The sequence below is a fragment of the Triticum urartu genome, chromosome 5, assembly GCF_003073215.2.
Source record: "Triticum urartu cultivar G1812 chromosome 5, Tu2.1, whole genome shotgun sequence".
NCBI lineage: Eukaryota > Viridiplantae > Streptophyta > Magnoliopsida > Poales > Poaceae > Triticum > Triticum urartu.
In genome coordinates, this window is record NC_053026.1 from 453,084,066 (window position 1) to 453,154,831 (window position 70,766).

The 70,766-nt window shown below is 47.3% G+C and overlaps 4 protein-coding genes and 2 pseudogenes across 24 annotated transcripts; 5 read left to right on the forward strand and 1 right to left on the reverse strand.

Moving 5' to 3' along the window:
* The first annotated feature begins 5,682 nt into the window (after positions 1-5,682).
* On the forward strand, positions 5,683-6,134 carry LOC125509733 (annotated as a pseudogene).
* Positions 6,135-7,130: 996 nt separating this feature from the next.
* Positions 7,131-7,596, forward strand: LOC125556239 (annotated as a pseudogene).
* Positions 7,597-11,964: 4,368 nt separating this feature from the next.
* LOC125509746 lies at positions 11,965-16,171 on the forward strand. Of its 21 annotated transcripts, none has more exons than XM_048674774.1 (12): positions 11,965-12,252; positions 12,471-12,593; positions 12,726-12,779; positions 12,883-13,077; positions 13,179-13,235; positions 13,315-13,410; positions 14,243-14,322; positions 14,469-14,534; positions 14,604-14,719; positions 14,851-14,995; positions 15,438-15,475; positions 15,847-16,171. In XM_048674774.1, exons 4-10 carry the CDS (start codon positions 12,897-12,899, stop codon positions 14,888-14,890), a joined length of 636 nt encoding a protein of 211 aa, XP_048530731.1. In that variant the 5' UTR covers positions 11,965-12,252; positions 12,471-12,593; positions 12,726-12,779; positions 12,883-12,896; the 3' UTR covers positions 14,891-14,995; positions 15,438-15,475; positions 15,847-16,171. The 21 variants fall into 21 exon arrangements, 10 of the variants coding, with proteins under 10 accessions (XP_048530731.1, XP_048530730.1, XP_048530732.1 ...); XM_048674773.1 differs by having other exon boundaries at positions 12,471-12,522; XM_048674775.1 differs by having other exon boundaries at positions 12,471-12,522; positions 12,886-13,077.
* Positions 16,172-16,432: 261 nt separating this feature from the next.
* On the reverse strand, positions 16,433-18,871 carry LOC125509745 (senescence/dehydration-associated protein At4g35985, chloroplastic-like). Its single transcript, XM_048674766.1, has 3 exons — positions 17,918-18,871; positions 16,996-17,162; positions 16,433-16,755 (listed from the first exon to the last, which is right to left on the reverse strand). Exons 1-3 carry the CDS (start codon positions 18,652-18,654, stop codon positions 16,694-16,696), a joined length of 966 nt encoding a protein of 321 aa, XP_048530723.1. The 5' UTR covers positions 18,655-18,871; the 3' UTR covers positions 16,433-16,693.
* A 3,191-nt stretch (positions 18,872-22,062) lies between these two features.
* Positions 22,063-25,136, forward strand: LOC125509744. The gene is made up of 4 exons (XM_048674765.1): positions 22,063-22,314; positions 22,402-22,773; positions 22,958-23,163; positions 24,412-25,136. Exons 1-4 carry the CDS (start codon positions 22,224-22,226, stop codon positions 25,063-25,065), a joined length of 1,323 nt encoding a protein of 440 aa, XP_048530722.1. The 5' UTR covers positions 22,063-22,223; the 3' UTR covers positions 25,066-25,136.
* A 2,968-nt stretch (positions 25,137-28,104) lies between these two features.
* LOC125507130 (probable L-type lectin-domain containing receptor kinase S.5) lies at positions 28,105-31,845 on the forward strand. Its single transcript, XM_048671814.1, has 2 exons — positions 28,105-28,342; positions 30,839-31,845. Exons 1-2 carry the CDS (start codon positions 28,105-28,107, stop codon positions 31,654-31,656), a joined length of 1,056 nt encoding a protein of 351 aa, XP_048527771.1. The 3' UTR covers positions 31,657-31,845.
* The last annotated feature ends 38,921 nt before the right edge of the window (positions 31,846-70,766 follow it).

Sequence of the window (70,766 nt, forward strand, 5' to 3'; positions counted from 1 at the left end):
TATCTATCAGATCTCACTCTCGTAAGTGGCCTTATAGGGATTGACAACCCCTATTTGCGTTGGTTGCGAGAATTTATTTGTTTTGTGCGGGTACGAGGGACTCGCGCGTAGCCTCCTACTGGATTGATACCTTGGTTCTCAAAAACTGAGGGAAATACTTACGCTACTTTGCTGCATCATCCCTTCCTCTTCGGGGAAAACCAACGCAGTGCTCAAGAGGTAGCAACTGACGATGCCGGAAGCACGGTCAGCCTTACCACGAAGGTCTATTCCTGCAAGCAATCGAAGAACGAGCGAGAATATGATAAAGCAATCTGAATATCGCGAATATATATGAAGTATTGATAAAGGTGGGGATCCGTAAGCGGTCTTGGTCTGGTCGTTGGACACAAACAAAGTACGCGAAGTTGCAATGGCTAACTTTTAACTAAACAAATCCCAAGCAAAAAAGATACTAGATGGATCTACTTATATTGGAGCAAGGGGTGGCGTCCAAGGAGGTGGGAGGAAGTCCCAAGGCAGTCTAAAACTAACCCTAGGTCGTACAAGGCTCATGGGCCCAAGTGGAGGTGGTGCAACACCTTTGGACTTGTTATTTGACTCGGATTCTGCTGCAGCGTCAGATTGTTTCGTCGATATCTCAAAACTACGAACGAATTTGAAGGTGATTCCAATTGGGTTGGAAAGAGCACGAAATCTACTTTCCAACAAAAAAAGAATCACCCAATTTGGAGTCCATATGAAAACGTTGTTGAAGTTTTTGAGTCAGGTATGTTTGTGCAGTCCGAATCTGAATCCAAAACGTGAGAGACTTGGACTCTATCTTCTCTTGGCCCAAAAGTGACGTGAGAGGACTTTCTGAATAGAACCTAAACTTCTCATTTTCCCTTATCTTCATATGTGGATTGTACAAATGTCTCATACACCTACAATTAGACAAAACACAAAAGTGTGTGAAGTATTTTTGTTCTGAATAACATAAATAGATCATTGAATAGTTTGCACTAGAAATCACCTGGCAAATATGCATGTATGCAATATTTTTGGTCGTATCCAAGGTAGTAATGTCCTCATCATCCTCCCCTTCTTGAAAACAAAGCCATCCTCGGCGTTGTTTAATCTGAAATGTGGCTAACAAAAGAGACAAGGTGTACATGTTGTGTATGTATATGTCATCCATTTTTACTTCCCTTGATTTTTGCACATATGACACATGTATACATGAGTAACTTTCATAGTTCATAAAATATATAGCCAAAAAATTATCACAAGAAGTAGAAGGCATGAAAATATTGCAACTCAGTTTGCACATATAAGTGAAGCTCTTATTCATTTCAAAAGATTGACAATGTTCATCATTAAACCATCCCAACATTGGTGAATAAACCTTACTTGCATCAAATTTACATGGTACAACATGCTTAAATAAGCAAACATGCAATAAGTCATTGGACATAGAATCATCACCAAGATTAGAGGTCATATCAAAATGATTAAACATTGCTTTTTTGTATCAACAGTTAATTCAATGGGTGCACTCAAAATTGTTGGTATTTCATTTATTTGATCACATGACTCATTCATGAGAGTAACAAGATTCTCTAAAATAGGTGGTGTGCTCAAATTAAAAGGTAACTCAACACATGATGCATTCAAATTAACTAGGCATGCATCATTCTCATGTGAAGTTATATCATCAATACCTTTATTGTTACCTTGTCGCAAAGACGTAGCTGATGTAGGTACGGACGTTGACAATGTACCATACTCTTGAGATGATGTCGCGCTCACAATCCGAGGTGAGGCTGCTCTAGTAGGTGTAAAGATGGAGGAACCAACCGGCGGTGGTGAGCATGAACTGGAATAGTAGTAGTTGTTGTCACCCAATGCATCCTTCTGTATCTGTCTCTCAAAGGTACAAGCACGAACATACATACCAGTAATACAACGAGGAATATACTGAAATCTTGCACGAATATCATGGTTCAAACCACCAAAAAATCTATTCATTGTATCATCCTCAGATTCTTCCATGTCACAATGATGCATATAAGATTTGAACTATTGGTAGTAAGCATGAATAGTGTTACTGCCTTGTTTTAATTGTTCCAATTTGCGAAGCAATTCACGACGATAGTAAGGAGGAAAAAACTGTTGCCTCATTACAGCTTTCAAAACTTTCCAAGTTGTGGGTTGGTTATTAATGTTTTTCTTACAATGTACACTCCACCAAACAGAAGCAAAACCAGTAAATGCTCTAGTGGTAGCTCGTACTCTCTCAAGTTCAGAAAAATAATGGTGAGTAAAAACTTGTTCTACTTCAAGCTCCCAAGCTAGATAAATAGCAGGATTAAATCTACCCTCAAATGACGGTAAAGAGATAACCTGACCATGTGCATGTGTGTGTTGTCCCTACTCTCATGATGGTGAAGATGTGTCCGTCGTCCAAGAACTTCTATCTCCGGAACCTGTCATGATTAGTAGAAACAATAAACAAAATTCGAGAATAGTGTTCCTATGAACTACTAGGATGTGGTTGTAAAGTGCTCACAGTAAATCAAATATCAATATCTTACAAGTTCTTACCATGCGGCAGGTGGTGACAGGCAACCACCGGTGTCAAATAACTCCGAAGATTGTGTAAAGCAATTGCCAGGGAAACATACGTATACACGGTGTAGAAATATGTGGAGCTGGATTGGCTATATTTGGTAGCAAAAGATTAGCAATAATCAATTCAGAGATACAATGTTGAATAAACGCTCAACGACGGTACTGTGCTGGTCCTAGGCTAGACTGAACTAGAGACGCGAGCCTAGAACAATAATGAGGTCACGCCATAGCACAACTAGCATCAATAAAGGATATGAAGTAGTTCTAGACAGCAAAATATAAGCGAAGATCACAATAGCCGTAAAGATAATGATGTGAAACAATAGCCAAGCAGGGTATATCAACAACTTTCTCTCCAACTTTCCTCTGGAAAAGTTTGTGCCAATTTTTTGATAATTTTTTTCAAGAATGGTATTGACTCAAGCTTTCAAACACAAAAAGAATTACTCAATTCAGAGTTGATATGAGGAGTCAAAAAATTCTAAAACTGGCCTGAAAAACTGGAATAAGTTGTGTTCGTGAATTTCGGAGGGCAAAAAGACCTATTTAGAAGCCGATTTTGAGGTGCCAAATATGGAATTAGCTTCTGCAACTATTTAGAAGCGGCTCGTCGCTAGCTTTTATTTGAGTACTCGCGGAGCCAAAACGGACTTTGTATGAGGAAGTTATGCCTGTTTTACTGAACAGTGCACAAAACAGATTCCAATCCGAATTCAACTACGAGATTGAGTCTAGATAGATCTGAATTTTGTTTTTTTTCTTCTCTCTTTTTTTCTCACACTTTTTTCTTTCTCTTTTTTTTCTCTGGCTTTTTTTTTACTTTTTCTCTCTCGTTTTTTCTATCTTTTTTTCTCTCTCTCCCTCTTTCCAAAACAAACTAGATAAGATGCAGATTGGATCAAGCGAAGATGTGAACGATCTCAACTATGATTATGACAATGAACGGTGGGTAGCACGTGGTGGAAATTGATGGATGGGTGGTGGACAGCGGAAGGAATAACGATGCAGCGGCGGCGTGAGTAATGTGAACAGAACTCAAAACTCTAAATGATCTAGACACTAAGACCAGCAACTCGACACGACGATGTAACCGATAATTCAACTATGCAAGCAATGAAAAGAAAATTGCAAAGACTCAGACTGGCTTGGACAAAGAATGAATAGATCTAACTTTTTTTGTGGCTTTTTTTGGACAATAGGTAAGAAAAAAAATCTAATCTACGGAAAACTGGAAATTCTCACCGAGCAACCTGAAAACTGATACCACTTGATAGAGGCGAGGGTCCCGATCTTTCGATGAGATGATAACTATCGATTTGGTGGAGACGACTTTGACGATCCGACTACAAACGTGCATGACGTCGCGCCTTAGCAATCGCTAAACCAATCTCCTGGGGTTACTGACGATGCCGGAAGCACGGTCAACCTGACCACGAAGGTCTATTCCTGCAAGTAATCGAAGAACAAGAAAGAATATGATAAAGCAATCTGAATATCGCGAATATATATGAAGTATTGATAAAGGTGGGGATCCGTAAGCGGTCTTGGTCTGGTCGTTGGACACAAACAAAGTACGCGAAGTTGCAATGGCTAACTTTTAACTAAACAAATCCCAAGCAAAAAAGCTACTAGATGGATCTACTTATATAGGAGCAAGGGGTGGCGTCCAATGAGGTGGGAGGACGTCCCAAGGCAGTCTAAAACTAACCCTAGGTCGTACAAGGCTCATGGGCCCAAGTGGAGGTGGTGCAACACCTTTGGACTTGTTGTTTGACTCGGATTTTGCTGCAGCGTCAGATTGTTTCGTCGATATCTCAAAGCTCCAAACGAATTTGAAGGTGATTCCAATTGGGTTGAAAAGAGCACGGAATCTACTTTCCAACAAAAAAATAATCACTCAATTTGAAGTCCGTATGAAAAAGTTGTTCACGTTTTGAGTCAGATATGTCTGTGCAGTCCGAATCTGAATCCAGAACATGAGAGACTTGGACTTTATCTTCTCTTGGCCCAAAAGTGACGTGAGAGGATTTTTTAAATAGAACCTAAACTTCTCATTTTCCTTTATCTTCATATGTGGATTGTACAAATGTCTCATACACCTACAATTAGACAAAACACAAAAGTGTGTGAATTTTGTTCTGAATAATATAAATAGATTATTGAATAGTTTGCACTAGAAAACACCTGACAAATATGCATGTATACAATATTTTTGGTCGTATCCAAACTTCCAAAATAGTCATGTCCTCATCAGGTACACCAGAGGGACCTCGAACCGTGCTCCGTCGGCAGCATACATCGCACAGTGGCCCTCATCGGCAACCACAGATGACGTTGTGCTGCAGGATTCATCGTCAGCCATGTCTGAGGCATGCTGGCGGCCGGCACCGGCTCCGGCCACAAGCATCCGCTGACACTTCTTGGCCAGCTGAGCAAGCTTCTTTGGATGGATGCACTTTGGCTCTAAAAGTCTGAAGGTGTGGTGTAGATTGTGATGTTGCTTGCAGATGACATGAAGAAATTTGTGTTGAGGAGGCCATGGATTTATAGTGAAAGGAAGAGAGGGCCTAGGGAAGTGCTTATGTGTGTGGGTTGTGTCTGTGTGTAACTATCAGCAAGATCGGTGGGAAGGAGACAAGGCCACGAGTGCTCTTAGTGTGGTGTCATTGCAGCTAGCTTCAGACAGCGTGATGAATGGTTTTGATGACACACCATTCATGTCCAAAATGTGGTCCTTGTGCCATTTCCCCAGCAAATCGATCACCACTGTTGTGCAGGCAAGATGTCCAGCCCAAGCTCCGGCAAGTGCCAAACACTTGGCCCCGGCAGAACCTGATACAGATCACATCATGGACCTCCAAAACCGTAGCACCACATGGACCCTGCACATGGCATTGTTTCCTGCCTAACCATTACACACTCCACCGTGTGGGCGCTCGCTTTACCCTTGAGCTATAAATCCATGGCTAAGTGCCCTGCAAACACCACCACTTCATCCACAGACAAAGGCATTCCAACTTCCAACTAACAGGAGAATTTCTCCCGTTTCAAGAAACACAAGAAGCCACCATGATAAGTGCCAAAATACTCGCTCGGCTGGCCAAGAAGTGGTAACGGCCCTTGGGAGGAAGAGGCTGACCTCATCGCCGTCGATGCTGGTCGGAGAAACTAGAGGGTCGTGCGGTACGTCGTGCTCATCGGTGGCCAGCAAGGGCCGCTTTGTCGTGTACATTGCTGACGGTGCGAGGTTCGAAGTGCCGCTTGGGTTCCTTGGCACGACGGTCTTCGGCGAGCTCTTGAGGATGTCCCAGGAGGAGTTTGGATTTGCAGGCGTTGACATTGGCAGAATCATGCTGCTGCCCTATGACGCACCGGTGATGGAGTACGCCATGTGCTTGCTCAGGAGAAGCACCTCCGCAGAGATGGAGGCCGCCTTCCTCCATTCAATGATGATGCCATGCCACTATCATGCGGCAGCAAATCTGGGAGTTAGGCAGTATTTTGGTGTCTGCACCTCCTGATTACCCTCTCCAGAGATATACTAGGAAACAGGCAAAGGGATAGACATCATCCTTTCAATGTTTCAATGTACTAGATGAATAAAGTCTCTGAGAGTAAGCTCAGTATGTGTTACAAACTTACAATACACACTTCTGTCTATAATTTTTTTACCGTGTCACTATTATGCTGATAGGTTGCTCCCTGCCTTTGAATGAATAGCGACGAAGCTTCAGCTGGGCAGCAAAGGTGTTTTCACAAGCCGTGCCCTATGTACAAATCTTTTCTACTATGGTGCATACCTTTCTGGCAGATTGCACCAGACCACTAGAGGTGTACGGTTACATCGCGGTCCAAGATGACAAGGAATATGGCCGCAATTATCTTTTCAACCGATCCCGAGCTATAAATTCAGTAATCGTGACATATTCAATATTAACTGTGTAGCTGTGTTCTAACTTCTAAATACAGTATATGTTGTCATGTGAGGTAAAAGCACACCAGATACCCTAACTTGTATGGAATGTGATGATTTAGTCCCAAACTTGCAAAATGCAACTTCACCATACTCCAACTTGCACCGAATGTGATGATTTGGTCCCCGGCCTATCACAGTGCGGCAAGTGGCAGCTAGTTGGCTGTGTCGGTCGTTGCCCGCACTTTTGCACAAAACACCCTACCGTTTTATCTAAATCAACCCGTAGTACATGGCACTTGAATTAATTCTGTCTCAACTCGCATCTCTGGTAACCGAAACCGGCAGCGAATCACCGGAGCTCAACTGAGATACCAAAGTCACTCCTCTCTGATTCCCAACTGCTCCACCTCGCCAATCTCTCATCGCCTAACACCCTACCGTTTTATCTAAATCAACCCGTAGTACATGGCACTTGAATTAATTCTGTCTCAACTCGCCATCTCTGGTAACCAAAACCGGCAGCGAATCACCGGAGCTCAACTGAGATAACAAAGTCACTCCTCTCTGATTCCCAACTGCTCCACCTCGCCAATCTCTCATCATGGCGACGGCGGCTGCATCCCGGCCCAGCGGCCCTGTCCTTTTGAGCCCCATTCCCAGCTACCACTCCGCCTCCCTCTCCCGCGTCAAGCTCTCCGCCGGCGGCTCACCGCTCAAGTCGGTCAGCGTCACGTCTCCCCCCTCCCCCCCCCCCAGGCGGTGCCGCCAAGATCCGCTGGTCCTTCATGTGCTCCCCGAGGAACCACCCGGGCTCGTTCCGTTGCAGCCAGCACAAGGAGCGGAGGCCCCGACCGGCAGCACCAAGCCCGCCTCCCAGCCGCCCGTCGGCAGCGGCTGCTCTAGGCGCATGCTAAACGTGCTAGCGCAGCGCATGGGGAGCGGACACTGGGCACGCAGGGCGCTGGCTCCGTACCCCTCGGTGCAGCAACCGCGCCGACGGGTTCCGCGCTGGGGCCAGCCTGCTCTCCGCCATGTCCACGTCCATGGCTGGCGGCCGCCTGCAGTGAAAAAACAACAGCGTCGACATGCCATAGCGAAGATACTACTAGTACATACCCCCTCCCGAACACGTGAAACCTCACTTTCCCATTACTATTCGGGCTCGTCTCTCTCGCTCGTGCACACTGGAGATGAAGGACGGGGTTTGAGGCAGCGGCGCGGTTGGATCTCGAGATGGCCGGCGGCTGGATCTCAAGGAGGCAGGCGGCGCGGCAGCTAGATCTCAAGGAGCCAGGCGGCTCGGGCTGAGGAGACGCGGCGCCGGTGATTGAGGGTGGGGCGGCGGCCACGTGCATGGGGCTGGTCCGCTGGTGGATGCGTGAGACAATGAATCAGTATTTCTCTCTTCAGTTTGCCATCGTGTGTTTTGCGCTTTGTGTAGTTTTCCTGCTATTGTACTTTCTGCTGATGTATGCACGGTTGTGGTGCCTGCTGTTGAGGCATGCTTGATGTGTGGTGCGCGTGCATTGATGCTCAATCAAAAAGATGATGATTCCGACGAACCAAACACATCCCAACTTGCAGGACGGGAGAAATCCCCGATTCCGACGAAGTTTCTGTAAAGTTTCATGGCGGAGCGGCTCACCCCCCCCCCCCCCCCCACCGCTCTTCAACTTGCGCAAGAAGATGATGGACAGCTGGATAGCTTCTTTGGTCGGTACTGTTTCTTCGCCAGAAAGCAGTCGCCGCGCGCTATGTCTGTCAGTTTGGCTCTTGTCCCCATTGTAGTATTGCGTGCAGTGTTCATTTTTTCTTGATGGACGAGAAACATCGGTGCACTTTTTCAGATGAGCGAATGGAGCGATGAACACACAATACATAATAAGGGCGCGGACAAAGGAAAACTCTGAAATAAATCAGTAGCAAGCTTCCGTTGGAACCCTGCCGTTCACATGATGCCATGTACTGCAGTGTAGTGTAAATAGTTAACTGAATTGGTGTAGTGCAAAGGGGGTTTTGAGACAGAATTAATTCAAGTGCCATGTACCGTGGGTTGATTAGATAAAACGGCAGAGTGTTTTCTGCAAAAGTGCAGGCGATGACCGTTCCAGCCACTTGGCTGCCATTTGTCACGCTGTGGTAGGCCGGGGATCAAATCGTCACATCCGGTGCAAGTTGGGGTATGGTGAAATTGCATTTTACAAGTTTGGGACTAAATCATCACATCTCATGCAAGTTAGGGTACCTGAGGTGCTTTTACCTCTTGTCATGTTGGTATGCTCACTCTGCTACTCAATTAAATTTGAGGTAATAGCACCTGAGGTACCCTAACTTACACAGAATGTGGCAATTTAGTCCCAAACTTGCAAAACTTGACTCCACCATACCCCAACTTGCACCTCATGTGATGATTTAGTCCCAGGCCAATCACAGCTCGACAATTGGCAGCCAGGTGGCTGGACCGGTCAGCGCACACACTTTTGCACAAAACCCCCTGCCGTTTCCTTTTATGGTTTTATCAACCCGCAGTATAGCACACCTGAATGAAATCTGTCATGGTTTGCCATCCAAAAATTAGGCAATGCAGGGGACAAATACCTGCAGCAGACGCCGTCCGTCCATCGCTCTCGCCTCTCCGAACCATGCGGACACCACGGTCAGCTGACTGACACAATCGTCGTCATCGTCTTCACTTGTCACATCAAATCACCGGCCAGATCAGTTGAGCAGAGCGGAGCAGAGCAGCCAGCCGAGCAAGAGCAGCCTTCTCCATCGTCCATCCATGGGCAAGAGATGGAATAGAAGAATAGAAGAACCTCCGCTGCCACTAATCCACCTCAAAACATGTTTTCTGGCTTATTCCATCGCTTGCTCATCAGCCAGCAGTAGGCTACCCCTCGGCTTGCTTTGCTGCTGCTGCAATGCTGGCCCTGGCACGACAACAGAGGACCACACATACCAGCAGGAATCCTGATGCTCCGTGATCAGCAACGGCGAGGCGTAGTAATATTCCAACATGCTCTGCATTGCTGGTGTGTCACGCACAACAGATCCTCATAGCCTCCCTTCCCTCCCTGCACTTGGACTCGTGGGGTTCAGTCGGCGGCTTCTTCATGTGCGCGCCCATCTCGCCCAGCATCGACATCACCACTGCGCCATCTTCAGTGCCAAGGCGGGTCTCTGGTTCACTTGATCCCCCTACAAGGCTCAGCCCCACGTCCTTCTCAACGCCGTTCTCCTTCATCGCCTCCCTCACTTTCTCCACGTCGTCCCACCTTCCTTCCGCCGCGTAGATGTTCGAGAGGAGCACGTACGGGCCGACCTCCGCCGGCTTCATCTCGATCAGCTTCTTCCCGACAAACTCCCCGAGCTTGGAGCCATTATGCATCTGAGAGGCCGAGACCATGGCACCCCACAATGCGGGGGACGCCTTGCCTTGTAAATTCTGGATGAGGTTCTCCGAGCCTGTGAGCAGCCCGACATGGTCGAGGAGGTCCATCATGCACCCGAAGTGCTCGGCCTTGGGCTCGATGCCGTAGAGCCTGACCATCCTGTCGAAGCACCACCAGCCCTCGAGCACCAGGCCGCCATAGGCGCAGGAACTCAGGACGCAGACAAAGGTCATCTCGTTCGGCCTAGGCCCGCTCCTCTCCATCTCCAGGAACAGCTCGAGCGCCTTCTCGCTCTGCTTGTGCAGCCCGTAACCGATGATCATCGAGTTCCAGGACGGAACACTTCTTTCAGTCATCAAGTCGAAGATCTCCCTCGCCGTCTCCATCAGATTCCGACAGATTTAATTCAAGTGTGCTATACTGCGGGTTGATAAAAGGAAACATCAGGGGGTTTTGTGCAAAAGTGTGTGTGCTGATTGGTCCAGCCATCTAGCTGCCAATTGTCGACCTGTGATTGGCCTGGGACTAAATCATCACATGAGGTGCAAGTTGGGGTATGATGGAGTCAAGTTTTGTAAGTTTGGGATTAAAGCATCACATTCTGTACAAGTTAGGATACCTGGGGTGCTATTACCTCATTAAATTTCAGGCTAGCGACTATCTGCGATTGTTGAGCCCCAAAAAAGGCATGCCGATGAAATTCAATTGCCTAGCTGAAGTGGATATTAGAACAAAGGCATTGTCAGGTGATAGAGATGATAAAACACTTGTTGATGGATGCTTCGACCTAATCAAGGGCCGGTCTACTTTCAACATGCTTTCTAGAATAAAAATGGAGGTGAACATGGGGCCCTTGTTTTTAATCTTATCATATTGCGAGTTTGCAACAAAGTGTAGAGGCGACCATACATATGAACTTTTTGGAAGTGTCTGGAGATGAGTTTGATATAAAGATGTGCCATTTGGAAGAGCTTGTATGCATTCATATATAGACGATGAACAATGCGAGTGCAATAGGTTCGTCTCTTCAGCTGGGAAATATTCACAATATTTTGTAGCAGCTGTGCAGATGGATGACACACTGTTATTTAATTTTATGGAGTGGAGTATGCCAATTTCATTCAAATCAGCACTTAGTGAAGAAAAGGAATATTACTTCGGTAATAGTGCTATGGGAACTTTGAAGAGAACAAAACTTATGCTGGTTGATGTAATTTCTTTTGCAAGCGATTGATGTACTGTACTATTTTGTCATGTCTTGCAAACTACTCCTTCCGTCCCATAATATAAGAACATTTTTTACACTAGTAAACACCGGGACGAAGGGAGTACTATACATGTTAAATCAACATAGGGGAAACAAGTACCAGAAGACTCGCTACATACCTAAACTTTAATCAAAATTCTTCCAAGAGCTCAGTTTGCAAGTCATTTATTCGAGTTTAACATTTTCTTTTGGTTTTTCTTCAACTTCTTACTCAAGTTTTTATTTCAAAAAGGAGGTTGACCCCCGGCCTCTGCATCCAAGGGATGCATACGGCCTCAACTTCTTACTTAAGTGGTCAACCTATACAGTATTTAAATACTTTAGGTATGAAATAATCTCCCGCAAAAACAAATGTATGTAACAATAAGCCAGATTCGTTTCCCACTAAGAACTGACGTATGAAACCATTTATGGAATTCTTCGGTCAGCGAAAAATGAAAGTTTTATCTCCAATCCTTGTACCATGCAATTGTTTCAAAGTTGCATTGAACTTACCAACTCCCATTTAATATACTATTTCCGTTTCAGTTTACAAGTCTTACGCGTATACCTAGGTTGTCAATTTTATCATCTTAATATAAACTATATAACACAAAAATTATATGATTTGAAAATAGAACATCTGAAGTTTATATTGGTATATATTTTTTAATATATGACTTGTATTAGGTTGGTCAAATTGACGACCTAGAAGCACACGCACGCCTGTAAACTAAGAGAGAGGTAGTAGTAAAGATATGTAACTTTCTAAAATAAATCTCAGCGTTTCAGAGAATAATGTTTTTTTCTTTTAAAAAAGCTACATGGAAGCAAGCCCTCTTCCTCGATCCTCCCTCCACCACCGGCCGCCGCTATCGCTCCTCCATGGCTCAATCCCTCCTCTTCGTCCGATGGAGGCGACCGACTTTGCTCCATCTCGAGCTGCTCGTTCTCTCCTCTCCCCCGACGACCAGCGCAGGAGATAGAAGATAAGAGAGGAGGGAAAGGGAGAGGGAGAGAGAGAAGGAAGGAGAGGAGGGAGAAAGAGAGAGGAAAGAGAAGAGGGAGGTACGATGGCGGACGGGGTAGGTTCACCGGCCGGCGCCGGCGAGGTCGGGCGTGGTCTCCCGGTTGGTGGTGGCTCGATCTGCTCCTGGATCGGGGGCCTCCCGTCCGCACCGCAGCACCGCCGGCATGGAGGCCCGGGCTCGGGCAGCCACTGCCCTCCTTCTCTCTATTGTTCACTGCTTGCAGATTCCTTTCATCTTGTGCTTTATTCTCATATGTGTTTCCCATCTCGCAGATCATGGGGAAGTGAGTGGGCGGATCATCCTTGTTTGCTAACCCTGCACGTGGTAATCCTCTTCGTTTCATCGAAACTCGTCTTTGTCCGGCATTCAGTTGCGGTTCTTGTCGCCTTATTCAGGTGTAATATGACTGATTTGTTTCTTTTGATTTGGTGACGTTTCTGTGTTCGTCGGTTGCTGCTCACCACTTGTTTGTGTTTATGCATCGCCAGAATATTCGTCTGTTCTAATAGTGTTGCTTTGTTGGTTAGGCATCCTGCTCGTTGGTGATTGGGTTCTCGGGTTAGCTCGTGTTTCTCATCCAGGTATGCCTACGCACAATTTTCACGCCTTTCCCTTCACATGATGATCCTGATGCTGTTCATATTGTTACTGGATCCCACGATTAAATTCCTTTATTACTATTAGTAGGTGCGCACGATATGAGCTCAAATGATCATGCCCACGATATGAGCTCAAATGATCATGCCCACGATATGAGCTTAAATGATCCTGTCCATGATATGAGCTCAACTGATCCTGCCGCGGATCGTGCTGCTGCACGTGACCGTTCTGTGGCTCGGTGGCGCAACGGAGTCTCAGCGCGAATCGCACTGTTTCAGGGTTCGTGCTTATTTGGTTTCATGATCTGTCTTCCTTGCTTGCTCGCCTGCCTTTACACTATGTTTGACCTTTCTGATTGTCGTTGATTTGTATTCGTTTAGATGCGTTTAGTGCCGGGCGTGCTACTTCCTCTGTCCCTGCAAACACGTTGTTTGTAGGTGCGTGTACCACACTTTGACACAACCAGGCTTCGCCTTCCACAATTTAAGAACGATCTTAACATGAGTGGCACAGTAGGTGGCGGTTACTTCCCGGTTGTCTCAGCTGCTTATAGCAGCGTTAGGCGTCAACAGCGAATGCGAAAGAGAAAGTTCCGTAAATGGGTTTCTTCAGGTGTGTTTTCATTTCCTTGTCTTTGTGCCCGCTTAAAAAATATAGAATACCTTAGTCAAACTGCAGTGGATAAAAGCTTTCTGTTGATTTGAAGGATGCCCATACCCAACTACATTGACATCTCGATCTTTGTTCTGTCCAGAATACACTGAATTCTTAAAAGGTATAGAAACAATTCAGACTAAAACATGTTAAATGATCTGTGTGCACCTCTGGTGTCTCGTCTTTGCAGCCACACATAGGAAGAGATCATATCACGATGCACTTAAATACCGTTGCCAATTCTATGGTGCCGTGTTTTGGTTCCAGGAGAGATGCAAGGCTGAATCCTCTGTGATTGAGCGCCGTATCCTATACAGCTTGTGCTGTAAGGGTGGTAAGGTCAAAATACCAGCTTTTAAACCCCCCCTCCTCTCCTATCAGAGCTTCTTAGATTCAATGGTGACTCACAGTGCAAGCACTTCTTGGATAGAATAAGGCAGTATAATTCTCTTTTCACTTTTACTTCCATGGGAGCCGATATCGACAAACACATTAACCGGGGGGGGGGGGGGGGGCCTTTTTTTTTTAAAATGCGGGGGGGGGGGGGGGGGGGGGGGGTCCTTATGTTTTTAAAATCCATGGTCTGGTATATCATCATATAGGATCACTATTGCCCAACAGAGGTGCTACTCCAAAATTTGCTGAATTGTATATTCATGACACGCATAATGAGGTGAGCAATAGAATTAAGGCTGTGATGTCTGAAGATGGTGAAAAAGAGAGTGGTATGGATAGAGCGATAGCTGATGGTCTAATGGAAATGCTTAATGAATTCAACCCTCTTGTGCAGACAGCAGGTCGGCTTCCTCTCGCCGCTCTGAACTGCAGGACTCGCTGGATGGATGTGAATGTGAGCAACCAAACTATCAGGTGAGAATAGCTTCGTGTGGCTCTTTATTTTTTGAGCTGGTCAAGTGATTCTAGGAGACTCATATTCTGTTTCATTACTTTTTTATCTGCGATGTCTGGACTTTCTTTGAGGCTCATATTCTTTTTTTTTATTGTTCACAAGATAGGTTAGATTTTTGTGGCATATCACTATGAGGAAGCCGACAACCTGGATTGCCAATTACCTCCGCAGGGTGCCCCATTTTTTGATGTCATGATTATCCGCGTTCGAGAACCGGTGGATCATTTTGTAACTTATGCAGGTTATGTGCACATTGAGAGTTTCTTCTGCTCGAGGCAGCCGTCGTCCACATGCTCCTCCTAAAGTTCCTCCTTGTCACCACGAGTGGATGCCGGTGAGGCCAGCCTTCCCGGACTGGTATGGTATAATACCCATATTTCTCTGTAGGTGCATTCAGTTTTTGTCTTGACGAACCAAGAACAATCCTGTTTTGATAAGGGTGGCAATTTTACAAGCTTTGGTTCTAACAGTAATCTGCCTGGTTTCAGCTATCTTCTCATGCTGCTGCAACAACTTCATAAATTGTGACTTGAGACACCTCCCTGCGGATTACCATCAATACTTACAAGAAAATGAGGTGAAAGTGAGTACAGTTGAAAGCTACCCTATGAATAATGGAGGATGCACCAGCAGGTCAATTAACTCCTCATCCTGCAAATCATGCCTGATCTTAGCTGAACTAAATCTTTGTGATATTAGCGACCACTTCCGTATTTCAAGACAAATCAACACCCAACCACCATCCACGGGTAAAATGTTGCATGTTTTCTTTTTTCTTTTGAGGAAGAATGTGGTATAATTTCAGTTGGTCCTGTATATAGTTACACATGTTACACAATTTTTGCTCGCTTTGGTACCAATTACCAAGGATAGTTTGTCCAAAAAGTTTGGATATGCGGGAGCTTTGTGCCCATTCGCAGAAACATTTTGAACACTCACACAGTTGGTTTTACAAATCAAAATAATTGTAATTTTGAAATTATGTGGGGAGCATGGAACCTGAATCCCTTAAGGCCTTCCCATCTCATGTTTGGAAGAAGTTACGGTATTGATTGGTTAGGGTTTTTTTTTGCAGCAATGTGAAGCAAAATTTTCAGAGATTCAAGCATGCAAGTAAGTGTTGCCTATCCCTGTGATGTTCTCTACTAACTTGTTGACATTAATGATCTTCCCATTTAGTTTGTGCTTGCGTATACTACATACCATGATGTATTCCAAGGACAATGTTTGGATGTTTGGTAGACGAATTTTCAGTTTTAATTCAGCATGGGCACTGGGACCGGGGATCAAGTAGAGAGGTGATAGAAGATGAAATTTATTCAAATGATGATTATTAACATTCTCGTATGCATTTTTAGTACCTTATGTAGGACATTTCAACTGTCATTATTAACTTTAGCTTAACATAGATTGTTTGTGTCCTCCAGTGAAGTAACTTTTAGATTGATGTATTAGTACTTACAATTATATTTGCTTCATTGCAGTGCTTGGTTTGAGAAGCTTCACAAGCAGAGAGTTGCTGAATTGAAAAGGGAGGCGGCTCGGCGCCGCCGACTCCCCACTGGCCATCGAGCATGGGCACCGTCATGATACTTCTGTTATGCGACTATTCTCTGGGGGCATGGTATATGGCCAAACTGATTATAGAGAAGGGATACACGGGTGCCCAGGTCATGAATGTCATCTTTGCGGTGCTTACCCACTCTGTAAGTTAGTGACCTCCATGCCTATCTGTAGTGTCATATTTTTAAAAGAGAAGGGATACACCGGAGACGAGCTGATTATAGAGAATGTGATTTAAAAGAACCATGCCAGCGGTTTTCTAGGGGCTGCTATTTTTTGTTGCTATCGGTAGTGTTATATTTTTAACCATTGTTGTTTGTCTGTGTTGTTAGAACGTTGCAGTATGATTGTGCATACAATAACGCTTAAGAGGAGCACCCTCGTCATGTCCGATAGCTATATTTACCTGTGGCCAAATCACTTTTGTTGTATATAATCAAGGCTCAACCTAGATCTAAGGATGTATGTAAGCTAGATAAGTGCGCGCATCACCGCTCAGGAGGCGTGCCAATGGCACGCCCCAACCACTAGTAGATTGTAATGGTGGAGCAAGGCCGGCTGGGCTGATCGTGGCGGCGGTAGAAACTAGGCGAACCCCGAGAAGAGGGTACGATGGACCGGCGATTCAATCCATTCAAGGGGCCAGGGGGTGTGGTGGCTACAGTTTCGACAGCAGAGACCGGACGGTGGATATGGCGAGCGACCTGGGTTTCAGGAGTCTCTTTGGGTTCATGGCCTGGCCGATCTTGAACACAGCCCACGCCGTGCCTAGGGCGTGGCCGGCTGCATCGAGCCCTTCATTCGTCGCAGCAGCGGCTTTCTCTCCGTACCTGAACAGAAGAAGCACCGTATGAGGGAAAATGCTCCGAATCCTGGTCCAAGACCAAGAGAGAGTAGGAACAAGGATGTACGGCAGAACAACACATACTTGTGAGACACATATATCATGTGTCTGTGTGGTATATTGATCTTGTTTCATGGTATGCTTAAGTTTGGCATCATTTTCATGGTTCACACCACGCAAATATTAACATAGGTCACATTCTCTTTCAAGAAAAAAGATGACATACCAAATCCATCAAGCGAAGCAAGAACAATCTCTCCAGGCAATAGGTTGAAAAACTTCTTGCCAGCTTCTGAGTTAGCTAATGAACCTGTAAAATAGCCAGTAACCTTCGCGACTCCAGACAGTATTCCAGCAGCCACTTTCTCAGACATTTTTGTCACCTTCTTAACCCTGCTAGAAACGACATGTACTGATTCTTTATGGCTGACAGTAACAGAAATATTTGACTGAAATTATCTGTGTCCAAATTGTGTAATTAAGCCCAAAGGATTACTTGACTAATTTGCATAGATTATGCTTGCCAATCATAGAGTTTCTTTTTAATACAACCTGAATAACATCGAATGCAAATGAGATGCCCAAGATGGCACATTGTATCACGATCTAAAGTTGTACTACTAGAGTTGCGTCATTTAATTTGGATCGAAGGAAGTACTAATCTACTCTGACTATGAGGGTGCTTGGATCCAAGAGACTTATCTTAGTCTGACTAAAAATAGTCTCTTTAAGAGGCTAAAGTTCCAAGCACCCCTGACTAAGAGGGGCTAAAACTAGTATTGAGACTAATTTTTTTTAGTCATGGGTACTTCTACTAAAATGTGGATTAGCCATCTCTCTCTTTATTTAACTCCTCTCCTTTAACACAGGCGAGTTCTGGATTGAAGAGTTTCGAGGATAATAAATGCTCATTAACTTGATTTTAGTCTTTTTAGTATTTGGATCCAAGCATGGATGAGGCTAGCAAGTTTTAGTTCCATTACTTTTAGTTATGAGACTAAATCGTATCCAAACACCCTCTACGAACTGTGATGTGCCCAAAACCTGAAACATTTACTCATTATGCATCACAGATCTTACTGGATAAGCTTGCATGGCTGCAAATTAAGAACACATTTGATATGAACAAGTGAGAAGCAAAGTAATACATTTTGATCCGTTTGAGCATCTCCGGGCTGACCTCGGCCTCAGCATCACCGGGCTGGATCCTCTTCCTGAGCACCTCGTTCCCCCACCGGAGCCTCTCCACCGTCATCTCGCCGCACCACAGTATCCCCTTGGCCAGGTTGTCGGCGCCCATCGCGATCGCCTTCGCCACGGTGCCACCGTACTCCTTGACGTTCGGCGCCACGGTCGTCCAGTACGCGGCCGCCTCCACCTCGCCGCGCACCCTGTGGGCGAGCCCCTCGCTGCCGGCAACAGAATGGGCCGAGAACCTGGTGTAGGTGGCGAGGACGCCGTCGAGGCGCGGGTCGGGGTTGGAGAGCGTGAGGCCGTAGTGGAGCGGGTCGTCGGGGGAGGCGGGGACGGCGAGGGAGAAGGAGTAGTGGCGGGGGTCGAGCTTGACGGCGGCGACGTCGCGGGCGAGCGGCCACTGGATGGGGCCGAGCCGCGCGATGGCGGCGAGGGACGTGTCGCCGGCGCGGATGCGGAGCAGATAGAGGTCGCCGGCGGCGAGCGGGAGGCTGCGTCGGCGATCGATGAGGTGGAGCTGCGCGCCGGGGAGGCGGAGGAGCACGTCCTCCGAGGGCGCCGGCGCGCCGGGCAAAGACGGGATCTCGACCCGTGGTTCAGCCGCACCATCCCGTACGGCGCTCCGCCCGTGGTTCTCAGCAACGGAGACCGTTCGTGCGCTCGGCGCCGGCGAAGGGTCCTTGGGGCCCATGACGGCGGGGCTCCTCGAGGCGGCAGGCCAGCGATGCCGCTCCTTCTGCTGGTGGACGAAGTGGGGATCGAGTTGTGTCGTGAGTGCGAAGTATGACTTTGGCAGACAGCTCTAACGGCCCACCGTGACGGAACCGGATCCTCTAACACAGACAAAGAAAATCACGATACTACAGTTAGCCTAGTGTAAAATGAGGAATGAAAGCTAGAAACTGTTAGTATTAGGTAGTTAGCGGGTTGTTTACTGTTGGTATTCACTATAGATATAAATAATTTAAAATTAATTTTATTTCATCGTCAATTTATTTGTATGTAATTATTATAAATGTACATAGTAGATCATCAATTTTGAAATTAATTTAAGTCATTTTAGCCTTAATCATATGAATAGAAATGAGAAAAGTTAGGGCATCGTAGCTTCTCTAACTTTCTTTTCAATATTAGAGGATCCAGTTCCCACCCCTACCTCCTTTTGACTCGCCTCTATTATTGGTTTCGGTGTTGCTGATCTGTCAAACACATCAGATTGTAGTCTTTTTTTTTAGCATAACATCAGATTATAGTCGATTCGGCCTTTCTAGTCTCGTACAGGGCGTAGCCAATGTGCACGAGTACTAGCTTTTTTGTTTTTCGTTTACGGAGCTGGGCTATATGGGTTTTTCTTCATCTATTTTTTACCCAGCTGAATAAGAGAAAGAGGATATGATCGAATGATGCGAATAGTTGCTAGCTGTTTGCATTCTTCCTTGAATGCTATTGTCACATGTTTTCATTTTTGAATCATGTTATTGTCATTTGTTGACCGTCGCTTCCAGGGGTCAGCTCTTTGTAGCGACTTTCTTTTCTTTTTTTCCGCATGATTAATTGTTTTTTTATTTTTGTTTTTTTATTTCGCTAAATGTAGTAGGGCAAAGTTTAATATGCTCCCTCTTACTGCTCATGCAGTAGAACATTATTCTGCTCTTCTCCCTTTTCCTAATTTCGTGTATTCATTTTCTTTAGCTTAATATTCATTTGTTACCATAGTTTGAAAAATTGATTTTTTTAGGGATTTCACTACTTTTTCATTGTTCTCTTCCATTTTTCCATTTTCTATATTTTTTGTTTCCCATTTTTGTCTTTCTTTTTATTCCTCATTTTTATTTAATATTTTTTGTTTTTTCATTATATTGATATCAAAGCCCATGCCTCCTTTTCGGTAGAAATGCTTTTTCCATGAGTTTTTCAGTCAACAAAATTGTGTGACCTAAGTTTTTAAGTCTGGTCACAACTACAAAATTTTCAAATTGGGTGGTAATTGCAATCCATCAAGTAGGTTGGAAGTGTTAGTTTTTAGATGGAGACGCAACCTCGAGGTTTCCAAAAACTGATCGCAGACAACCGTTTTTCAAATGTGGACGCAACTGCAGGCTTTTAAGTCGGGGTTGTAAATGCAAGTTTTCAAGACTAGTCGCAACTGCAAGTTTTCAAGTTGGGTCGCGACTGAATGATTTCAAGCTGGGTTGCAACTATAAGCTTTCATGTTGGGTTGCAACTACAAGGTTTTAGATGTAGTCGCAATTGCAAGTATTCAAAGTCGGGTCGCAACTTCAAGTTTTCAAAGTCAGGTTGCAACAACAAGTTTTCAAAGTCGGGTCTCAACCACAAGTATTCAAGGTCGGGTCACAACCGCATGTTTTCAAGGTCGAGTCGCAACCGTAAGTTTTCAAGGTCGGGTCGTAACTGCACATTTTCAAGGTCGGGTCGCAACTGCAAGTTTTCAAGGTCGGGTCGCAACTGCAAGTATTTAAAGTCGGGTCGCAAGTGCACGCTTTCAAAGTCGGGTCGCAACTGCAAGTTTTCATGGTCGGGCTGTAACTTCAAGCTTTCAAGGTCGCGTTGCAACTGAAAGTACTCAAAGTCGGGTCGCAACTGTAAGTTTTCAAAGTCGGGGCGCAACTGCAAGTTTTAATAGTCGAGTCGCAACTGTAAGTTCTCAAAGCGGGTCGCAACTGCAAGTTTTCATAGTCGAGTCACGGCTGCTACTTTTCAAAGTCGGACCGCAACTGCAAGTTTTCATGGCCGGGTCGTAACTGTAAGTTTCCAAGATTGGATCGCAACTGTAAGTATTTGAAGTCAGGTCGCAACTGCCAGTCTTCTAAATGCGTCTTCTTTTTCATGTGATGACAAGCCCAACTAGATAATATTTTTATGTGTACATAGCTAATGAAAATCTATCCCAACACAGCAACAAAAGGAGACTGCCAGCCGAGGCAAAGAAGTAGCAATCAATTCCATACAGACAAACTGCAAACTCCATCATTTTTAAAACAATTTGATGGATTTTTAATACATAAATAAATAATGCATGGGACAAAAGCAGGATAGATCCTATGCTAGACATCATGCTGGTGCTTAACTAAGTAAAAACTGAAAATCAACGAAGAAAACACTATTTTTTTAAGACAGCGAAGAAAACACTCAAAAACTGTGTTATGAAAACTAAAATAAGTTGTACAGGCTAGCCCACTAAGACGTATGTGCTTCTCTTATGGACTCGTATTTATGCTCTAGCACGAGCTACAGAGAAACAAAAGGCCAAGCCCCGAAAAACAACATGACACGTGCAAATCATGGGGAGAAGAAAAAAGTCTAGCCAATATATATGATGATGTCATGTGAATGAGACCATAGATAAATCTCAGCTAGCTGAGTTCCAGGTGCTCCCTATTGGTTTACTTAATGGATAATGGCGTTGAATCCATGTGCACATTAAAAAAAATCATGATTCAGTTGATTTATTTGTTGTGGGCGAGTATATATGGTAACGAATTTAACGCGTTTTAATAAAAGAAGGTGACTTGCCTACAGTGAGGTGTACACACATTTAAATTTGGCATAGTACTTGATACCTTATCCGCACCCTCTCCTGTCTCCTGATGCTCTTATCCCCCTTGTCTATTTTCAATGCATTAAGGCTGGTATGCCATTGGTTTAAACTAACTTGTTTTCCCGTGATACTATTGTCGAGGGTGTGAAAACAGGTATTCTCGCTAAGCTAGGGTTGGAGAGGCACACAGAATACTGATGCTATTTTGCAGCGGTTGATGGGAACAAGTATTCTTTCTTACACATGTTAATATTATCTATCTGTACACTGTTTAAAATAAAACTCTCATTGGCTTGTATATTTTCTTGCTCATGACAGATGGCCGTTGCGTGAACCACGCCTCGTTGAACATAGAGCTGATCCTAAAAAGAAAGAAAAGAAAAATAAAAAAACGAAACAAAGAAAAATCAGCCTGTATTTTTTTTGAGGGGTAGAAAAATCAGTCCGTAGCTTCCTAAAACCGGAAAAAGGACCAAGTTGGGCCGGGCCAAGTGATGTCAAAAAGAAAAGCGGAAGATTACTGGGCTGTAGTACCAACGCCGCCTAATGGGCATGAACACATTTCCGACTCCTGTCCCGGCTTATTGATTCGATTCCCCAATCGAATCGCCGCCCCCCTCAAACCCTATCTTAGCTTCTGCCGCCGGCGACGTCGATAGCCGTTGATCATCTCACGCCTTCTTCTTCTTCCTGGTGGCAAGATGTTGGGCGAGACCCAGCTGCCCGTGACGGCGCTGATCGGTCGGAAGCGGCGCTGGGACAAGGACGACGCCGCCGCCAGCTACGAAGAAGGTTCCCGTCTCCTTCCTCCACTCCACCCCCTTTCTCTTTTCTAGTTACCTTCTTCTGTTCACCATGGATTTCTTGATTGTTGTACAGCCAGCGATGGTACCCCGAAGGAGCAAGCCCCTATGGAGATCGCGGCCAGCCCAACAACCCGCGACGAGGAGAAGCAGGAGGACGAGGATATGGGTCTTCCGGCCTGCAAGATGGGTGAGCAACCCCTTACGGAAATTGGAAGTTCGATCGTCTCGATTGTGGAGGAGAAGGAAGTGACCGAGGAGCTTGAGATTCCAATGTGGGACAGCGATGATGATGATGGTGAGTTTATGCTCAAGGCAAAGGCAGAGCTCGAGGAGCTTCACATTGCCTGTGTCAAAAGCATCACCGAATTGGATCCTAAGTCGAAACTCTTGGTCCCTACCCGCTTCTGCAGCTTCAATATAGCCGGCTTCGACCTCGATAAAGAGTGTGAGTATGCTTGCAATTGTTTCGTTAGCAGTCTGGGTATTGATTGATTGATTGATTGAACATGCAGAGACTGATGAGTGTAGATTTCGCTTCGGCCTCTTCCCTTGGTGTATCTATATGAACAATAAACTAGGCATCTTTTGTTGGCTGGTTCTGACTTGTGTCTCTTGCCTTTGATTTACAGCTAAGTTTGGCCTTGGGCCGCCGCTTGATAGCAATATAACTCCTGAGTTGGAGAAGTACATGGTGACGTCAGCCGTCAACGTCATTTCCGTCAAAGTAATTGAATCTGACCGGGGTTATCCAATCAGCATATATGGTACTGTTCTTGCAAGGGATAGGATTGACTACAGATGTGGAAGGGAAGACCCCCTGATGATCAGCTCCAAGGTGTGCACTAGTCCATCCCTTTGCTTCGTTAGCTTTTACTTACTCGTATATACTAACCAAATCCTAATATTTTTATCCTCTTGATAATAATTCTATTGTGTATACAAGGTGTGTATGCTGAATTTCACCATAATATTATATTATATAATCGCTGGTGCCCTAGTAAGTAGTTTCACAGGTCTGGTATCTGAGCCGAACTTTTTAGACTCAATACAAACTGAAATGCAAGCAGCTCCATTCTTCAATATGGTCTGCTAAAATTTGCTAGGTTTATGCCATGTACTCTTCGGCATTTCTTCTATATGTACTTGTTTCCCTATCAGAACAGGTCCTGCTCTGCAATGTTAACTGGAAAATGTCTCTTGTCATTCGTGGTTGCAATTACCGGTATTCAGAAGCTTAGCGTCATACTCCCTTCGTCCGGAAATACTTCTCCTAAAAATGGATAAAATGAATGTATCTATAACTAAAATAAGTCTAGATACAACCATTCCTAGGACAAGTATTTGCGGGTGGAGGGAGTGCCAGATACACGAATTTTAGTAAAAATAGTTTGCGAGTTACCGAGTTAACATTTTGACTGAAAACATTGATAGCTGTTGCAGCTTACTGTTGGTTCACGTTGTAGCTATCTGAGCTTACTGTTTGTTCACGATGTAGCTATCTGAGCTTACTGTTATGTTATGATGTAGCTATCGTAGCATATTGTTTTCTCATGATGTAGCTATCTTAGCGTACTGTTCTGTTGTGACCTCCGCTATTATTTGTCAATATAGTTCCCTAGCAACTTGATTGTTATTGTCATACACTACTATTTCATCAAGTGTTGTGCCTTTTCATATACATCTATCTATCAGATTTCTCCATTTAGTTCTGGTCACTTGTTCAAAACTTGTTGCCTTTTAACTTCATGTGAGGTTTGGTTGCTTATTTTGTACACTGTGGTCTGATTACTTGTTTAACATGCCAGGTTGTAAAAAGTGCCTTTTTTAATGCTGACATGTTTGTTCCGCAAAAAAAATAAGTGTTACCTTCTGTTTAACATGCAAGCCACAAATGCATGGGTATTGGTAGCAATTTGTATCAGAGGTGATGGATGCTCTGCAGGCTAGTTATACAAGATAATTTTTAAAATTGGTTTCAGTTTATGTGACTAGTCAGTTTGGTTTGGTTAGCATGTCCAGCTACACAGCTTGCTCTACTTACTACGCAGAAACATATTTTGACATTTCCTAAATTACTGTGCAGGATGATATGCTAACATTGACAGGTCCACGACGGGCATTAGTTCCGCTGGATAATATTTACTTTGAGTTCAATCTGAGGGTGAAGGGTGATGCCGGCGACGAAGATTTTAGCAAAGGTGTAATACAGCTCCATGTCGTTCCCTATGACAATGAACCAATCACAAGGGTGCTTAGTAGTTGGCTGAGCAGAGTGGAGTTGGTGCTCGCACCTGTTGATGGTCCAGTGGCAGCTAGCCTTGAAGTCAAGATTTTGAAAGGAGCACCACCTTTGACTGGCAAAATATGTGCTGGGACTAGTGAAAATCCTGAGACTCAGATGATTGTGTATGATAGTAGAGATATGAAGAGCGGTTCCTCTGTTGTGTTAAGTCGCAACTTGGTAGCTGTCCCTGACCCGGATGAAGAAGACGATGAAATTATTGTCCATGTTCGCTTCCTTAATGATGGCAATGATGTCGATGACGAGGATGCAGGCACCTTGGTCAGCGTAGCATACCCTGCTGAAGAGCAAGTCTGCAGTCACGGCGCCTGGGAGCTGCAAGTGAACGTTGCCTGGACTGCCATCCTGTCCAAGCCGAGGGCAAAATATATCATGAGAAGAGGGAGGAGTACGCCCAGAGCTTTTACTTGCCCTCAGTGTGAGCCTCTCTTCTGATTGGTCTCTAAGTAACTTGTTCAGAATTTCTGTTCCCGTCCTTGTACATGTAAGAAGCATGCACGACATCAGTCCTGAGTCTGGGTAGGCGCCTCCATCATAGGAGGCATCCACACCTGCGTCCCTTGACTAGGGGAACACAACTCTGAGATTGTCGAGGGCCGCGGGCGAGCCAGCCCCGAGCCATTTCCAGGCAAGCTCACATAACGCCATGTCCGTCGTCACCAAGGCCCATCCATGCACTGATGAAACGCTAACATGACCACTGCCACCGAGCACCATACCCATGAGTAGAGCACTAGCACATCTCGGGCCAAGCCTGACCTCTCCTACCCGAAGCACAACCTTCGGTCCGCCCCGGGCCCTGACCTGGCCGCCCGAGCACGAACCCTGGCTTTGAACCTGTCGTCGGCATACATCCAAGAAAAAAAGGTCACCACCGGCACCCCTTGGTGCCGCTTGAAGAACCACAACAGCCACGTCGCTGCAACACATCAAGGCACGCCTTGCTTCCCTGCCCCAACCAAGACCCCAGCAGCACGGCACCGCCCGCGAAGAGCGAGCCGAGGCAGCCAGCCAGCGCCACCTAGGCACGCGCCACCATTCGGCCACGACAGTCGCTGTGGCCAGGTGCACACCACCTGGCGTGTTGTCCTCGACCCGCGCCGCGAGAAGCCACCGCCGCTCAGGTCTGGCTCGCCGCCGCAGTCGCCACCGCATGCCCCACCACCAATAGCTCCGCCTAAAGCCTGGCAGAAGCACCGGCGCCCACCATGGCGATAAAGGGGCCGCGTTGCGCCGCGCCAACCCCCGACCACCATGGGAATGAGAAGGCCCCGCCACTGCCGGCTCTGGTTGGGCTTTGCCCGGTCAAGCCTCGGGGCGGCAGCAGGAGATGTGGGATAAGGTGGGAAGAGGGCTGGCGGCGGCGGATTTGCCCCCTCCCTACTCCCTCCCGCGTGGAGGGAGAAAGGGGACCTTCTTCAATGTTGTTTTCTCACAAAAAAACCTTGCAAAAAAAAAGCAGCAGGTGCACTCATACCAAAAGCAACACATATTGTTTTGGCTCTAAATCTTAAAACCGCCATGAAATCTGCAACTTAAATACTTTTCAACTAGAACACTACCTGCAATTTCTACTATAAATGACGCTAGGCTACCCGCCATTCTGAGGCAACCGCGTGTGCCAAGCCTGTTGGACCGCACGAGTCTTTTACTATCGCTTTGTTTTGACCACTGGCGCTTGGTCGGGCGTTAGTTCATTTTTACATTCATAGCTAATTCAAGAGTGGATGACGGATGGGGCTTATTAGCCATAGGGCTGACAAAACTACTGGTTTCATTTCGAGTTTGCGTATGTGAGAAGTTTTACCGGAGTGAGATACACAGAAACGTGGGGTGGATTTCGCGTGCGTTAGCTGTGAAATCCTAAAACCAATCCCCACGCACCTCGAGCCCCACGTCCAGCTCCTCCTTCACTGCTCTCCACTCCTACGCTCCCTCGCGCAGGGAGAATTTCAGGTGCTCCCGCACCTCCCGTTATACACTGATACGAGAGTTTGTGATTCGTTAGATCAAATATCGAACGGTTAGCGTTTCAGTCTATAGACCTGCGCAAAATTACAGGGCTTCTTGGTTTTTTTTTTTTGCAGTTTGCACAAGCTCTTTGTGTGACCACGGGATCTTTGATCCGACGGATCACGAGCTCTCGTATCACCGTATCACGGGAGGTGCGGGAGAGCACCAGAAATTCTCCCTGGCTACACCGTCGTACTCTTCCTCCTAAACCCCACTGTTGTCAATGTAGCACTGGAGATGGTTGCCTGCACGTACACACATGGACTTAATCCACCTGTGGCTGAGTTGGTCGCTAGCCGTGCAAGCTCTAATGACCGACACCATAAACGCCACACATCGGTATCCTGTACCACGAACCATGCGCAACGCCGTTCTTCTCCAATGGATCTAGCCTCATCTTACCGTATGGACCGCGCGCGGCCACAACCAGGTCGTCTTTTTCGTTTTTCCTCCTCCTGAAGAGACCTGGATCGGAGTGGCGGTAGACAGCAGAGGAAAGGGAGTGAACCTTTTTTGACGTCCGGAAAGGGAGTGAACCTTGAAGGTGGAGAAAAGGAGCCCCAACGATTACCGCCGGTACCACGGGCATATTCCGGCGACCAAGGAGAGGTTTCTGAACCAGAGAACACGTTGCCCCCGCGCAAGGAAAATTTTGTCACCTTTTCCGGCGAGCAAGGAAAATTTGTTAGACGAGAGTTTCTCGGGCAGCTCACCTCAAACGTGGCCTGATTTTTTAGCTCGAAAGTGATGTGCACACGATGTGATCATGCACGATTAGCGGACGACACGAGTACAAGCCATACAGATTAAACAAACGAAAGCAATCCAACGGTGTGTGTGAGTAGTGCGTGAATGCATCGTGTGCACAGCTAGCTTGCACGGTCAGAGCATCTACAACCGGGCGTATTAAATCCGTCTCAAATGTTAGATGAACGTACCAGTCATCGACCAGTAACAAAAATTCACACAGACAGATGCTTCAAGTGGGCCTCAAACGTCCGGTCTGATCGGACCTGGCCCACGCTGGCCCACCCGGCTCGACATATATTCCTCCCCATCCGTTGGCCGGATCAAACCCTAGCCACTTCACTCCATCATCCAAAAGCTCCCGTCCGGCGATCTCCGGCCTTCTCCGACAATGGCAGATAGCGGATCTGACTCTGACAAGTCCGGATCTGTCGACCGGGTGTCATCCCGTGCGGGCTGGAGGAGGCAATGGTCGTCGGCATTGCACTCCGGCACTCCCGGGAGGACAACGTCCGGCCGACAGTAGGATCTGTCTAACGCAACTCCATAGCGACGAAGCATTGGGCGCCTGGATCCTACGGAGTTGGTTCATCGCGATCCCTGGAGCCTTCAGATCTTCCCTTCCCCAGCACCGCTCCGGCGGAGTATGAGTTCCACCAGGAGATGTGTGCCCGTCGTGGGAAGGAGAGGATAAGGGCCCACCTCGCTGCCGACATGGCGGCGGTGGAGGTGGCTGATGTGGCGGTGCGGGCGTCCGCAGAGGAGGAAGCTATATGCGCCTGCATTGTAAAGAAGCAACAGTGGAGGAATACCCGCGCCCACGCCCGAGAGCAAAATTGGGCAGTCCGTGCCATGGCCGGACTGCCACCCAAGGAGGAGAAGGAGGACATCCCCAGGTCAGACAGCTCCGGCGACGAGCAGATACGGCTCGATCCCTACCGCGTCTTCGACCGTACTTCCGCGAGAAGGACGACAAGGGAGCCGGGAAAGGCAAGGACAGCCGTGGGTGATCTTCTCCACCATAGCCAAACATGCCAAATTTTGGTAGTCCGGTGGCATGTTACTGATGTAGTAGTCGGACAATGTGTGTAATGCATTGTTTACGTAATTGCATGAATTTGTATGGATTTGAGATATGCTAATTGAGGTGTCCGGTTGTGAAAAAGGTAATTTGGGGCTTGACCGATCAGTGTCAGCGGACGCGCCCGGGCGCGTCCGCGGGCGTTTAAGGGGTCGAATTTGCCAAATCCGGCGGTAGATGCTCTTACAAGATTGGTTAGCATCACATAGATAAAAAATAAACTGCATAGCCACATATATATTTGGCATATATTGATTGAATAATTAGACGCATTATAAAGGAATACTTAAAAAAATTATTAACCCATCAAGACTGAAGTCCTATACTTGACATTGGTGCTTCCATTTTTCTGAATTTATTTCAAACTTTCCAGGTATATACGTTTAATGGATGGAGACATTCCCGTCGACTACGAGGCATACATGCGTGTGTTTATAGGGGTGAGTGTATGTAAATGTTCGATGACTACAGGCTATGGAATTCATTAACAACTCATGGAAGGAATGGTTGCTCCAAGTTCTGGCGCCTTTAGATTAAGCTATTAGATGCATGTTATTAATGACCTCGTAGCGAAACAGGTATGTTCGCAATGAAGTGGTTCACAATAAATCAACACCACCAGTGGAGGTCTCTGTTTGTTTTCTTCAAAGTTATCTGGCTTCAATCATCGGAATTAAATTGAATATGAAAGTTGATTCTCGTAAAGGGAAGATGGTCATAGCCCTTGACCAGACTGCTAAAAATAACAACGCTCCAGCTCCGGGTGCTACTTCCATTTGGTGACCTCCAGCACAAGGGTGGGTTAAGTTGAATTCTAACGGTTCATATGTATCGTATGGAGAAATTGGCGTAGGCATGATTCTTAGAGATGATATATGAGCAGTCATCTTCTCAGCATGTAGGAAGTTGTACTCTTGTAGGGAGGCATTAGAAGCGGAGCTTTGCGCATGTAAGGAGGGTTTAGCCTTTACCCTACAGAGAAGTGATTTGTCTATCATTATTGAACTGGATTCAGTCAATGCAGTGAACATGATCCAGAACATGGAAGTTGACAGATCAAACTATGCTCACGTATTTTGTCTATCATTATTCATGATAGATTTCTTTTTTTTTTGCTTCTGATGTATGTTTTGAATTTTGATCTGAATTTTTGAGGGGTTATCTTAATATGTGCTGTGAATATGCATGAATTTTTTTTCAATTTTTTTCGTAATATTTAAATTTGAATTTAAACCGCAAGGCACACGGTGACATGCAAAGGTACATGTCACCTGATCTGTGTCCATCAAACTTGGAACGAGTATAGTAATAAGCTACACGACGTAGGCAACTAGCTAGGCGTTGGAAATAAAAAATGATTTCACGGGCCGGCAATTGGAGGAGCTGCATAAAATAAAGCAACATGGGCCCGTTTGAATACTCTAATTTAGTTAAAGATTAAAGTTTGATTTTAATCCTGAACTAATTTTAAAGTAAGTCTAACCAAAGAGCTGTTTGGATGGTAGAAGTTAGATTGATAATGAATATTATTTCTCAATCTTTGACTACTTTGGACCCTATTTGGATGGGAGGTGTAACAATTTTTTACTATTTTTTCTAATGGGCCCATGAGAACTAACCCAAATAAACTTCTCTATTGTGGGCTAGCTTTTTTTGGATGGGTTAGATCCAACTAACCCAAACTAATCCATCATGTTTGGATATTTTTAGGTTATTTGAGCCCCAACTAACTAAAACTAACTCTAACTTAGGGCATGTACAATGATGGCATATGAATACATATGCCCCATGACAAAATGTAATTTGAAATAACTATATTAATTTTTCTCTTCAATGCAAGCTATCATTAGTGGGTTTCATTAAGAAATAGAAAATAAAGACTCTAGTACACACGCATCTCTACTTTTCACTTCAACCTTTTCAGTTTTTGTCACCGGACCATATTTTTTTCTCTTCAAGTACTCGCCTCCTGAAAAGGAACCCGCTTCCATATCCGAACCTACTTTACATCATATCCGATCCTATATGACATATAATGCATCATCTTGAGGCTATGCATTGTACATGCCCTTAGGAATCCAAACAGGGCCATGGGAATCGAACGTGAGCAATGCGTCACATTCCGATGATGCAAAATTTGACCTGATTCCTTATTTTTCTGAGTAAAAAATATCAGAAGGGTAGGCCGCCGGAAAATGAGTCATCTCTGACTTAACTAATTCCCAATTGGCAGCAGCAATTCACACTCAGCAGTCATCATCACACACTAGCACCCCAATTGCATTAGTATAAAACTTTTGGGTGATGAAGACGTGACTGTTCCCATGTGATCTTGAACGAACAAAGGTAGATTAATTAACAGCTAAGGAACATGGACGCGCTTGTTTGTTTGTTTGTCTGCAGGCTGGTGCCACCAGAACGGCGTGTTGCTGCTGGTGTACGACCTGATGCCCAACGGCAGCCTGGACCGGCACCTCTTCGGCCGCCCCGGCGACGCTCCGGTCCTCACATGGGAGCAGCGCTACAAGGTGGCGGCCGGCGTCGCGTCGGCGCTCAACTACCTTCACCACGACTACGACCACGTGGTGATCCACCGGGACATGAAGCCGTCCAACATCATGCTGGACGCCGCCTTCAACGCCCGCCTCGGCGACTTCGGCCTCGCCCGCGCGCTCGACGCCGACAAGACCTCCTACACCGACCGGGCCGGCCTGCCGGGCACGCTGGGCTACATCGCGCCTGAGTGCTTCCACACCGGCCGGGCCACCCGGGAGTTGGACGTCTTCGGCTTCGGCGCCGTCGTGCTGGAGATCGTCTGCGGCCGCCGGAACTCCTGCTGCCACCCCGCCGGGTGCAGCCAGCTGCTGGAGGAGGCGTGGGAGCTCCATGGCGCGGGGAGCGTCCTCGAGGCCGTCGACCCCAGGCTCGCCGGCGCGTTCGACGAGGCCGAGGCGGAGAGACTTCTGCTGCTGGGCCTCGCGTGCAGCCACCCCAACCCTGGGGAGCGGCCCACGGCGCAGGCCATCCTGCAGATCCTGACGCACTCCGCTCCGCCGCCGGACGTGCCGCCGTCGAGGCCCGCGTTCATGTGGCCGGCTGTGCTCGTGAAGGGCGACGAGGAGATGTGTACCTCCGGCAGCTCGGCCACCTGCAGCACGGTGATGACCTCGTCGCTGTTGAGATAATATAATGGTGGATTGATGGATGGTCACAATATCAGAACCCGCCCGGCGAGTTAGGTGCAATTCGATGGTCATGTGAGAGACGACTAAGTAAAATTTTTACCGGTGTCGGGAGCTAGCGGTGAAGCATCCGCCGTCCACTGCTTATATTGGGATTTGTGCTTGCTTTGCATGTATAACATGAGATATCTTTTCTAATGTTATACGGAAGGGCATCTCCAGCCGCGCCCCAGGAAGGCCTCCCCTCCCCAGACGTTCTTTTTGCGTCGGCGCCGAAAAAACGGTCCAGTCGCGCTCCAGGAGCTCGATTTTCGCCGGCCTGAGCCGAAAACAGCGCCGGCGGATCCAGGCTGAACCCGACGCGCTGGGAGGCGCCCGGGGACGCCGGGGCGACCTGTTTTGGCGCGAAAAAGCCGTGGGCCAGCCGCGTCAGGGACACGGCGGCTCGTCTTCCCCCCAACTGCCTCGGTTCCCGCAGGGAATCAATGGCAAGGCTGTTGCTGGTTAACCTTGCCATTGATTCCTCACGGGCGGCGCGTCTCGGGACGGCGCGCCGACGCCTCCCCTCTCTCGAGCGCGTACACACGACGCGGAGCGGCTATAAAAGCCGACGGTTCTCGCCAGTGCCCAGACCAGAGTCGCCCCTCGCCGCCGCCCAGCCCCTCTCTCTCCGTCTCCGTCTTCCTCTCCCGAGCGCCACCGGCAGCCCCTCTCTCTCCCTCTCTACCACCGCCGAGCCTGTATCATGGCAGAGCGCTTCCCCGGAGATGAGGCGGCGGCGAACGGCTTCGGCCGGCGTTCGCTCCGCGAACAGGAGTCCTGACTCCTGTTCCAGGCGAACATCCCGGCACCGCCGGACATGCGCGCCGGGCCGACGGGGTGGCGGCTCAGCGATGGGAGAGTGCCCGTTCCTCCGTTACCCGACGCCATGGCGAAGCCAACGTACTTCGTCGAGGAGGTCGAGGTCGCGCGCGCCTCCCTGACCGACGACGAGCTCCCTCCCTTTTGCATGCAATTGTAGTTAGAGAGAGCCAGAGAGTGGCTAGAAGGACAATTGCATGCATTCTCTCTCTCCATGCAAAAGGTGGGTATTTTATTTTGTAGTTATATTTTGAATGATCGATATATTTTGAACTAAATCTCAGTTTTTGAAACTTTTTTTATATTTGAATTCGTAGCGAGAAGATCGTCAGAACAAAATCAATTATGGATGCATTTGAACTAGTTTTACTTTTACCGATTTCATAAAACATATTTCACTCAATTAAAAAATAATTTTCGCTCATTTTATAAAACTGCTTCCACTCATGTTGCCAGAGTGGAATAACCATCTTGGCAAACATAATAAAAAATTGAGTGAAATACGCGGACTGCAATGCTATAATTTAAACGAGCTTAAAATTGAGTGAAATGAGAAAAATGAAAAAAAAGGCCGTTTCACACCAAAAAGATATATTTCACTTATTTCAAACAACTTATTTCACTTATTTCAGAAAACGCATTAGCCTAGCTCAACTGAAAAACTATATTTCACTTGTTTCAGAAAACCGATTACAAAATATATCTCATTACAAGATATATCTCAAAGAATATTTGAAGAAAAGCATTTCGCTGAATTGGAGATCTGTTTTCACTCATTACAAAATATATCTCAAAAAGTACTTTTACTATTTCACTCATTTGAAAGAATATAGTCCCACTCATTCCGAAATGAGTATTTCACAAGTTTGAAAAAACACAATTCTATGATTTGGAAAACTGATTCACTCTTTACAAAAACAATCTCTTTACAAGTGCTTTCGCTCGTTACAAAAGATAGATTTCACTCATTTCACTAGTTTCAGAAAACATATTACACTCGTTCAATTGAAATACTACATTTCACTTGTTTCAAAAAAGTGATTTCACTTGTTACAAAAGATAGATTTCACTCATCTCACTAGTTCCAGAAAATATATTACACTCATTCAATTGAAATACTATATTTCACTTGTTTGTAAAAAGTGATCTCACTCGTTACAGAATGTATGTTTCAATTCTTTGGAATAATTTATATCTATGAACTTAGTTAAATTTATTTTTTGAACTAAGTGAAATCTATGAAACGAGATATTTTTTGAAGACTATGAAACATGTTATTTCGAAATCTAATTTAAAAATATTCAAGATTGATCTTGTTCTGAAGATCACGTTGCAAGGAATTTGAATCTATAAAAAAAAATTCTATAATGATCACAAATGGAAACGTATTTCACTGATCACAAATATCAGTATCAAACATTAAAATACGCAGTTCCACACAAAATATATTGAGTGAAATATGTTAATTGAAACGTTGAAAATTAAACTTGTTTCAAATATATCCAAGATTGCTCTTGTTCTAAAGGTCTTGGCGCAATTAATTCAAATATATAAATTATTTCATAAAGAAAATTATAAGTTAAAAGATGTGAATGATTAAAATTTTCATGGGGTGAATAAAATGATGGGTTTGTTGGTGGGAGAGGAGAGAGTGAATGTGTCATAACCTGTACCCATGTCAGAAAAAAAGAAGTATAGGACAATGCATGCGGACGCGGAGTTTCTGCACTCGAGCTCAAATGAGCTCGGGTGAACAGTAAAATCAAAACTAAATCAAAACATTTTTAAAAAATCCAATTTTTTGGGAGAAACATTGACAAAAGTTCTAAGTGCTTGCAAAAATTCGCCATGAAATCACATTTCTAGAAGGCGTGGCAAAAAAAACAAAATCAGTACTCTGAAAAAGCTACTTTCAAAAGCATTTTGGAGCACTGAATTTGTTTTTTTTGCCACGCTTTACAGGAATGTAATTTCATGATGAATTTTTGCAAGCACTTAGAACTTTTTTCAATGTTTTTCCCAAAAAAAATTGGAATTTTTTTAATTTTTTTTCGATTTTATTGTTCACCGAGCTCAAATGAGCTCGGGAGCAGAAAGGCACTTTCGAATGCATGCTACCTTTATCTGCTAATGGTGGAACCCACAAGAGAGTAATACTAACGCTTAAAGCCAGGGAAAGATATCAAATACGTGCGACTGTATCGGGATACACACCATGTGGCAGAATCGCATTGGCTGTACGTTACCCGGTAGCTCCCGTTGCTGATAAGGCTAGTCATAGTGGGAGTAACTTAGCTAGTAACATAGCACATTCTAAATTTTTTTTACTTATGTGGCAAGTAGTTAATGAGAACGAGTAGTAAGTACGTACTACGTATGACATGTGGGATTGGAAACGCCATACTGATTATGATGCCACATCGGCATAGACTTGTCCACTGCGATGCTACTTATCCTAGGCTGGACGTATCAACAGCTCTAGCAGGAATTTGGCTCAGCTTCAAGATCATTCAACCACCGAAGGCATTGTCTGATGTCATCGCCTGGCCATACGTCAGCCAATAAGACTTGGGATGCCCTAGGAGATCTAGAAAGATGGTGCAATTGTGCATGCAACAGAGTCTGGTTTCTAAGAGCATCCACACACGGACCTCTCAAACTCGTTTCATACATCCGGACGAGCCGTCCGCTCACAAACCGGTCAAGTTTTTTCGACTCAGACGGAAGTCTCAAATGGGCCTCAAACGTCGGGGTTGACTGGCATCTCCCATATCCAGCCCAAGTATGGGGCAGATATGGGGGCGTCCGGACACGCCCGCCACGTCGGACTCAGACCATGCTGGCCCACCCGACTCCACTTATATTCGTCCCCATCCACTCATCAGAGTAAACCCTAGCCACTTCACTCCACTCCCCTTCGCCACCCGAGCTCACCTCCGGCGGTTTCCGGCCTTCTTCGCCATGGCAGGCAGCGGATCAGACTCCGACCAGTCCGGATCCATCGACTGAGGTGTCATCCTGTGCGGGTTGGAGGAGGCAATGGCAGTCCGCATTGCACTCCGCCGCTCCCGGGAGGACAACGCCCGGCCGACAGACGGATCCGTCCGCCACGCCGCCATAGCGTCGGCTCATCGGGCGCTCGGGTCCTCTGGTGCTGGATCCTCGCGATCCCGGCTGGAACACCTCTCCTTCCCCGTCACCTGTCGAGCAGAGTATGAGTCCCACCGGGAACGGGCGGCCCGCCGTGGGAAGGAGAGGATAAGGGCCACCGAGGCCCGTATCGAGGCGGAAATGGCAGCGGCGGAGGCGGCTGATGCGGCGGCCACAGAGGCGGAAGCCATCCGCGCCCGCATTGTGAAGGAACGGCAGCGGAGGAACACGCGCGTCCTCACCCGAGAGCGGAATCAGGCGGTCCGTGCTATGGCCGGACTGCCACTGAAGGAGAAGAAGCAAGACAACGACATCGAGGACAACTCTAGCAATGAGCAGATCCGGCTCGATTCGTACCGTGTCTTTAACCGGTACTTCCGTGAGAAGGATGGCAAGGGCGCCGGAAAGGGCAAGGGCAGCCGTGGATGAACTCCACCATAGCCACACATGTCTTTTGGTAGTCCAGTGGCATGTTTAGTGTAGTGTGATGGAGTAGCCAGACGATGCGTGTCCGTCGACGTAATTGCATGAGTTTGTATGGATTTGAGATATTATAATTAAGGTGTCCGGATGTGGATTGTATTTTTTGAGGAGTGCCCGGTCAGTGCCCGCGGACGCGACCGGACGCGTCCGTGGACGTTTGAGGGGCCGGATTTGACAAGCCCGGCTGTAGATGCTCTAAGAAAGACAGACTTATAGACATGACCAATAACACATATAACAAAGACAATATAAAAAAATTGGCCTGTAGTTTCCACAATTTAATATATCATGAAATGAAGCAGAAGTTAATATGTACTACAAGAATCAACAAATATGGAACATGATAAAGCATAAAACTCTTTAATCACCTGATGCATGGTCTTTGGATAGTACACCGCATATGAAGGGTTTGTACATAAACACCCCTTTGTAATCGTCATGCTGCTCGGCTTTACTGTACTTTTTCCAGGATATCAGCATCCGCGCCTTCATTTCGATACTGACTAACCATACACTATCATCATGATAATCCGCCCCCCACAATCGGAAGTGTAGTATACCTGGGTCTTGTGCATCCACAACGGGGAGCCGCGGAACACACAGAGGTAGGTGGGAAGCTTCCAAGGCAACCAATAGTTCGCTTACAATGAGGCTGTCTTCTTCCACCCACCTCATATCCGGGATGCACAGCGTCCATGTCTTGATGCAGAAACTATCAACTTTAACGAACTTGATTTTTCCATCACAGACACCAACAGTCCTGTATGATTCAATCGGCGCGCCGACTTCTTCCGCATTATCATAACTCAAGTTAACTTTTATCACCGGTACAGGGAATTTGACGAACTGAAGCTCACGAGAACATTCACAAATATCATAGAACATAAGTCCAGTTTAATCAACAAAGCACACTTTGTTTTCATAGGAGAAGGAGAAGGCGGTGTGCCACTGGAATGGCTCCAGCCCGTTCTCAAGGTACGGCAACTCTACTTCCTGCACGCGCCACAGCGGGTCCTTTTCGGAGAACCTACCGAGTCCAACCAGCTCCTTGTCAGTGTCTTCAGACGTATCCCCGAAAACTAACAGTTTTCTGAAGGTCACGACAGTAAAGAACTGTCCCCGGCCATGGATGATACCAAGAACAACCCCAGGCCGTCGCGCCCAGTCAAAAAAAAGGTAGGCGCCTAATTGAGGGGCCTGACGGGTTGGCATGGTAAATGAAATACTCGTCAGGGTAGCTGTAGCCGCCGTACTCCTCTTTCACAGGCACCACAATGCAAACAAGCAGGAGCTCTCCATCGGCAGCGACGATGGAGGAATCCCCGTAGAAGCCGGGCTCTTCACGGCCCCTGGGCAGTCGAGGTATACATGAGAGCAGGCCGGTGGACTGGTGACCTTCAGGGAAAGGGAGAAGTTCAAACCCGCATCCGAGCGGAATGTGGCCTTGGTATTATTGTCGAGTTTTCCAAGGACAACTGCAGTATCAAGCATGAACGATCGTGGGGAGCATGGTTGAGTTGAGTGGTGGGAAGAGGCGTGCTAGGCTGCACGACACCTCCTGAAACGCGATGAGGGCAACTCCAACTCGTGACCCAAACGGAGAGAAGACTTATCCGGGTTTTTTTTTTGTCCGTTTAGTTTTTGTTTTGTCCGTTTATTAGGTGACCAAACAAATAAAGATAAGCGTCCAGCCCATGTCCGCTCTTCCCTGGCCGACGTGACTCTTTGACAAAAAAAAATAGGGCTGTGCTACGCGTCGGCAGATGGATCTTTTAAAAAATTTGCCGCCTCACGAGCCATCTGGTGTGACGCAATCTTGCGGCAGAGCGGCTTCTTTCATCACTGCAACAGTCTCGTTGCAGAAATCTTTGCAACTCATATCTTGTTGTAGAATTTTTTTGCAATGAAGGTCTTGTTGCAGAAAAACTTTGCAATAATGATAATGTTGCAGTTTTTTGTCTTCACCCTTGTATGATGTTCTGGAAGAAATGTTTTGGAGTATGATTGATGTTATAAAAAATCTTGCAACGAAGAGTAAGTTGCAAAAAAAGAGCGCCACTGTGTTCGCCGTGAGCTCTGCTAGACGGTGGTGACGGAGGATGATCGGCGCCCGTCCCCACCTTCATGCTTCCGCCGGCGAGCTCCATACCTCCGACCAGGCCGCCTTGCTGCCATCCTCCTGTTCATTCTGTTTTTCGGTCTTCCTCCGTCTCTCGCCGCACGAGCACCGTGCGCCGTTGCCATCGCGGTCCTTACTATGAAGCTCGCCTCCAACTCCGCCGGACCTCACTAAGCCGAGCCCCCGCCGCTCACGGGCATCCTCGACTCCTGCTCGCGCGCCATCCTCGTTGGATCCGGCAAGATACGACTTGGTTTCTCGTCGCCATCACCCTCCCAGCGTCATGGGTCTCGGCCTCCGCCGCTCCCGGACGTCCCTGCACGCCATCCTCGTCGGATCCAACGAGATCCGACTGGAATCCTCGCCGTCGTCTCCCTCCTAGCCGCATGAGTCTCCGCCACTGCAAACTCTCTTTTCTGAAACAAAGGCCAGTTGCAGAAAACGTGGACACAAAGGGGCTTGCTCCCCACTGTATGATGAAGAGTCAATCCGACGGACACCGAGGCGGCAGACGCTCGCACGCGATCGGTCGGCTGAAGGTAAGCTTTTCCGAAAAAAATACCCAGCCCAACAGGGCATCTCTCATTTGTTGCACAGTCCAAACTCCCTAAAAAAATTGCTCAAAAAAAATCTAAACTAGTAGACTGCCCGTGCGTTGCCACAGGATTTTAAAATTTTGTGCTAGTTGCATGTCAAATTTTATCTGGATAGAAAAGATAGCTAGTAACATAGACGAAAAAACAGTTAAAATCCATTTCACTTGCAACATATTCAATAAAAAAAGTCAACCCTATACATAGAAAGACTTATCATATTTGATTCACAAAATAAAGAAGGCGACTACAAAAGCATGTTATGAACTTAAAGGGTTCGATAGAGAGCAGCAGAGTTGTTCTCCGGGATATGATCACTGACATACGACATCTCTAAGGACTATTTCAAAATGGACCCAACATACCATGAAGGTTATTTCCAACATGATTCCGGATGAGCAGAGATTTGTTCTAGCATGTGGTGCATGCACTACTAGGGAGTTTTGAGGCTATCAGCAGCGCGGGCAGCCGCGCTACCAATAAGGCGCTACAGCTAACTGTTAGTAGTAGTGCGGTCTGTACCCGCGCTACTACTATGGACTGTATCAGCAGCGCGTTTCCAGAACGCATTAATATTAATTAGCTGTAGTGATTTTCTGGCCCCGCGCTACTGCTATATCTTTCATCATTCCCCCCGGCTTCCTACCCCGTTTCAGCTTCAATAATCAACAATTTCCAGATACTAGGTACTACTAGCTATCAATTTCATAAAGCATTATAGGTACTAGGTAGTACTCCCTCGGTTCCAAATTACTCGTCGTGGTTTTAGTTCAAATTTGAACTAAAACCATGACGAGTAATTTGGAACGGAGGGACTACTAGATAATAATTTCATATATACTCAACATGCATCCTCAAGCAGTACAAGGTGATATCGACGACGATCATTATATGTAGTTCTAGATAATATCGACGACGATCATCATATGTAGTTCTACATGATATTGACGACGATCATCATATGTAGTTCTATATGATATAGCCACACACACATATGTAGTTCTAGATGATATCGACGACGATCATCATCCTCAAGCCTGGGCGGTGGGTGTTCCTGATAGTAATTATGATGGACTGTCCAACACGAAGATTCTTGCCAACGAGGAATCTCTTTCACCCAACCGAGTTTAAGTGTGTGCGATCGTCTGTGTCCATGCGGTAAGTACAGGTGGTGACGGAGCCCCTTGCGGTAAGGCGTAGTCCAGCTGAGCCTTCTTCATCAGGCTCGATACCACAACTCACAGATAGGTTCTTTGGCAATTTCTGAATAAGAAAAACATATCAATTAATAAATAGCCTCGCACATACTCTTGCAAATATATTTCTATTAAGTCTAGATTTCTACACTATCAAAAGACACAGTACTACGCATTTGTACTAACTAATCATGAATTCTACTAATAAGTATATATGGATTATCTACACGATTAATAGTTTCTTAGATTCTACACTAATAAGAGCATGTGATCAGACTCTACACTAAAGCATATCATCGACTAGATTCCACAAAGCATATCATTGGACTCAACACTAAGCATATCATCGGATTCACTAAGCATATCATCGATTAATTTGCATTTGTAAGTATAACATACCATTTCATGCCGATCGACCATGGTACTTGTCAGGCGGGTCATGAATGGCACCCCGACAAAGTCATCACGTAGCGGAATTATGTCCCATAGGTCGTACACATCCTCCTCGCTCAGCCTCATTCTTTGAGCTATGATGGCTTCATGAAGTGGGTTCTCATCATCTTCATTGAGTGGGTCCTCATTATCTTCATCATCTTCGGCATCTTCATCATCTTCATCATCTTCCACTAGGTTGAGATAAATGACAGCCAGCTTGGGTCTTTCTGCTCTGAAGGAGAAGCTGATCAACTCACCACCAGTAAGACGCATGTGGGCAAGGAAACGGGCCCATCCATCTCCTCCAATCTGCGACATATTGCGTCCTTTCTCGACATCCATAGTGTATGCCCCCCAGGAGCCTCAAATATCACAGTGTCTCCTGTCAGCTTGTTGAATTTCAACCTCACATTGCATGGGATGATCTGTGTAAAAAAGCAAAATGACACAATGCAGTAATGCCAACACTAAAAATAAAATACTTGTTACATTCCATCTAATTTCTTACCGCCGCATGACGAAACCTCGGCTAGAAGTAGATGCCGAACAGCTTGCCAGTTGCAAGGCTGCTGGCGCACCTTGACTTGCACAGTCAACATAGTGGTGGTGGTGGTGGCGCCATTTTCCTAAAGCAATATGAGCAAATGATTAACGATTCACTTCACAGGAAAGAAAAACAGTAGCATGTGATATTTTTGGTTCTTCCGCGAGAAGCAATTTTATGGACAAAGCATTTTGGTGGCACCTATTGCCGAAAAAACTTTTCAAAAATATGTACCAAATAAGGGTACCTCCTACCAAGACATTTCATCTCATTTGGCCCCTATTACCTAAGATAATTGATTAAAAAAACAAGTGGCAAATTTAACTAAATTGGCACCTACATTTTGCCAAAAAATAACTTATTACAAAAAACCAAAAGCATCTACCTATCCATGTACAGAAAAAATAACAATAAAATGGTGCACACTAAATCAACTAGATCAACTAGCCTACTAAATCCACCAGCATACTAAATCAACTAAATCAAAATGTTCTAAATCAACTAAATCAACTAGCCTACTAAATTAACTAAATCAAGATGTTCTAAATCAACTAAATCAAAATATTCTAAATCCACTAAATCAACTAGCCTACTAAATCAAAATGTAGCATGGAGGAGGGGTTGTGGATGGAGGAGGGAGGAGGGAGAAGGAGGGGCGACTCGAGGAGGGAGAAGAGAGTAGGACGGAGGAGGAAGACGGAACAAGGAGGGGCCAGCCGGCGGTGAGTGGAGGGAGGACAGAGGAGGAAGGCGGAGCGAGGAGGGACCGGCCAACGACGACTAGAGGGAGGACAGAGGAGGAGGCCGGTACCGAGTCCAGCGAGGAGGAGGAGGTGGCGGCGACGCAGATTGGAGGAGGGGCAACGGGGGAGGACCGGCGTGGAGGGTTGAGGGGATCGAGTGAGTGTGAGTGTGAGTGGATCGGATAGGTCGGAGAGGGGGGAGATGGAATGGCTTAGCAGTAGCGCGCTATAGCAAAAGGCGCTACTGCTAAAGGACCTAGCAGTAGCGCCTTTCACAAAGAGCGTGCTACTGCTATGTGTCAGCATATAAAAATAGACATCAAAAATACATTGATCATCAATGATCTTCTTGTGTACAATCTGATTTGTCAATATGAGTCCTCACCAGTTTAGAAACTGGTGAAGACTCATATTGCGGCCACAAATTCTACACATAGAGTTCAATGAAGAGCAAGTGGTTGTGAAAGTTTGAGAAATAACATATTTAAGGTGGTACAAACTCTCTTCACGAAGCGAGGTGGGACTAATTTTTTTAGTAAACTTAGCAGTAGCGGTTATTGTGTAAATGCGCTACTGCTATGGTCCCTAGCAGTCGCGCTCTTCATATTAGCGCGCTGCTGCTAGAACTAGCCTCGCGGCGGCGTCGTGGCAATTATAGCGGTAGCGCGTCTTATAGTGGGCGCGCTATTGATACATTTATTTCAGCAGCGAGGTTTGTGCGCGTGCTACCGCTGGTTAGCAGCAGCGCCTTATTTTAAAGCGTGCTGCTGATAAAATTCTGTGTATAGACTTTTCCCTAGTAGTGATGACATGGAGGAGGCTGATAACTACTTCAAGCTGAGAAAAGATTGTTGCGGAAAACTTTCCAACTTTCCTCTACACAAATGTACGGCTGCTTAGGATGCTTGCTTATGGCAAAGTTGTAGTTGATGCTGAAATCCGAATGCGAGAAACCAAATGCTTGTAGGCCCCTATGAAATTTGCCCTCACTGTGATGAAGGTGTTTGGATCGGAGTACCTGAGAAAACCAACTATTGAGTACATAGAAAAATTACTGACAGTTGGAGTATCAAGCGGTTTCCCAGATATGTAATGTTCAGTTGATTACATTCATGAGCAATGGAAGAAGTGCCCAAAAGGTTTGCGCGAGCAGTTACCAAGATCACACCAAAGAAGGCACCATCATACTTGAAGCAGTGACATTAAAGGACTTTTGGATTTGGCATGCTTTCTTTGACATGCCTGGTTCTCACAATGATATCAATGTGCTCTAGCGATCTCCGTTGTTCAAGCGACTTTGTGACGTGAATGCTTTGACATACAATTAGACCGTCAACAGACACAACTATAAAATGAGATACTACCTTGCCGATGGTATCTATCCTTAGCGAGAGGCGTTTGTGAAGACTATATTCGAGCTAGGAGGTAGGAAAGAATGTCTCTTTGCACAAATACAAGAAGGTGTTAGGAAGAATATGAAGAGGGCATACCGGGTCCTCCAAGCTTGCGGGGTATTGTTCATGGAGCTGAAAAGGTGTGGGAACCAAAGACATTGTGACAGCTAACGACATGTTGTGTAATCTTGCATTGTGGAGAATGGTGGCGAAGAGACAGCCCGCACACACGATTTAATTTGAGAATCCCGAAGTACAGATCCGGTCCATGCACGGAATAAAATGGGAAGTATGTTGTGAACTTTCTAGAAATACATTGACAACTTCTAGATCAATATGTGCAACTATCCAATGATCTTGTGAAACATATGTTGGTGGAAATCAATAAATTCTATGTTTGAACTATGTATTTTTATGTACGAATAAATATTATTACTGTGTGGCATTCATTGTTACGTGAAGTTGTATCATCAAATGTGACGCCCCCGATTTGACCGTACACTAATCATGCACGCAAATGTGTACGATCAAGAATCAAGGACTCACGGGAAGATATCACAACACAACTCTACAAATAAAATAAGTCATACAAGCATCATATTACAAGCCAGGGGCCTCGAGGGCTCGAATACAAGAGCTCGATCATAGACGAGTCAGCGGAAGCAACAATATCTGAGTACAGACATAAGTTAAACAAGTTTGCCTTAAGAAGGCTAGCACAAACTGGGATACAGATCGAAAGAGGCGCAGGCCTCCTGCCTGGGATCCTCCTAAACTACTCCTGGTCGTCGTCAGCGGGCAACACGTAGTAGTAGGCACCTCCGGTGTAGTAGGAGTCGTCGTCGAAGGTGGCGTCTGGCTCCTGGGCTCCAACATCTGGTTGCGAGAACCAGGTAGAAGGGATAGGGGAAAAGAGGGAGAAAGCAACCGTGAGTACTCATCCAAAGTACTCGCAAGCAAGGAGCTACGCTACATATGCATGGGTATATGTGTAAAGGGCCATATCAGTGGACTGAACTGCAGAATGCCAGAATAAGAGGGGGATAGCTAATCCTGTCGAAGACTACGCTTCTGGCAGCCTCCGTCTTGCAGCATGTAGAAAAGAGTAGACTGAAGTCCTCCAAGTAGCATCGCATAGCATAATCCTAACCGATGATCCTCCCCTCGTCGCCCTGTGAGAGAGCGACCACCGGTTGTATCTGGCACTTGAAAGGGTGTGTTTTATTTAGTATCCGGTTCTAGTTGTCATAAGGTCAAGGTACAACTCCAAGTCGTCCTGTTACCGAAGATCACGGCTATTCGAATAGATTAACTTCCCTGCAGGGGTGCACCACATACCCCAACACGCTCGATCTCATTTGGCCGGACACACTTTCCTGGGTCATGCCCGGCCTCGGAAGATCAACACGTCGCAGCCCCACCTAGGCACAACAGAGAGGTCAGCACGCCGGTCTAAACCTAAGCGCCCAGGGGTCTGGGCCCATCGCCCTTAGCACACCTGCACGTTGCGTGGGCGGCCGGAAGCAGACCTAGCCTAGTGGCGTTCCAGTCCAATCCAGCGCGCGCCGCTCCGTCGCTGACGTCAAGAAGGCTTCGGCTGATACCACGACGCCGGGATACCCATAACTACTCCCGCGTAGATGGTTAGTGCGTATAGACCAAATGGCCAGACTCAGATCAAATACCCAGATCTCGTTAAGCGTGTTAAGTATCCGCGAACGCCGACCAGGGCCAGGCCCACCTCTCCCCTAGGTGGTCGGAACCTGCCCTGTCGCTCCGCCTCAAAGATCCACTCGCGGGTGCTCCTCAAGCCGACCCGTCTTTAGTCACCACATGTATCATGTATAAAGTATATAGTATATACCCGTGATCAACTCCCGAGTGATCACGGCCCGATAGTATAGCATGGCAGACAGACAAGGATGTAGGGCCACAGATGGAAATACTAGCATCCTATACTAAGCAAGTAGGATTGCAGGTAAAGGTATCAACAGTACTAGCAAGGACAGGCTATGCATCAGGATAGGAATAACGAAAGCAGTAACATGTTACACTACTCTAATGCAAGCAGTATAGAGGAGAGTAGGCGATATCTGGTGATCATGGGGGGGCTTGCCTGGTTGCTCTGGCAAGAGAGAGTGGTCGTCAACTCCGTAGTCGTACTGGGTAGCAGCGGCGTCGGTCTCGGTGTCTAGCGAGAGAAGAGGGGGAGAAACAATAAATATTTAAGCAAACAGATGCATAGCGATGCATGACATGACAAGTAGCGGTGCTAGGGGTGCCCTATCGCGGTATGAGGTGATACCGGTGAAGGGGGGAAACATCCGGGAAAGTATCCCCGGTGTTTCGCGTTTTCGGACAGATGAAAAAGAGGGGGAAAGTTGCGTGTTCGCTATGCTAGGGATGCGTGGCGGATAAACGGGCTGCGTATTCAAATTCGTCTCGTCGTTCTGAGGAACTTTCATGTATAAAACTTTTTCATCCGAATTACGGTTTATTTTCTATGATTTATCAAAGTTTTAGGCATTTTTGAAATTTATTTAATTATTTAAATTGAACATTATCCAGAACAGTGAAAGGTGATGTCAGCATGACATCACCATGACGTCAGCAGGTCAAACCCAGCTGACCAAAGTCAAACCTGGCCCGTGGGTCCAGCGGGACCCACCTGTCATCCTCTGTTTAGGTTAGTTAGGGTTTAGCTAATCCAGTTACTGTTTAATTAAACTAACTAATTAATTAGGTTAATTAAATAGGATTAATTAACTTAATTAATTCACTAATTAATTAAATTAATTAATTAATAAATTAATTAATTCATTTTATTTTATTTTATTTTTCATTTTCTTTTAGAACGTTCTGTGGGCTGGGCCCCTCTGGTCAGTGGCCCGAAGGGGTCTTAGCGGGCGAGTGGGCGTTGCGGGTGCGGGCGTCGGGTCACCTGGACGCAGCCGTAACGGGTGCGGCCCAGCGCCACGGGGCGCCGGCGGCCACGACACCGGCAGGCGGCCGGAACGGCGCGGAGACGGAGGGAGCCGTGCGGCAGGGGAGGAGGCAGCGGCGCGTGTGGCTGTAGGGGCGCTTGGGGCGGCAGCGGGCGCGAGCTAGCAGCGCCGCGGCAGAGCGAGGCGGGGCTCGGGCGCGCGTGCATGGGGCACACCGGGCGGGGCGAGCAGCAGCGCAGCGACGATGGCGCGCGCGGACCACGGAGTCGTGGCCCTGGGCAGACGAGGCCCAGGCGGGCGCGTAGGCGGTCAGGAGAGGCCGGAGGAGGCCACGGCGACGGGCGCGCGCGGAGGAGCTCGTCGGGGCAGTCGGGAGCGGCGACGTGCAACAGAGAGGGGGAGAGGGAAGAAGCTCACGATGGAGCGCAGGGACTAAGGCAGCGGGGGTCGGGGTGGTGGTCGGAGACGATGGCGTCGAGGTAGACGAGGCAGACCGGCGAGGGAGCGCTCCTGGGAGGCCGTCCGGCGAGGAGCTCCGGCGGCGGCGACGGGGAGCGCCGGCGACGGAGAGGACCGTGGCGATGGCGTCCGGCGATGGGTCGCAGGAGGGATTCGAGCGGCGCGGTCGATCCCACGAGGGAGAGGCGCGAGAGATCCGGGGATGGCCGCGGGCACCGGGGCGCCGACGAGGTGCGGCGGGGTGGCACGCGGCATCGGCGGGGTCGGGGGCGCAGTTGCCCCGATCCCGATCCAGACGGGGAAGGAGGGAAGCGAGGCGTGGGGGGGAGTGGGGTTGACCGATCTAGGTCACACGGGAGTGGGGGATATGGGGGCGCCGGCTGGGTCAGTTGGGCCGGCCTGGCTAACAGCTGGGCCAACTGGCCCAGTGGGGGGGGTTCTTTTATTTTATTTTTTTGTTTGTTTTCTGTTTTTGTATTTTCTTTTCTGTTTTATTTTAGTTTCCTTTGAATTTGGTTTTATAAACTACACCACTGGTCCCTAATTTAGTTTTAATAAGTATGCCACTACCCTATAAGTTTTTGGCAATAAAACAAATAGTTTAATATTTTATCAAATTGAAAAGGGTAGTTAGTTTAATGTTTTGCTCCTGTTTAAATATTTTAGTGCACTTAATCCTTTTATAAATTGTGGTTTCTCCACAATAATTACCTATGCATTATTTGGCAACACCCCAACATTTTAGTTTTAATATTTGAAAATATTTTATTGTCTGCTTGATTTTGAATTTGAATTCGAACCGGTTTCGAACTAAAGCGAGATTAGCAACAATAATCGAGGTGACATGGCATCATTAACGTGGGATTACTGTAGCCTAATTACCCGGGCGTCACATCAAATGATCAATGTGCATGTGTCTGCATATATTTAAGGTTTTAAAAGCGGATGTGCGGTCCAACGTTTAGGGTTTGAATTTGCCTAGTCTGGTTGCGGATGCTCTTTGCTCATGCAATGCAACACATACATGCGGCCCTTCTCTTTGCGGATGATTCTTTGATTCTCATGAAAGCCAACCAACACAATGCGGAAGCTCTGAAAACGGCGTTAGATTTATATTGTCAGGCATCGGGACAATTGGTAAGCATTGAAAAATCCAGCATTTTCTTTAGCCCAAACACGAAGGTGGAGATTAGGGAACAATTGTGTATAACGCTGAATATAATGACAGAGGCCCTCAGTGACAAATATTTGGGCTTGCCAGCAAACGTGGGTATAGATAAAACAGACTGTTTCCAATTTCTGATTGAACGGATTGTCAAGAAAATTAGTGGCTGGAAGGAAAAATTATTGTCTGCCGGGGGAAAGGAGATCCTGCTCAAGGCTGTGATCCAAGCCATACCCACATATGCAATGTCGGTCTTTAAAATTCATAAAAAAATTGTAAAGGAATCATTGACGCGATAGCGCATTTCTGGTGGGGAAACGAAGAGAACCAGAGGAGGATGCACTGGATGGCCTGGTGGAAAATGCGCGTACCTAAAAACCAAGGAGGGATGGCATTTCGTGATATTCACTGTTTCAATCTAGCACTGCTCGCCAAACAGGCATGGCGCCTTCTGGATAATCCTGATTCTTTGTGTGCCACAATTCTAAGGGCTAAATACTATCCTGATGGCGATTTATTAAATTCTAAGCAAAAAAAAGGCTCTTCTTTCACCTGGCAAAGTATTATGGCTGGCATAAATTCTCTGAAACGTGGCTATATTTGGCGTGTGGGGAATGGACAAAATATAAATATTTGGAAAGATGTCTGGATCCCAAATTGTGATACTAGAAAAGTTGTGACACCTAGGGGGGACAACTGTTAACTAAGGTGGGTGATTTGATTGATCCTATTTCAAATTCTTGGAACGAAGATCTGATTACACAAACAATGTGGCCCATTGATGTTCAACAGATTCTCTCAATTCCAATCTCGCAACATGATATGCCAGATTTCATTGCTTGGAGTTATACGAAAAATGGTATGTTCTTGGTTCGGTCTGCTTATTTTGTGGAGTGGAACCACCAGTACGGAAGTAGACTAAGACATTCTAACGAGATGGGGCGAAGCACAGTTAATCCTATTTGGAGTAAGATATGGAAGTTATCGTGTCCGGCAAAAGTCAAAAAATTTATATGGCGTACATTACATGGAACGCTTCCATGTCGGGTTACGCTCGCAAATAGACATATGAAGGTCGCACCCATTTGCCCTACTTGCTCTGAGGGTTCTGAAGATACAAAGCATATGCTTTTCCTTTGCAGTAGAGCAAAGGAGGTTTGGACCAGGCTGGGGATGGATGATATCATTGATAAAGCTTGCAAGGTTGACCTTGCTGGAGAGGCGGTGTTGGAATACCTACTACTTCTGCCAGACCAAGAGTTGAGGATAATGGGTCATCACAATGTGCGTGAAATGATTGCTATTTCAGCATGGTATCTATGGTGGGAAAGAAGGAAGTTAGTGCACAAGGAGACAACTCAGAATGCACTTCGGATTTTAATGGGGATTCTAACGCTTACGTCAAACTTCGTAAATGCATCATCCCCCAAGGCTACTATGAAAAAGGGGGGATGGTCATGTCCTCCTAGGGGTTTTGTGAAACTTAACGTTGACGCTTCTTTTGACCATGACCTACTTAAGGGCACGATGGGGACGGTTTTGAGAGATGAAAAAGGTAGGTTTATCGCAGGGGGAAACGGGAAGATTGACTATTGCGATGATGTGTTGATGGCGGAAGCCTCAGCTCTTAAATTTGGTATAACATTGGCGCAAAGGGCGGGATGTAATCACCTTATTATTAACTCAGACAACCTGGAGGTGATTGATACCATGAAGAACGGAGGACAGTCGGCGGGTGCGGCGGCGGCAATTTTCGACGATTGTTTTCATTATGCTTGTGACTTCGTTGCTAGTAGATTCGAACACTGCAACAGAGAAACAAATAAAGTAGCTCATAAGCTTGCGAGTTTAATTAGATTTTCGTTGGTTTTTGAATGGTTTGAGGAACCCGTAAATGAAATTGTAATGACCCTCACAGACGATGTACTTGCTATCTCTAATGAATTAAGTTTTCGTTTATCTCAAAAAAAAAAACATGCGGCCCTCGTGTAGCAACCGAATGAATCGTTCGCCCTTGTGTAAAAAAAGGGTGGTTGTTCCACGCGAGCCAGGCTGCCTTTCTGTTACTGCTCGTCCTTGCTCATGGGCAAGCAGTAAGGCTGTCTTATATATTCGCAATGCCGAATGCGAAGAAACCATCGATGCCCAGGGCAGCGAGCTGGCTAGGTAGAGTCGAGACCGAGAGAAATGGAACATGGCATCATCTTTGTGATGCTCCTGGCCATGGCGGCCACCGTCGGAGCGCGGTCAGGAGCCACGGCGCAGCCATCCTGCGTCCCCACTGCAGATGGCGCCCCTCGCATGCACGGTACTACTACTACTACTTGCGAACTCTTGGGAACAGCTAGCTATGTTTCGATTGTTTCCTCGCTCTTTTCTCGATATGAACAAATTTCTGGGGTTTCTTTGTACAGCCGGAGCAGTGCCCCCGTCGGTCGCCGCCAACTCGTCCCCGGCGCTTCATCGTCTGCATCGTCCTGCCAGAGGACTGCCAACGCACCCAGCTCCGGCGGATCATGAACCGCGGTCACTCGCCCGGCCGCTTCCTCGTCTGCCTCGTCCGGCCAGAGGACTACCGACAACACCAACTCCCGTGGATCATGAGCCGTGGTCACCACCGCCGCCCGCCATGCAAGGGTGATTAGTTTATGAAAGTGCAGCCGTGCCTGTTTCTCAGTACGTTGCTGTTGATCACCTGGCAAAAAGAAAAGACCCAGTGTCGTCGCTTTAATATTCTGTATCCTGTAGTGTAGTTCAGTCTAGTTCCAGTTTTTGTTTTTTTTTTTTGAAACGGAGGCAAAAGCTTTGCCTCATGTATTAATTAAGTAGAGAATAGAGTTTTTTCTTTACAACACACACCCTTTACGCGACATGGCAATTACTCTCGCAAAATAAAAGACCCTAACTTCTTTGCCCTGGCGGTGACCCAAAGGCTTGCCTCGGCCACAATGGAGTTGAGCAGAATTGGCGGAGGAGCGCTCTTGTGCCGAAATACTCTTGCGTTTCTCTCGTTCCAGATTACCCATGACACAAGCATGGTAATCGACACCTTGGCCTTCCTGTCTGTAGTGCCGACGTCGCATGTACTCACCCACCAGCTCTCAACTGAGTCCATCAAGTGCCATGAGGTCGTGTCCATGTCGTCAATGCCGAATCTGTGAATGACCAACCTCCAGAGCCTCAGAGAGTAGCGGCACTTGAAGAGGAGATGTGGCCCACATTCCTGCACGCCCTTGCACAATGGACAAGGACCGCAATTTGGCCACCCTCGCTTGGCCAACCGGTCGGCAGTCCAAATTCTGTCCTGAAGCGCAAGCCAAGCAAAAAACTTCACTTTCGGTGGCGCCCAGGCCTTCCAAACCATATGGTCCATGGGGGAAAGAACCAGGCCCAAAAATTGTGCCTTGTAAGCAGAGGCCGCCGTGTACTGGCCAGAGGCCGAGTGCTTCCACGAGATGTCATCATTGGTAAGCTCATCAAGCTGGACCTCATCCAGGAGCATCCAGAGGGAGAACAACTGTCTAATATGCTCAGCGGACACAACTGCGGATGGAGGTTTGATCCTAAGGATCCAAGCGTTGTTCCTGAGGGCCTCCCGCACCTTCCAATTCTTTCGTGACGAGGCCTCGAAGATGAGTGGAGCAATGTCCTTGGGTTTGCGGCCAAGAAGCCAAGGAGAATCCCAGAAAGGCGTTCGCGCACCATTGCCCACAGTGATGGTGGTAGAAGCATAGAAGAAGTTGAGGTCTTCGGCGTCGCATGGGTTCCCATGCCCCACCCAGAGCTTAGAAGGCTCCTTCCATTCAAACCATGGCCAACGCAAACGCAAGGCACGCGCGAACTTCTCCGTGTTGAGCACCCCAAGCCCACCGTAATCATGTGGCCGAGCTACCGTTTCCCAATTCACCTTGCACTTGGCCCCGGTCGTCTTGTTCGAGCCGGCCCAAAGGAACGCCCTCTCTAGCTTGTCGATGGTGCGTAGAATGCTTGGCGGAATGACAAGAGGTGTAATGAAGTAGACCACTTGGGACGCGAGAACCGACTTGACAAGAGCCGCACGCCCAATGGTGGTGATGTTCTGGCCCTCGTATGTTGTCATCTTGCTTGCCACTTTATCCACCAAGAATTGTAGGTCAACCAACTTCAGCTTCCAGACAGAGAGAGGGAGCCCCAAGTATCGTAGAGGGAAAGACGCCCTCACAGCCGGCAACCCTTGTGTGATGTGCTCTAGGTCAATGTGATTGCACCGAATGGGAACCACTGAACTCTTACGGAAGTTGGTGCAAAGGCCCGTGACCTCCCCAAAGCCTCTCAGGATAGCTGCGAGGTTGTCAATATCCCGTTTGATCGGGGCCATGAACACCGCCGCGTCGTCCGCGTAGAGAGATGTCTGTACCATAGCACCCCTCCCTCTGATCTTATGTAGCATCCCCTTCCTAGTGGCCACATCAAGGATTCGTTGCAGAGGGTCAATAGCGATGACAAAGAGGAGAGGGGAAATGGGGTCCCCTTGGCGTAGCCCATAGCCGTGCTTGATGGGGGTGCCGGCCACCCCATTCAGCAGAACCCTCGAGGAGGAGGAACACCACAAAGCCACAATCCAATCTCTAAATTTACTTGGGAGCCCCCTCCTCTCAAGGAGATCAAGCAAATACTCCCATCTGACCGAGTCGAAAGCCTTGCGGATATCAAGCTTGAATAGAAGGGAAGGAGTCTTGCACTTATGAAGACGCTGAGCAAGGTTACGGACATACATGAAGTTATCATGGATACTCCGCGTTTTGATGAAAGCACTCTGGGCGTTGGAGATGAGAGTGGACATGTGCGGGTCAAGCCTGATGGAGAGCACTTTTGCAATTATCTTGGCAAAAGCGTGGATGAGGCTAATGGGTCTATAGTCGACGACCCTCTCCGCCCCTTCCTTCTTCGGTAGGAGCACAATGTTTGCGGAATTGAGCCAATGCAGATTTGTTGAGTGGAGGGGGTCGAAACGGTCGATCGCCCTCATGAAATCATGCCTAATGGTGTCCCAACACTTCTTGAAGAAAGCACCCGAGAAACCATCCGGCCCGGGAGCCTTGTCACTAGGCATGTCGTTGATCGCCTCAATTACCTCCTTCTCGGTAAAGGGGTAGTCAAGCCCTTGAAACTCATGCTTCTCCAAGTTAAGCTCCTCCCAGTAGAAGTCATTGGTACTCCTATCCCCTCTTCTCATTGCATGCGTGAAGTGCTCATGGAATATCTTCTCCTTTGCTTCGTGCTCGGTCACCCATCCATGATCATTCATGATTCTGTGGATATGATTTTTCCTCCTTCGCGCATTGACCCGTCTATGAAAGAATTTGGTATTAGCATCACCCTCTTTGATGTTTGAGATGCGAGCACACTGCTTCTTGCGTGCCTTGTCAAGCACGGCCAAGCTTATTACCCTCCGCTTAAGCCTAGCCCGAAGGTCAAGCTCCTCGGTGTTTAATTGCCTGCCTTCCTGTGCAATGTCAAGGCGAAGAATCACCAGAAGGGCAGCCTGGAGATGGACCTTGGCTCGAGAGAAGAGACCTCTGCTCCATTGCGACAGACGAAGAGCCGTTTTCTTGAGCTTGTGGAAGAGGATGATGTAGGGCTCAGTGTGATCAACATGCTCATCCCATGCCTTTTGGACTACCTCGCTGAAACCGGGCATGGAGACCCAGAAGTTTTCGAACTTGAAAGTCTTAGGCCGCCTAGGCCCCTTATCATCGGCGAGCAAAAGCGGACAGTGATCGGAGAGGGACGAGGAGAGGGCGTGGAGCACATGCGTGTTGAAGGTTGTGTCCCACTCGGCGTTGCAGAAGAAGGAGTCAAGCTTGCTCAGCGTTGGGTTTTGCCTCTCGTTGCTCCAGGTGAACCTCCTATTCTGAAGATGGATCTCTTTGAGCTCGCAGCTATCGACCGCTGCCCGGAAACGGTTGATCCTACTGCGGTTCACATTCCTCTTGTTTTTATCCCTCGCCCGATAAATTTGGTTGAAGTCCCCACAGGCTAGCCAAGACACCCCCACCGGCGGTTTCTGTCCAAGGAGCTCGGCAAAGAAAGCGTCTTTGAGGGCGGGGTCAGTAGGACCATAGACGGATGTTACTTTAAATATTGCCCCCGATTCGCGAACACGGACCATGGCGGAGATGCAGAAAGTTGTGGTAGTGATGTTGGATATCTCAACTAGGAGATCATCCCAGAGCAGCAGGATCCCCCCTCTGGTACCATTCGCCGGTCGTTGCGCAAAGCTACGCAACCGATGACCCCCTAAGAAGGCGGCCGTGAATTGGTCGATATTGTCGAGTTTCGTTTCTTGAAGGCAGACCACATGACAAGAGGAGGAGGCGATGGTGGCATTGACCGTGGACCGACGGTCCGGGCAGTTGAGGCCCCGAACATTTCAGCTCAGAAAATTTATCGGTTGTGCTAACATGATGAAACCAAGGAATCCCTGAAGCAAGGCCACTGATGAGCAAGCACATCAATCGCCCCAGTGCAGACAGCAGTTGAACAAGCAGCAGCAAACACATTTGCTAATAGAGGAGCCGCAGCCCACACATAATACAGAAAAGCACAAGGGCCAACAATTCCCAGTGCCAGAACACACACAACCCTTGGACACACGCAGCTGATACATGGTTCTGTGCCAAAACACACAACGAGGATACCCCTGAACATAGACTTAACTCCACCACTAATTTCCCCTGGAGTTTTAACATGTTGTACTATCATTGATCACAGTACTCCCTCAGGTCCTGAACTGCAGCTCAGTTGGCCGTCTGCTGTAGCGCTGCCTCCTCACCGGGCCTCTCCAGGTCCAGCGCTCCTCCTCCACCATGCACCAGGAGGGCATCTTCAACAGCCTGGGCGTTGCTTTCATCCAACTTGAAGAGCCTGCGCATGTCTGCGATCACCTCCGGCGAAAGCTCCTCCTTGAAACGCTCGGCAAAGGCATCAAGAGCTGTCGAGGTGACGTCCTCACCATCCTTGATGATGCCCAGAGAGCGGCAGACGAGGAACTCGGCCGCACGAGAAGCCGGCGCGGCGTTGGCTTTGGCACGACTGGCCGGCCGTGTCTTGTGGATGGACAGGGTGCCCCCAACCCTGGAGATGGTAACCCCGGCCATTGTCTTGCGGCGAGCAGCAGGGGCCCGAGGAGGGGTCACTGCAGGAGCAGGAAGAATGGACTCCTCACGGTCTTCGAACAACGGTGCGAGGCACTGAAGCCCCACCGCACAGGTAGCAGCATCAGCCCTCCTCCTCTGCACCGGAGATGGGGTGCGCCGCAGAGGACCGCTGGACACCAGCGGCGGAGTGGGAGAGGCCTCGAACCCAGGCGGCCTGGCAGGCGAAGCCAATGGCAGCAGCATCATTGTGGGGGAGCAGAGCTCGAGCATTGGCTGGCTTGGCTCTGTCTGCAGAAGCGCGACAAACCGGGCTTCATTCCTTGTGGACCGCGGCGAAGGGGGGAGGACTGTTGTTGGCGACAGGGGGGCAAGGCTGGCGGTGTCAGAAGCTCCTGGGATCGCCGACGAGCAGCACGTGGCGAGTGGTGCCGGGTGAGGCTGCGGCCACGCCCAACAGCCAGTGGTGGAGCCGACAATGGCGCCATCTCCAGGGCGCGGTCCACAACCAAGCTTGAGGAGCCCGAGCCGACCAGAACAGCAGGCGCGGCGTTGATCGTCGGCCTGGCATCAGGCAACGACCCGTCAGCGCCGCGGCGACGACCATCGCGGTCACGTCCACCTTCCTCCCGGCGTCCACCGCGGTCAGCACCGCGCCCCTGGTCGCGTGATGCATCCCGAGGCTGGCGAGAGAGGCTGCGCCTGATACGGGCGCCCCATCCTTCTCTGTTACGCGATCCATCGCGATCGCGTCCCCGGCGGTCTCTGTCATCCCGCCTCCTATCTTGATCTTCATCTCGGTCGCGCCTGTGGTTGTCGACGGGGCGGGAGATGCGCTCCTGTGGGTCACGCACGATCCGCTCGCCGTCGACGACGTCCTTCACCCAGGTGTACCTTTGGGACACAACTCGCGGCCCTTGCGTTGGATCCTCGTGAATCGCCAGGTGAATGATCACCCGACGCTCAAGTCCGCGACGCCCAAAGGATGGTTGGTCGTCAGCGCGAGCCGGCAAGGTCACCCAGTTGACACGAGGTACGTTGGCCGGCGACGCCGTCCAGGCCCACACCCCCAGCACCTCGCAGTCTGTTTTGAGCTTCGATGCAGGCTCGATGTAGTCTATCGAGCAGCCCGAGCCAATGGCCTGTGCCACAGCCTGCTCGTCCCACGCCTGCAACGGGAGCCCGTCGAGACAGAGGCGGACGTGATGAAGGAGATCGACGGTCTTCGAGTGTGCCTCCAGCCTCCAGGGGCGCATCTGCAGCCTTGTCTCCCCGAATGGCAGGTCTCGGCGCCCGGTCGCGTTGACGCAATGATGCCGATGGAAGAACCGGACGAGGAAGGCCTCTGGGAAGTGCTTGACGACGGAGACATCCTCACGCAGCGCGCCCAGCTCGGAGGTGATAGCCGTACCGATGTCTTGCGTACTTGCCCGCAGGTCCCGGTCGAGCCAAGCGACCATCGCGTGCGAGCCGAGGAGCGCCGCCTCCTGGTGCATGGCCGGCGAGCCATGGATCACCGAAAACACCTCGGCCGGCCTCTGGGAGTGGTCTCCAGCCCACGCCATGGCTCCCTGCGATGGTGGGGGAGGCTCCAGGGGACGGGGGCGAGCGGCAGGGCGCGAGGAAGCGGCCCGGCCCCCACGAGGAGGAGCAGGGCGATGAGGAAGCGAGTTGCGGGCGCCCGGATGAAGATGCGGCGCCGGCTTGTTGGTGCAGCTCTTAGCGCGGTGGCTTGGGAGGAAACAACGCCTGCAAGTGATCGGGTTGCGGCAAGTCGCTTGGCGATGGCGAGGCTTCAGGCATCGAAAGCATAGGTTTTTAATCCAGTCAGGAGGGGGCTGCCGCGGCATCAATGGCGCAGCAGGCAAAGCCGGCCGGCGCGGCCGACGGGACGTGACGGCCACCCATCCCTCCATGTCAGGGGCCTCGAGCCCCGCGGGCGCAGCGCGAGATGAATGCCTCCCCAGGGCGCCCGCCTCCTTCCCTCGGAAGCAATTGAGCCACCCACCCAATTTGTTGCTGGGCGCCGCCCGCTCGTCAGACGCGGCATTGAAGAGAGGAGCACCGCGGCGAGCAGTAATGGTCGAAGCGACGCGCAGCTGCTCAGGTGGGGTCTCCAGCACCACCGACACTTCCCCAAGGGCAGAGGCGGGCCGCCCCGGCGGCGGCGACGGCGGCGGCGGAGTGACCAACTCCCGATCCAGATCCAGCGCAGCTGGAGGTCCGGGCGGACCCGAGCAGAGCGGGGGGGGGGGGAAGTTCCCCACGGAGCAGCGCAGTCGGGGCAGGAACCTGCAGCGCTGGCCAGGCCAAGCGCAGGGAGGTGGCCGGGGGTGCCGGAGCGGCTGCCGCCGGGAAGGGCTGGTGGGCTACAGGGCTGGGGCGGTCGCATCTGCGAGAGCGAGAGCGAGCCATCCCGAGCCATCCCGATCACTGGGGGGTTCCAGTTTTTGTCAGCGTGCAAGCTCTAGTCTACATTTTTTGCTTAAACATCACTGTAATAAGTTCTTTAGGCCTTACATCTAAATTCGCGTCTTCTCTTGGAATCTTTTTTCTTTGAACACCCCTTTGAATCTTTAATAATACCGCTGCATTAATCAGATCAGATAAATCGCGGACATCTATCCACGAAAAAGGGAAGAAATGCCCTATAAATTTATAAGTAATTCACATCCCCTCCCCACGCATTTCTGCTCCCGGGCAGCGGCGGAGCCAGAAACAAAATATAGAGGGGGCCAAACATGTCATATAATGTTAGATGGGACCAAATCATCTAAACCTTGCCAATTTTGTTTGACAAATAAAGGATTAGCAACCCATATAGTTGTATTTATAAGAGCATAAGGGGGGCCAAGGCCCTTGCCAGCACCCCCTCCTCCACCGGTAATTATATATCCACGTACAGCTACGAAAGGGTTTACGTAATCTTCCTAAATATACTTCTCTGCCCCCTCCCCCCTGATTTTCAGGTGGCTGGACCCCTTCCCCAATGATCATTAGCCACGTTGCTAATTACGTTGCTAATTACGTAAAGTACGTAGCTATCTCTACGTAACTGTAGCATTACTGCTGCCTCCGCCACTGTTCCCGGGCTCACATGAGCCCAGGCAAAATCCAAAAATCGCTAAAAATAGAAAATAAAAAAAATCTGAATTTTTTTGGCAAACAAGATGCTCGTGTGCGTCATGTTCGTGCAAAATTTGGTGGAGTTCGGACATTCGAGAAGCGCGCGACAAAAAAGACAAAATTCGGCTTTGGCAATAAGTTTACTGTGCACGCATTATTCAGACCAATTTTCTCTTTTTTGCCAGAAGCTCCTCAGATGTCCAAACAGAACAAATTTTTGTCCGGACATCACGCACTAGACATCTTTAATGCAAAAAAAAAATCATTTTTTTGAATTTTCTAGTTTTTTTATTTACTGCTCAGGAGCAGGAATTTCTTTTTTTAGGTGCTCGGATGCAGAGATGGATTCTTGCCTAGGTTCTTTACTTCTTTCTAATATATACGGAGGGAGGTCGGAATGTATGGCCCAACTGCATAAATATTTTCTGTTGGAGACTGCAAATCAGCAAGGACGATCTGCCTATGTACGTACCGTCAAGAACCAAGAGGACATATTGTGCGTGATTCTTCAAACTCGGCTTGCAGGCAGCTACAACTGACACTGGGAAAAGATCTGGACATTTTCATCGAAACCAGATCTTTTACCTTTTTCTTTTCTTTTTGGGGAACACATTTTTTACTTCACTCAGTCAAACACAACATTCGTGCATATCAGTCACACCAAACAAGTAGTAGTAGCACAGCGAATCAACCTGTGGTTGAGTTGGTTAGGTGGATAGTGGTATTCCTAACCCATCAGGGTTCAAATCCTGGTGCTCGCATTATTCCTGAATTTATTTCAGGATTTCCGGCGATACGCTTTCAGTGGAAGGAGACGTTCCCGTCAACGACGAGGCGCCTATGGTGACTTCGTAAATCTCAAGATGATATGCCGGCTCAGTCTCTCGGAGGTGCTCATAGGGGTAGGGTGTGCGTGTGTGCGTTCATAGGGGTGAGTGTATGCGCGTGTATATGAGCGCTTGTGTCTGTACTGATGCTCAAAAAAAAGTAGTAGTAGCACAACATTTCTGTATATCAGTCACCAGCTTTTCTTGTCTGTAAATATTACTTTTATATTAATGAAAATTACATATAAAACAATTGTTCTACGGCTCGGATTTGAAAGAAAAAGTAGTAGTAACATGAGAGATTAGTATCTTGAGTCCAAAACAGGACAACATACTACACAAGAGGCAAGACAATCTTATTGCTCCTCGGAACAGGTTTTCATCCCATTTTATATATAAAGCAGCAACCGAAAGTACAGGGCCGGCCAATATAAGATGATGAGGTAGCCCTCTTATAAAGTTGATCCTGAGATATCCGGCAAACGCAAAACGCACACGATTACACTACCAGCTACAAGCACCGCAGCACTAAACACCCACACGCTAAGACTTAGCACATCTAAGCTCCACGACAACTCATCAAAGAGGGAGAACCGCGTGGAGCATCACCGTTGACAAATCTTATTGCCCACAGTGTCCCCCATCCTTCCAAATGTAAGAGGACAAGCGACATTGATGCAGTTTATCGAGAAAATTACGTGGTGGATCCATCAACTTGGTGAGGATGTACAGCAATTCCATCCATCAACTAGTAAAATGGCAAAAGTGACCACTAAACTTGGCACTAATGATAACACAGTGGTGATCAGTTTAGTCCAAAAGAGGCCACGCGAGGGGATATATGCCTACGTGAGGCTTGTTCATGCCACAATACAATTGCCTGAAACACGTTTAAGTGTACTTCAGCGACAAAGCTGATTCTGTAACTTTGCTAGTGAAGCGAATCCACGAGTGAATCAAAAGCCAACTAGAACTGAAACAATCAGGCCTTAGCAGTTACTCCACGGAATGACGAAATGTTGATCAAGATTTACCAACCACCACGACCCATCCCACGGAGTAATTTATTCGGACAATAATAAAGTCAGTTTGTGTTTCAAAAAAACTGTGGACAGTGAAACGAACAAATTAATACTGTAGGTAGACAGGAACACATCGTATCAAACAAATAAACCGCAAAAAAGCACCACGATAGAGGACCCTAACTCGAAAACCACCACCATTGTACTAACAGTTTTCAAAAAATGCCGATTGATTGATTAGACGAGTTTGATGCAAAATCTGACATATGGATCCCATTGTCAGATGCCACATGGCTGGGGTTTAGACGGCGCCCGTCACACACATACTCACGACACCAAGGTTTGACCAGCTCACGTTTCATGAAAAACAAATCACCTGCGACGTCCCTAATTCAATCATACACTAATCATACACGCAAACGTGTATGATCAAGATCAAGGACTCATGGAAAGATATCACAACACAACTCTACAAATAAAACAAGTCATACAAGCATCATATTACAAGTCAGGGCCTCGAGGGCTCGAATACAAGAGCTCGATCATGGACGAGTCAGCGGAAGCAACAATATCTGGGTACAGACATAAGTTAAATAAGTTTGGCTTAAGAAGGCTAGCACAAACGGGGATACATATCGAAAGAGGCGCAGGCCTCTTGCCTGAGATCCTCCTAAACTACTCATGGTCGTCGTCAGCGGCCTGCACGTAGTAGTAGGAACCTCCAGTGTGGTAGGAGTCGTCGTCAACGGTGGCGTCTGGCTCCTGGACTCCATCGTCTGGTCGCAACAATCGGGTATAGAAAGGGGGGAAAGGGGGAGCAAAGCAACCATGAGTACTCATCCAAAGTACTCGCAAGCAAGGAGCTACACTACATATGCATGCATTGATATCAAATGGAAAATGAGTAGCATATGTGGACTGAACTGCAGAACGCCGGAATAAGAGGGGGATAACTATTCCTATCGAAGACTACGCTTCTGGCAACCTCCATCTTGCAGCAGAAAAAGAGAGTAGATGGTAAGTTAACCAAGTATCATCGCATAGCATAATCCTACCCGGTGATCCTCCCCTCGTCGCCCTGTGAGGGAGCGATCACCGGTTGTATCTGGCACTTGGAAGGGTGTGTTTTATTAAGTATCCGGTTCTAGTTGTCATAAGGTCAAGGTACAACTCCGGGTCGTCCTTTTACCGAGGGACACGACTATTTGAATAGATCAACTTCCCTGCAGGAGTGCACCACATTTCCCAACACGCTCGATCCCCTTTGTCCGGACACACTTTTCTGAGTCATGCCCGGCCTCGGAAGATCAACACGTCGTAGCCCTACATAGGCACAACAGAGAGGTCAGCACACTGGTCTAAATCCTATGGTGCAGGGGTCTGGGCCCATCGCCCATTGCACACCTGCATGTTGCGTACGCGGCCGGCGAGCAGACCTAGCCTCCCTTATACAAGAGCAGACGTTTCAGTCCAACACAGCGCGCGCCGCTCAGTCGCTGACGTCATGAAGGCTTCGGCTGATACCACGACGTCGAGTGCCCATAACTGTTCCCGCGTAGTTGGTTAGTTCGTATAGGCCAGTGGCCAGACTCAGATCAAATACTCAGATCTCGTTAAGCGTGTTATTTTAAAATAACCGCGGACACCGACCAGGGCCAGACCCACATCTCTCCTAGGTGGTCTCAACCTACCCTGTCGCTCCGCCACAAAGATCCACTCAGAGGGCCGTCGGGACAAACGTCCTTTCGGACCCAATCCGTGAATCACTCGCGGGTACTCTACGAGCCGACCCGACTTTAGTCACCACAAGTATCATAGAATATGTATATAAGTATATGCTCGTGATCACTCCCGAGTGATCACGGCCCGATAGTATAGCATGGCAGACGGACAAGAATGTAGGGCCACTGATGATAAACTAGCATCCTATACTAAGCATTTAGGATTGCAGGTAAGGTATCAATAACTGTAGCAACAATGACAGGCTATGCATCAGGCTAGGATTAACGGAAAGCAGTAACATGCTACACTACTCTAATGCATGCAGTAAAGGGAAGAATATGCGATATCTAGTGATCAAGGGGGGGGGGCTTGCCTGGTTGCTCTGGCAAGAAAGAGGGGTCGTCAACAGTGTAGTCGATCGGGGCACCAGCAGCGGCGTCAGTCTTGTAGTCTATCGGAGAGAAGAGGGGAAGAAACAATGAATATAATGCAAACAAATGCATAGCGATGCATGACATGACAAGTAGCGGTGCTAGGGGTGCCTTAGCGCGGTATGAGGTGATACCGGTGAAGGGGGAAACATTCAGGAAAATATCCCCGATGTTTCGTGTTTTCGGACAGATGAATCAGAGGGTGAAAGTTGCATGTTCACTATGCTAGGGATGCGTGGCGGACGAACAGGCTGCGTATCCGGATTCGTCTCGTCATTCTGAGCAACTTTCATGTACAAAGTTTTTCCATCCGAGCTACGATTTATTTTATATTAATTTTAAAAGATATAAATCATTTTTAGGATCTATTTAATTATTTTAAATCAACATTATCCAGAACAGTGCGCGCTGATGTCAGCATGATGTCAGCAGTCAACAAAGGTGTTGACTGGTCAACTGACGTGTGGGTCCCGGTCGTCATTGACTAGACTAACTAATCATGATTAATTAGTTTTTAGTTTAATTAACCAAAATCAATTAAGTTAATTAATTCTTTAATTAATTAATTTATTAAATATTTAATTATTTTAATTATTGTTTATTATTATTATTTTAAATTCCCTTTTTTTATTAAACGTTTTGGGGCGGGGCCCCATAGGTCATTGGCCCGAGGCCATAGTGGGTCCGGCGCTAGCGGGTGCCTGGAGCGGGCGCTGGGTACCCGCCCAGATCGACATGGAGGAAACGGCGCTAGGAGCCGGCGGCCACAACGACGAGCGGCCGAAGCGGCACAGGGGTCGGAGCTGCGTGCTGGCGTGGTGCAGCAGCAGGGCCGCCGCGGGACGGACACGGGGCGGCGGTCCGGGTAGTCGACGAGCGGCCTGTGGGGGCGCGTGAGGCGGACGAGGCTATGGCCACGGCGGGGCGACGGGCGAGCAGCGGGGCGGCGGACGAGCAGCGGGGCCCCGCGAGGCCGCGGCGGAGCAGCCAGGTGCGGTTGTGGGCGCATGGGAAACAGCAGGGCGGCAGAGGCCTTCCGGGGGAGACGCGGCCGGGACGAGCTACCGGCATCCAACTGCAGCTCGCAGCAGGGAGCGGGGGAAGAGGCAAAACGCTGCGGCGGAGCAAGCGAGCCGCAGCGGTAGCGGCGCAGCGCTGGCAAGACGGAGCGGGCGCCCACGGGGAGGACGCAGTCGATGCGCGCGGGCGCAGGAGCCAGCTTGCGCGGGGCGACGGTGAGCGCGCGCGGTCGGCCCGTGGTGACCAGACGGGGGGCGAAGAGGGTAGAGGGGGGAATAGGCACAGGGCCTCACCGGCGGTGTAGACGACCAAGGGCGTCGAGGCTCGATGGGCTCTGGTGAGGGGGAAGCCGGGAACGACCGGCAAGGTAGCGAAGGGGACGGCAACATGCGCCGGGGGCGATGCGGGGATGAGGCGAGGTCGGCGGAGTCTGACGAAGAGGAGGTCGAGGACGGGACGGCTTCGGCGTGGACTACATGCGGCGACGGCGACGGGGCCGTGCCGTGCGAGGGAGGAAGAGAGGCCGGGGGGCGACGGGGCCGTGCCCCGTTTCAGATCTGGTCGAGGGAAGGAGACGAGGGAGCGAGAGGGGTTCGTGGGGGTCGTGCGAGACGAGTGGGGGGCTCGTGCAGGAGGAGTAGAGCGGCGCTAGGGTTAGGGCGCTCGTGGTGGGCGGCTGGGCCGGCCAGCTAGGTCAGCTTCGGCCAACTGGGCCAGTCGGCCCACTTTGGGGTGGGGGGGGGGGGGGCTAGTGTTTTTTTCTTTGTTTGACTTTTAGTTTTTATTCATTTTTCCTTTTTCGTGTTTTCTTTTAACTTTTAATCTATTTTATTTTTATAATTTATAAAGTGGATCCCTAATTCAGTGTTACAACATAATCTAATGCCACAAAAAGTTTTACCCCAAACAAAATAGTTTAGTATTTTATAAAATATAAAAGGCATTTAATGAATGGTTTTAGCTACTGTTTTAATTAGTTTAGTGCACTAAATCTTTTTACAAAAATGTGGTTCCTCCACCATTATGACTTAGGATTTATTTGTCCCATTTTGAACATTTTAGTTTTAACGTTTGAAAACTTTTGATGTTTGCCTTTATTTAAATTTGAATTTGGATAGGATTTGAACCTTCGCAAGTTTAGCAACAGTAATACCACTGACGTGGCAACGTTTAGCAGAAGGTTACTGTAGCTTAACTATTCGGGCGTTACAATTCTCCTCTACTACAAGAAATCTCGTCCTGAGATTTAGGAGGGGAAGTGAGGGGGAAAGATCTGGTTACGAAATTCTAACGAATCTTCTCGGTCTTGATTGCCCTTCTCGAAGAGGTCGATCCATTACTTTGATGTCTTCCTTTCTCTGCTTCAGGTCAACATGATGTAGTACGCATCCTTTCTTCAGGATCTTCATCGTACTTACGGAAAGGATAAGGGGTGGCTTCGAAAGGACGGACCTCTACAAGGTTGCTTATCTGGTAGATAATGTCGGGGAAGGTGGCGGAAAGTATCTCTCGAATTGAAACTTAAGAAATTATCGAGAGCAAAGTAAGAAGGTGCAAAATAGAAGTTTCAAGCGCATAGGCAATTATTCGATGCCTGTAACCGGGCCTAAAAAGGGGTTTTGAGCCACGGGAATAAGTATTGTGTGCGATACCAGAATAGATCATCTCTAGGAAGGTGACCCGGTCAAACATGAGGAATAACTATGGCAAACAAGGGTGTACAGGAGAGTCAGGTTTCGATCCTGTGGAACTATGGGTTATGGGCCCACCATGTTGTTTTAAAAGTAGAAAGAGCGGTGACATCTTGCATGGTTAAATTAGCAGGGTATGTTAGAGGATAACCGGTTAGTTATGTTGGCAACAACGTTGGTACTAAGGGCGAGGGACGAGGAGAACCATTTTCCTGCTCGTTGAACGAGGCAGACCAATAGGCAAAGTTCTCATCCATCGGTGGTTACAGAATGTCATCAACAATAGTAATAGGGTTATACTTGACAAGGTTGTACACCGAGGTGTTTACATAAGCAGGGAAATATTATTGCTTATATCATATAGATCACAAGAAAGGTTAAACAAAACAATGGAAAGGAAAATGTGATTCTCAGATTAAACAGAAGAATGGGAAGGAAAATGTGATTAAACACATATTTCACGGGTATATCCTTCCCAAGGACAAGTAGAGCATGATATCCATGACAGGATATAATGTAGAAAACTCTTTAGGTAGGGGGGAGAAATTTCATGACATTACCCATACAACGGTGTTTGGATAATTGAGCAGGAAACATTTATCATTGGCTTCAAATGTTCTTGTTGAAAATCGGAATACCACAGACATGCTTCGAGATAGCATTGGCATGGTCTCCAATCAAAGATCGGACTTTGGATACACAAAGGATCCATCAGGAACAACTCATAGAATAAGTCCGACAATATCCTCATGGAAGAATGGCTAAACTTGCTAAAAAGGAAACTATAACAATAGGTCCTCCAACCCAGTGTGCTAAGCATGACATCACCTTACCGGGTCATATAAAGACCAACGTTATAACTCTTGGAAATATGTTCCAGCCATCATATCTGACCGAGATTCAGATTTGATTGGTGTCAGGATACCTCAGACACAGGGTGCCTGAAATAGAGAGGTGCAACACAATTGATAAGATGACATTGTAAGATTCTTGGGAAATGAACCATGGAAGCGAGTTCCGAAACAAGAGTTCATCATTAAGCCAAAGATAGGATGAGGGGGTGGCTGATGGACTCAACGACAATCCTCGAGATTTCCAACAAGATGGATTTCCATAATTATGTGAACAAGGAGAAAACATTTGTCAGATCAAACGGTACAATATAATGATGTATGTTCGAGGAAAACATCCACAATTAAACATTGGTTGAACGGTGCACTCGAAATATGGGCTTAGGTAGAATGATCAATGTTAGAATGGTGATTCGATAACCAACGGTCTAAGAATGAAATATCGACCATTAGCTTCAAAGCAATAGGGTTACTAGAAGTTTTGAAGTCGCACATCATAGTTTAATTGTCGGTTTTCCGGTTAGAAACAACATGGGGACCAAGAAGAATGGTGATGGCAAGTAGCGTAACTTTATCAAGAATTCTTAAGGGGTGGTGAAATTATCACAACATCCTTGACAAAAAGGCAGTAATACTTCAAGGTAGATCATAATACGAGCTGGATAGCAAGTTGCATCCATAACATGAACAAGTTTGTGATCAAAGGAAGGTAAGGATGTTGTTGATGGTAACTCAAATTACCAAGGAACGAGGATGGCACTTATCATCAAGAATTCCATTGATATCCTGGAAGGAGTCAAAATGTTGATGATGATCACGACAATTTGTTGTCGAGAGGATCCACGAAGAAGCAATTGAACAGCGACTACATCAAGCAAAAGGACTGATGCAACAAAAGATTATTGGAGCCACAGATAGGACACAAACTCGAAATCAAGCTTGCTGTTTTTAAGGCGAAATCATATGAGGGGGAAGATCGACGTAAGGTTAGCTCATCGTCGAAAATTGTTCTCGGGAAAGAAGGACCAAGTAGCACAGTTGAAATTTAGCAAAATAATGATATAGTCGATCAGGCTAGGAATGACTTGAAGGATTATTAAACTCATAAGCAACGAATATTACTTAGAGTTATCGAACCAGAGTGCGGAATCGGTTCACTTACCGGTGTTCTTGAGCGACTAACAACTCAGAACCCATGAAAATTGGAATCAGTGAGAGATAATAGCTGATGAAGACTCATAAGATGCATCACAGTTCTTAGATATTCTCGAGATACCAGAGGGTAATACTCGACGATAGATCAAGGTAGAGGTTGGACTGGTGTATTGACTTGCAAAAGACAAGTGCTTTAACTTGTCCGAGAAATGGGATCAAAGAGAAAATATGGTCGGAACCACGATTGCATAGGATCAATTCACAGATACCAGATGATATTATATCAACGAAATAGTTATTATTACAAGAAGCTTCTATGGTAGGATCTACATCATGTCCATGGGCATGAACACAAAGTTCAAGGTCGACTCCCACTTCTTCAATGTATAACCTTCCATTCACCTCTCACCTTCGAAGAAGTTGTAGTGTTGAAATTTTATCTAGCAAAATACCAGAAGAGTATGACTCATGAAAACTTTTGAGTTCACACATATTAAGGAAGGCATAGGTTCAACCCGTTAGGGTATCATGGAAACATATACCACAAGCTTCAATAGTAAATACCACCAGCTCGAAAACAGAGCATGGTTGAGAAAGTAGAGGATATAATTTACCAAAGGCTTTATATATCCGTGGAAAGACTCGCAAGGTTATCTGAATATGAAGGACACTGTCGGATAATAATCCAACAAGAGGTCTGGTGGTCTACAGCGGAGTTGATGTGAGTATCGGTACTCTATCAAAGGAAGAAGGGATGCAAGTGCATCGGATTATAGAAATAACTGAATAACTCAAAGCTCAAATGCAAAGAAATTATGAATTCCAAGACAAGGGATCAGAAGCAATGCTCTGATTAGGGATGGATAAGATGAATAGCCTTAGGGGTACAATCAATGACAATTTGATTGGTCGAGATCCAGCTCATGTCCGGAATGACGTCTGAATCGGAAGGATAAATTCCAGGGAACAACTGATGATTGTGTGCATTCACACACATGTTGAATCAAAAGGACCGGAATGACAATCACAAAGGTTTTTAAAGTAAATTGCTAGACCAATGGAATTAACCGGAATGCAAGTACGCAAGCATTCCCATAACAACAGGTTGTTGAGGATTTTCGAAAGATCAAATAGTATTTCGAAGTCTTTTGGGGAACACAAGAACAACTGGGAATGAGTGGATACTCAATAAGTGCGAGGAATTATCCGTATGAGTATTTCTGCGGCAAGGAACTACAAGGCAGTGGTACAAGGGATTCTTAAGAGTCGGAGAGCAATTCGATGCATCTTGTAATAACAGGAGAAACTCAGAGTAATTGTATGAACAACAAGTGTATGTCGTTATCCATATGGATATATCGGTAATAGGGAATTGAAAAGGCAGAGGGCACAAGGGTCTCGGGAATGATCGAAGAGTATCTTCAAAATCTTCTGGTGCAGTAGGCGATCATCTATGATAAGGGGCTCTTCGGAAGAAGTAGTTACGAGAACCTAGAGTCAGAATTAGTAAAATCATTTAACTTGAATAGAAGAGAGATCAGAGTCCCAGAGTATAGACGAGGAGTAAAAGATCCTAATACCACCCAAATGGCGACGTGGGCCCGCAAGACACACAACCATGTTAGTAAAAAGTTTTGCAATGTCTAGACTCAACTTCGGCCAAGGAGTGTGGAAGGGGGATTCCTACAGGCAGTCGGCTCTGATACCAACTTGTGACTCCCCCGATTCAATCATACACTAATCATACACGCAAACGTGTACGATCAAGATCAGGGACTCACGGGAAGATATCACAACACAACTCTACAAATAAAATAAGTCATACAAGCATCATATTACAAGCCAGGGCCTCGAGGGCTCGAATACAAGAGCTCGATCATGGACGAGTCAGCGGAAGCAACAATATCTGGGTACAGACATAAGTTAAACAAGTTGGCCTTAAGAAGGCTAGGACAAACTGGGATACATATCGAAAGAGGCGCGGGCCTCCTGCCTGGGATCCTCCTAAACTACTCCTGGTCGTCGTCAGCGGCCTGCACGTAGTAGTAGGCACCTCCAGTGTGGTAGGAGTCATCGTCGACGGTGGCGTCTAGCTCCTGGACTCCATCGTCTGGTCGCAACAATAGGGTATAGAAAGGGGGAAAAGGGGGAGCAAATCAACCATGAGTACTCATCCAAAGTACTCGCAAGTAAGGAGCTACACTACATATGCATGCATTGGTATCAAATGGAAAAGGAGTAGCATATGTGGACTGAACTACAGAATGCCAAAATAAGAGGGGGGTAGCTAGTCCTATCGAAGACTACGCTTCTGGCAACCTCCATCTTGCAGTAGAAGAAGAGAGTAGATGGTAAGTTAACCAAGTATCATCGCATAGCATAATCCTACCCGGTGATCCTTGATACGTCTCCAACTAATCTATAATTTTTGATTGCTCCAAGCTATATTATCTTCTGTTTTGGACATTATTGGGCTTTATTATCCACTTTTATATTATTTCTAGGACTAACCTATTGACCCAGAGCCCAGTGCCAGTTTCTGTTTTTTTCCTTGTTTTAGAGTATCATAGAAAAGGAAAATCAAACGGAGTCCAATTGACCTGAGACTTCACGGAACTTATTTTTGGAAGGGAAGCAACCCAGAAGACTTGGAGTGCACGTCAGGGGATCAACGAGGAAGCCACGAGGCAGGGGGCACGCCCACCCCTCTGGGCGCGCCCTCCACCCTCGTGGGCCCCTCGTGCCCCCATGACGTACTTCTTCCGCCTATATATCTCCATATACCCTAAAACGATCGGGGAGCACAATAGATCAGGAGTTCCGCCGCCAGAAGCCTCCGTAGCCACCGAAAACCAATCTAGACCTGTTCCGGCACCCTGCCGGAGGGGGAATCCCTCACCGGTGGCCATCTTCATCATCCCGGTGCTCTCCATGACGAGGAGGGAGTAGTTCTCCCTCGGGGTTGAGGGTATGTACCAGTAGCTATGTGTTTGATCTCTCTCTCTCTCTCTCTCTCTCTCGTGTTATTGAGATGATACGATCTTGATGTATCGCGAGCTTTGCTATTATATTTGGATCTCATGATGTTTCTCCCCCTCTACTCTCTTGTAATGGATTGAGTTTTCCCTTTGAAGTTATCTTATCGGATTGAGTCTTTAAGGATTTGAGAACACTTGATGTATGTCTTGTGTGGGATACCCGTGGTGACAATGGGGTATTCTATTGATCCACTTGATGTATGTTTTGGTGATCAACTTGTGGGTTCCGCTCATGAACCTATGCATAGGGGTTGGCACACGTTTTCGTCTTGACTCTCCGGTAGAAACTTTGGGACACTCTTTGAGGTTCTATGTGTTGGTTGAATAGATGAATCTGAGATTGTGTGATGCATATCGTATAATCATACCCATTGATACTTGAGGTGACATTGGAGTATCTAGGTGACATTAGGGTTTTGGTTGATTTGTGTCTTAAGGTGTTATTCTAGTACGAACTCTAGGGCTGTTTGTGACACTTATAGGAATAGCCCAACGGATTGATTGGAAAGAATAACTTTGAGGTGGCTTCGTACCCTACCATAATCTCTTCGTTTGTTCTCCGCTATTAGTGACTTTGGAGTGACTCTTTGTTGCATGTTGAGGGATAGTTATGTGGTCCAATTATGTTATTATTGTTGAGAGAACTTGCACTAGTGAAAGTATGAACCCTAGGCCTTGTTTCCTAGCATTGCAATATCGTTTACGCTCACTTTTATCATTAGTTACCTTGCTGTTTTTATATTTTCAGATTACAAAAACTATTATCTATCATCTATATACCACTTGTATCACCATCTCTTAGCCGAACTAGTGCACCTATACAATTTACCATTGTCTTGGGTGTATTGGGGACACAAGAGACTTTGTTATTTGGTTGCAGGGTTGCTTGAGAGAGACCATCTTCATCCTACGCCTCCTACGGATTGATAAACCTTAGGTCATCCACTTGAGGGAAATTTGCTACTGTCCTACAAACCTCTGCACTTGGAGGCCCAACAACGTCTACA

Bases quoted from the DNA above. Each gene is read 5' to 3' on its own strand.
- LOC125509746 (XM_048674768.1), top strand. From the start codon at position 12,897: ATGAGCTCAAATGATCATGCCCACGATATGAGCTCAAATGATCATGCC. The intron at 13,411-14,242 runs GTGTGTTTTCAT...CCTCTTGTGCAG, and splicing joins CCGTAAATGGGTTTCTTCAG to ACAGCAGGTCGGCTTCCTCT. The intron at 14,323-14,468 runs GTGAGAATAGCT...TTCACAAGATAG, and splicing joins GTGAGCAACCAAACTATCAG to GTTAGATTTTTGTGGCATAT.
- LOC125509745 (XM_048674766.1), bottom strand. From the start codon at position 18,654: ATGGGCCCCAAGGACCCTTCGCCGGCGCCGAGCGCACGAACGGTCTCC. The intron at 17,163-17,917 runs GTATTACTTTGC...CGTTTCTAGCAG, and splicing joins ATGCTCAAACGGATCAAAAT to GGTTAAGAAGGTGACAAAAA. The intron at 16,756-16,995 runs GTATGTCATCTT...TCTTCTGTTCAG, and splicing joins TGCTTCGCTTGATGGATTTG to GTACGGAGAGAAAGCCGCTG.
- LOC125509744 (XM_048674765.1), top strand. From the start codon at position 22,224: ATGTTGGGCGAGACCCAGCTGCCCGTGACGGCGCTGATCGGTCGGAAG. The intron at 22,315-22,401 runs GTTCCCGTCTCC...ATTGTTGTACAG, and splicing joins CGCCGCCAGCTACGAAGAAG to CCAGCGATGGTACCCCGAAG. The intron at 22,774-22,957 runs GTGAGTATGCTT...TTTGATTTACAG, and splicing joins CTTCGACCTCGATAAAGAGT to CTAAGTTTGGCCTTGGGCCG.
- LOC125507130 (XM_048671814.1), top strand. From the start codon at position 28,105: ATGGCGGCGGTGGAGGTGGCTGATGTGGCGGTGCGGGCGTCCGCAGAG. The intron at 28,343-30,838 runs GTACTTCCGCGA...TTAACAGCTAAG, and splicing joins TCCCTACCGCGTCTTCGACC to GAACATGGACGCGCTTGTTT.